Raw genomic sequence first — 72,089 nt, 5'->3', positions numbered from 1 at the left:
CCCCGAAGGTGCTCTTTAAGAGAGGTTTTGAAGGTAAGTATAGTTTTACTTTCCTTTACAGTTGTGGGAAGAGCGTTCCACCTTGATGTGGCATAATTGCGAAACGTGTATTCCCCCTTTTTTGTGCCAAATCTGGGTTTCACATGATTTGTGGAGCTCCCTCTGGTGTTATGATCATGGTATTCCTTGACCTTTGGGAAGAATTTTGACATGTACATGGGTACCATAGAGATGTAGTGGATCTTGTAGACCAGGCCCATTGCAAGTATCTGTACTCTGTCGTCTACTCTAAGCCATCCTAGGTTGTCAAAGTGGGCAGAGGTGAGGTGGGTTCTAGATGAAAGGTCAAGCAGTAGTCTGACCAGTTTATTTTGCGATGTTTGAAGTTTTATTTTTAGCGCCTTGGAGGTGCTATGGTACCATGACGGGCAAGCATAGTCATAGTACCCTTGAATGAGTGCTCCTGCCAGAGTTTTCAGGGTGTTTTTGTTTACCAGAGAGGAGATCCGGTATAGGAATCTAGTTCTTTGATTGACTTTTTTTATTACATTGGATGCCATTTTGTCACAGGAGAGGTTTGCCTCAAGAATAGATCCATCCACTCAAAAACGTAAGTGTATTCCAATACGAAGATTGTGACAGATCTGAGAAACGTGTCCTTAAAACGAGCCTCCTCGCAATTGTATGCACATTATTTATTCAGCCGTTTGCTGTTTAATCTGATATATCATTCAAAAGAGAGAAAAAGCTTTGAAAAGGGGTGAAAAAACGGCAAAAGCTCCTATGGAGAGGCGAAGTCACGCCCATCTACTTACGGACCATGGGACCCCGGAAGCGAAAAATTTACATTGAATTCAATGGAGAGAGAACACATATCTTTTGATCCCGTTTGAATTGTGCCACGAACTACACATATGATGTTTGTCAATCTTAAACAATCATTTCCATGTCAAAAAAGTCACATTTTGTCGTAAAACTGCTGAAATATAAGTCTATGAAAAATACGCTACTACAAAGACTACAAATCCCAAATCCCATTCTGGGTCGCGTAAGTGATGTCACAGGCATGCTCGGTGATTTATAATAAGACTCGTAATTAAAGCGAAGAAGAAGAAGATCTCATAACTGATTTATTCCCTCCAATAAATTATAGATCGCTAAAAATAAATTCACTTTTACAAGATGCCTGTGTGCTTTGTACCAGGTTGTAGTCATAAAAGTGATCATACCACTTGCTCCTTCTATCGATTCCCGTCTGATGAAAGGACCAGGAGTCGCTGGATCAGACATATCAGGTAATATCATAGGTAATATACATGTTGTGCATGGAACATAGTCAAGTTAGCTACCTAGCTAGTAGCGACGAGTAGCGAGCACGTTAGTTAGCATTACATTACTTAGCCTTGTCATTTTTAGTAGCCTTACCATGAAGTTATTATTTTATTACATGAAGTAAACCAAAATGTTAAACAGTAACCAAACATGATGGTAAGTATTTCGTGAAACTTTTGAAGAGTAGCCTACTGCGCCCTCCACCGGGTGCTAAGGAAGCAGTTCAGGGAGAGTCGAAGGCAGGCATGGAGCTTTGCATGACATTCTTCTGGACGTGTTTCATTGTGATGACAATCTGTTTGTTGGAAAGACAGTCGTTGTGTGCTTATTGAGAGAAAATTGTTAGAAGAGATAATTATTCAAAGTGTTGTTACTTTAAAGTGTTGTTACTGACCTTTTTCTCTTTTATTTTCTTTACCTCACCTGTAACTGCTGAGACGTTGAGGAACATGCACACTGACCTGCTCTGGCAACCTGACTTCCACTGTACGTAATAGTATTTGGTTATGGTATATTATTTATATACATCAAAGGCACAATGCACCCCCCAGAGACACACATGTATTGAGTGTGATATTTTGCATAGGTCATGTGAAATCATCTTTACATACTAGATAACTGTAGGAGCGGCAACTTGTTTTGAAATTGAATTTTTAATATCCGATAATAAAGTTGATCTGTTTTCTTTATTCTTCTCTCTTCCCAGCTCCATCCATCACCATTCTCTGTTCCTGCAGGTCCTGCTTGCTAATCAATGCTCATATGTTTTTACACAATTACAAATAAAGTCAATGTATTGTATGACATGAAGTTGTGCTTCATTCGGAGTCAATAATAAATTCATTCTGCCTTCAACTGCGCAATGATTGTGGACTGCACCGACATCCATGTAGCTGCCCCCCAGTAAGATGAACCAAGCAAAGAGGGTCCCCATCATGCCCAAGGACATCCAGCTGGCCCGCCGCATCCGCGGAGAGAGGGCTTAGACTGACCTGAGACCAGCACACCCAAACACAACGGCTCTTTTAAGAGCCACCTACATTTTCAAAGAGTTGCAATCCTACGTTATTATAATGATTAAACTGGTTCATGTATCACTTAGTTTACTGAACCGTGATGAATGAAAGTGAAATGAGTGAGGTAGTGGTTTACTGAAGTTACAAAGACATTAATATATGAGTAACAGGTCAGTGTAAACACAAGCTTCTGTCAATTATGGACCATTCAAACTATTTATATACAAATATGTAATAAAGTTCTAAAACAAGTATTCGGTATATTCCTCGATAGCTTTTGGAGAAGGTTGTTTTTAAGTTTACTAAAATCTATCGTTTCAACTGTTTCACTTTGTAAAAAAGGAACAGGTGAGTAGAGCATCATTGAGTTTCTTATTCTGTCAGTAAATTATCCAAATGAATGTTTTTCATTATTTTAGTCAACCCTAAACAAATTGATTGTACCTTTTAATGATGACCTTACATGGTCGGCAAAGTTAAATTAACTTCAGAAAATCAAATCTGTTCTGAGAAAAAACTAATAAATGTTTAAAGATAGGAACTTGCCATCCCACTGAAAAACAGTCCGTAGAGATTTAAAGGCGTAGTTGTAGTTCAGTCCAACGTTTCATTTGGATTCATTTGACAACAGTCAACTATTTTCATAAAGAACATATATATTTTTCAAATTCAAAGTCAACTTTATTGTCAATCTTATTCAGTTTGAGAGATCAAAAAGACGTTTAAATAAAATTATACATTTTACAGATATGTATACAAATATATATATCCTATATACACCATCATGTATAATGATGGTGTATGATGTAGAAGGAAGTGTGTTAGATAACAAGTAAATATAGAGTTACATACAGATCCATGTTACAGCAAAAGATGGAATAACTCAGAAGCACGCAGTATAATAATAATTACATGCAACAATTAAATAACTGCTCAGCATCTCCACCACAATCCCAATCTGCTGTGTCCTGTTTTCCTCCCCTCTGCATAACACCCCATCACACATACGAAACACAACGCAGAGTCCGAGGGTGTTAAGAGTATGTTTATTGAAATGTCCTCTTCTCTACTGGCCAACACAGGGAGCATATGCTGGGTGTAGAATTGTTCCAGGAGGAGGAGATTTCCATGCCATGCAGGGTCTTTGGGGATGGGGATGATGATCGCCTCCTTCGTGGTCCACACAACAAAGTAGCAGAGACTCCGGTCTGTGATGTGCAGCTGCCCTTGGACCTGGTGCCAGTATGGGTGATTCTCCTTGAGAATATATGACCCACCCTCCGCACGGAGACAGAAGGATGGTAACTGGATTGCCTCCGTGATGGTCATGTTCCTCTGGCTGTGTGGACACTTCACCTCCAGCAGGGCAGATGGCTGCACAAGTCCATCGGGTGATGCTCCCAAAACACCCGACTCACTCACAAAGAGACCAGACTCGATTCGAACACTGTCACTTGATAGGCCTCCACAAAAGCATTCACCCCTTCGGCTTCGTTTACAACCCCCCAGTTGACAGTTGGCGATGTCTCTGGCCAGTGGGTTGTATGTCTCCTCTCGCTGTTGGTAAAGTTGAGACACCGGCTGGACTACTTTGGAAGTGCCAGGCTTCCTCCACTGGCACTCAACATCTGTGGAGCTGATCTGCCACATGGCAAATATTGCCAATGCTGCAGCGTGGCTGCATTTGTACATCTCCTGTGCACAATCACAGACAGCGCTCTGCATCGCGCCATCGTCTCCCATGCAGATCTGTAAAAATAAAGTAAGTACCATTTGTTAGCATGCTATAATAGATTGAATGAGCAATAATACAAGGATGGTCCGGATCTGGGGGTGGGAGGGTTTATTTTTCCATAGTGTTGTCCTCTTGTCTGTTGTTATTGTTTGTTTTTTCTGTATTTTTTGTCATTTATGTTGTATTGGTTGTGATTGTACATTGTATTTTTCTAAATGTGTATGAATACATTTTTTAAAAACATTTGATCAACAATAAAAAAGGATTTGGTCAGGATCTAGACTCAGTGTGTAGTTTATTAATTAATCAATGCTCTCTACATTAGGAAAACACATACCGGTGTACCAGAGGGAGTCACACACAGCTGTGCCTAGATAACCAAAATCCTTGAATCTACACACAGCAAATAAACTCAAATGACACAACGAGAAAAAGGAGATCACACATACAGTATAGTCGATATAAAACTGGCCGCTTCAATCTGAAGAGCAACTAAAACAAAACACGGGAGTGTACCTTGTTCTTGTGAACACTAATGTTATCCACAGCATACACAGAGACCACGAAGTTCTTAAGGAGAAAACTAGTTGCTAAAACAAAACACGTTAGTGTACCTTGTTAGCTAATGTTAGCTAGCTGACATTAACGTTAAACATTGCACTCATATTACTCACCGAAACCTTGTAAAGCCGGTCCCGCATGCTGGCTCTCAACGTGCCCAGACTTGTAGTGATTTTCACCTCGTAAAATAATGTTATTCTCATTCTGAAAGAATGTGGTGAAATGTGCTAACGTGACGGCCATCTTTATGTTGGTGACGCGTATTGTGCGAGACCAGAGACCTGTAGTTCACTGAGCGGTTTCACACAAAAAAATGTGTAACTTCACAGTTTTACGACACATTTTTATTTTTTTGACTTGCAAAATGTTCTTTTAAATTGACAAACATCATATGTGTCATTCGTGGCACAATTCAAACGGGATCAAAAGATAACCTTTCTCTCTCCATTGACTTCAATGTATAATTTTCCGCTTCCGGGGTCCCATGGAGGCTTTCGGAAGGGGAGGGACTTCGCCTCTCCATACAGGCGATTACGTCACCTTTGCGCGTCCCCGCGAACAGGGCTTCAATCCACGGCAGGGCTTCAACCTACGGCATAACACCGGCCGTGGTTGTTTGTTCTTCATGCTTATATATCGGACTATTGTGACTCGCTCTGCGGTTGAAACAGACGGTGCATGAATGCGGTTTTGCGGTAAGTGAAATTCTAGTGCTTTATTTATGTGTTAATGATTTTAATCAGCTACGTAATGAATGGTAAGGCTTGGGTTAGCATGTAAGCTAGTGGTAGCTACATCGGTGCCAACGATGCTAATCGTAGCCTCCAAGTTAAAATCATAGACTATATATAAAGGTTACAACGAAATAGACAAGTGTTAAGCGTTAAGTGGGATAATACTGTTGAACAAACGGCTTCTGCTTGAGGTTGATAAAATAAGGTTACATCCTTGTAACTGAGAGATATTTTATTATAGGAACTGTATTTATCTAAGGTTAATTTAAATTGGCTATGCTCAAGTATGTAGACAAGCTAATGTCGAAGTAGTGTATGTGAAATCAACCTCACAATAAGATGTGTATATTATAGGGATGTGCATCTCCATCACTGAGGCCGATGCGATGCGCATCTCGATACGTTGCCACGATACGATACATTAACGATACATTTGAAACACCAGGCGATGCGATACGATACGATTCACCCCTGTTGCGATACAGTTCGATACGATTTGATTCAACATTATGCGATACGATGCGATTCAACACGATGCAAAAATAATGATACTTCAATTTGGTACGACAGAGGATTTTTGTTTTATTCCTTATATGCAGCAAATCATACATTAACAAAAAAGTGCTTTACATATTTGGTACTGCACATCCCATCATGCCGTTTATTTTTTTACCTTTAAAAGCTCTCCAGAGTACAATTGTATAACACCTCACAGTTAAACAATGTAAGGATGCATTGCTCATGATTAACAATGTGCAAATAACAGCTACCATAGAGCAATGCCCATACAGCTGCCAGCCTGATGTGCTTAACACTCATTCATAGGCTAACTCACCAGTGAGCAGAAAGCAGTGGGTTCTATATGAACAATAAATAATACAAATAACCTTTCACAAACAGGTATTTCATAACTGCTTACAGTGAGGAATACATTTAAATTATTATTGGCCGTCACAGGCTGCTGTAAACTAAACACCACTCTCTCTGACAGAACACCTCACTGAGTGATTTAACTCATATGTCTAACTTTGAGGTTTCTCTTTTCAGCCGCAGACCCCATGTCGCCTCTTTATGTGCGTCGCTAAGTTCCTCGTACTACTTGTGTACTTTAAATCGGCTCGGCATCGTTAACAATTTGCGAGCGATTTTTCAAGCTGACCGTCTGTGCCGCGCACATATACCATCAGGACGTTACTGATGGGGTGCGGCTGCGGAGTGATACTGTGTGTATGCAAGCCCGCATCTAGGACGGATCTATGTGTCATGGCTGTAGACCTGTTAAGTAATAAAGATACCTCATACAAAGGTCTACGGATACCTTATTACTCTCCATGACCTGCGGTCAACTATATAGCCTAGCATAAAGGACTATTACACCGTCTTTCTTGAACAATCCGAAGTGTTACCAAACGTTTGATTTGTAGGTATTTTTCGGTGCGCTGTGTTTCTCTTTCTCCTCGACTTCCGTGTGTGTTGATAACTGAGACTCTCGGCCTCCGTAGTGGCGAAGCAAATATCAAAGATCGTCTCTGCTGAGCGTTGACAAGGTTAGGGGATTTTATATGAATGAATCGGTTTTTTACCGATGCAAAGACGCTACGCCATCGATGCATCGCGAGTTCAACCCGGTTTAACCCAAACTGTAGCCGATGTGCACTCTTTCAACCGGTGCACTTGCATCTTGAACGTTTATGCCGGTGCACCGATGCGAATCGGTGAATCTTAACATCTCTAGTATATTACAATTATTAATGTCATATTTCAAGATGATTACTTAGATATTACAATATGGTTGGTTGAGCTGGAGTTCATTATTGAGCTTACACGTTAACGTCACAGTCATCTGAAGAACGAACCCAAACCTTGTTGTTTTTATTAATTGCATTACCAAATGGGTATCAAATAAACAGTAAGCATTGGTAACACAACTTCCAAAGTTACAGTAAAATAAAAAGGCCCCTGACTCGGACAATACACAATCCAACATGTTCAACAGAAGAGAATCAGTTATATTGTTTGTACACATGGTACTTTACATATATATATCTGTTTGTTTAAGGTGTCCAGGTGATGCAGACAGGCTGGACCAGAGAGTGCGAGACTGGTCTCCTCACAGCAGTGAACTTCAGCACAGGTACAAAGACTCTTTTTTCATACTGTACAAAGAATCAAGAAAGATATTGGTTTAAATGAATGAAGTATTGACTTGAATACACTGATATACATTCCATTAAACAATACTACATACTAGATCACCTACACATCAGTTAAGTTGAGGGTTTTTTCCATGCAAAAGGTTACATTTTAGATATTTAGCAATATGACTTTGTCAGCTTTCTAATTTAATGTATTGAAGGCAAAGATATTTAAAGGGCCCATTGCATGGTCCTTTCTACTGATCATAATACCATTGTTGAGGGATATTACAATAGAAAAATACTGTGCAATTTTCCAAACTCAGATTGGTTTCTCATACATTATCTCTGTATAGTATGAGTTTTCACTCCCTGTGCTAAACGGCTCGATGGAGTTCCTGCCCCCACCCTCCTGTGCGCCCAGTGTGCTCCGATTGGTCAGCTCTGCCACTCTGTTCTGATTAGTCAACCACCAGAGAGGCTCTGCCCCTGTTGACATCTGCCGTAAAGTGGTTTAGCGGGTACTTAGCAACATAGCAATACTAGATTTGAGAATCGATAGATAGATAGAGAGTTATATAGATTAGGGTTGCCAGAAACTGACCATGATCAAAATCGATTATTCGGCAGCCCTGGCGAATAATAATCGATTATAGGGTTAGGGTTATAGCATATAGGGTTAGGGTTAACCCTAACCCATATAGCATACAATGGCGTATGGAGCATACAATTTCGAACCTCCGTTCGATCCTAGAATAGACCAAATCGCGAGTCTTGCCTCGCCGTTCACTAGAGCAGACCAAACAGTGTAATTGTGGTACGTTTTTATCTAGTATATGTCTTACATTTCAGATGTCATCAGATGTACCTACAACTGTTGTTATTTAGGTGCCGTTGTGGAAACTTCGCTTTGATGCCAAGTAACGGAGAAAACGTGTGCTGCAATAGCATAAGAAAGGTATCCTAGCTTAGTTACATTATGTCGGCAGCTAGCTGAAAACACCAACAGTAGCACACATATACCAAGATATACAGCATACATATTTTTCAAGTCAATAGACTATTATATGCACTTTTATTACTTCCTTAGTAATTGAATGTTTATTTTGTAAACATTTCCCATAGTTGGTTTAATTGCTAAACGTGTTTTGTAACACATCTTACCTTCATAGGTTGTAACACGCATGCTGCAAGTTCCAGAACCCATTAACTGCATGGTTGACCACCCAGGACTAGAGCCTAACTGCTTGAACCCATACACCCTGCAGAATCTCCACAATATTTATAAATACAGTTTCGGACCTTTGACAAATACAACGGAAGAAGAGTAAGTTATTGTTACCTGTAATAAACTACTACCGTTTGATGAAAAATCAAATCATGGTTTGCTATATATGAATGATATGTTATCGGAGCAAATAATTCAGGAAAGAAAGGCTACTAAGTATTTCCATCAAACTTTATTTTTACAAATGTACAAAATGTGTGAATGTATATTTATACACTGTACATCATCCATTCCTCTCCTGATAGGCGTTTTTGATATCTTGCGTATCGCAGCTTTGTAAGCTGGTGCTGGGGATATTTAGGGCAAGGCATCAGTGGTGATTCCGTCGTGTGTTGTGCTCCGGATCCGCCAGGAGTTTCCAGATCTGGCTGGACAATATGTAGGATTTCGACCTCCTTTGGGGGGAAACGGGAGAAACGGCTGACAATCATTTCCTCCTTGGGGGGCCTGTCAAATTGAGTTGACAGGTCCTCTGGGACGTGGATTCGCAAAATAAAATGAGACTTTGTGTTATGACAGAATAAAACCCTCATGCCACTAAACAGTGACTGTGTTATAAGATGCTACAGAATAAAGTATACAGTGTATTACCTGCACAACATTCCAATGAAGGGGAAAACCACATTTTTTGGGGTAAAACGCAGAATTAAGTTGTGGAAGGACTCCAGGGATGAGGTCTGGTAGTGATGGCTTAGCTTTAGCACATCTTTGAGAACTCTCTTGTTGGTGAGTATCGTTTCAACTCTGGCGAGTGTTATTGAGCCTTGAGTAAAATGACAAAGACATTAGGTAAATCACCAGCACATTAGAACATTACAACAATAATTTGCCATAACAACAATGTTATATTTACATTCTATATTGTTGATCTTATGAAGGAAGTGAAATATTGTACTTACCACCTTTTAGGTATCGTTTATTTGCATCCTTTGCGGCTCCTACAGGATGTGTGCACTTGGGGAACAGGGGGTCATCATGCACGTGAACGTTTTGTAGGTGGTTGACCAGTGACGTCCACCTTGCCACCTTCTCCGGCCCTGAGGTTGTGCTCGTCGCACTCCAGTAGACATGGTTTTTTATGCTGCGTAGCCACCTCTTCAACTTCGTGTCACAGTCCTTGTTCTGTGTAAGTTTCAGAAGTTTCTTCGACAAACCTGATAAAAAAAAAAGCACATGCACAAGTTAATATTCAAGCCATAGTGTGGAAATGACGTGCTGTGATGGACAACATTCAAGGGTGTGGTGGAAATTCCACACTTCATATATCATCAACCATAACATACATATGATAATTGCCTGTCAGTGCGACACCCTTCTGTCTGAAAACATTTCATAGCCAAGAAACCTCCATACATACATACATATACATAGAAAGATACACATAGTATTCATACAATTAATTTTGTATCCGAGGAAAACAGTCAATTTCATAAAAGCAACACTTTTACAATTACAATGTTCTACAGATAGTCCGCTACCTTTTCCCATGTAGCGTAATATTTCAGACTCTTTGTAGCTCAGTAGCATAGCTGCTAGGACCGCCAACTTCAATGTAATTATGTTTGGCGACTGACCGTACGTTAAATCAGCCAGAGTATACTGTCTATGAGTATTTCGTGTGTGTTTGCAGACGAAATTCTCCAGCTATGATTATCTATCAGTAATCAACACAGTTAGCTTGCCAACTAATATGCTAACCTAATATGCACTTTAACAGCTAGTCTAGGCTTAGCAAGAACATCTTACAATTGCAATATTATACAGTTAGTCTGCTACGTTCGGTCATTCATTGTAGCTGGCATGAAAACAATGTTTTTCATAACATCTCTAGGTTAGAGCTTCTAGCTTAGCTTATTAATGGTAGCTCGGTAGAATACACGAACGGCAACTGTAATTACTGACCGTACGGTTAAATCACCCGGAGTATACTGTCTATGAGTATTTCGTGTGTGTTTGCAGACATTCTCCTGCTATGAGATACATGTAAGGCCATGTGCTAACATCGGTGTTGAGGTCTGGGAATGCTCGTTAGCCCTCGTGTTGCATAGCATTAGCATAGCATAGCATTTACACAGTCGTGGTAGATACATTGTTTGTTTTAAACAGAATAAATACACAAACCACAATGAATACTTACAGATTGTGTATCCGAAGCTAAACATTGTTAAGTTTTTAAAGCTTTGGTCCGTGAAATGCCGCGCACACACAACAGTACCGGCTGGTAAATCAGCTGGAACAGTGTTAAAAAGGAATGTCAACCACTGACTTCGTCGTGGTTCTGCCTTCGGTACTGCAAACATTGTGGATTTCTCCACACAAGACAGGCAACAGACCCTCCGCGACATGACTGGATAGAGCTTTGAAAAGAAGCAGGTTTTACGACACTTAATATGGTCGGCTGGCAGAGGAAGTGACGTCACGCGGTGCAGCTACGTCACGCGGGGCAGGAAGTAAACAATGGAAACTGAGAAATCTCCAACGAGGCTTTTGGGGGAGGTCTTTTCTGTGTTAGAGTTTTACTCCCTACAGGGTGTACTTTGAGGGGTTTTGACTTTGCAGACTGTTTACATGCATGGACACCTTCATAACACACAAGGAGACGGGTAATAACCGGAAAAGCATGCAATGGGCCCTTTAACACATAGTGAGAACTGCTACTATTTATCTCTCAATATTGTCTGTAAAAAACGTGGTAAAAGTGATTATTTCAGTGAGACAACAGAGCAAGCTTCTACAGTTGCACTACGTTTTGATAACAGTTAAATATTATTTTGATAATAACATATATTTCAATGTTGATGAACTTCATACTGTTCATTCATAATCTGATTGTCTTTGTAGCTCACTGTTAAAATAAAATAAAAACATTACAATTACAAAATAATTATATCTACAGCCCCTAAAAACACAAACACACCGCTTTCATAAATAACACACTTGTTCTGCAATAATATGTTTTATGTTTCCTGTTATTTTTGTTAGGAAAGGACATGCCTGAAAGACACGACATGTTCTCCTTCTCTGAGGGTCAAGAAGAACATCCAAGAGGAACATTAAAAGCTGATGTTATGAGATTTTAAGACCAGTACAGGACATTCACTAAGAAACTACTTTTATTGTAAAAACAGTCAGCTGATCGAATGCAGCTATTTCCACATCTACACTCCATCAGCTGATTATTTATATTTGCCTCACTTTATGAGATTCATATCACCTGTGCCTTGTACCGCAGAGTTTGCAACGTCACAAATAAATGGGGCCAATCTTCAGTCAGATGTGAATGTGTAATTAACATTTTTAGTAAGAATAATGGACAAAAGGAGTGCAAATACAAATACAATTTATTGAAATGTGAACCAAAAGTTAATCAAATGTTTTAAATAAAAAGCACATATGGACAGAAGGTGTAAACCTATTAAATGTATACACAATTAGTCAAATAAAGTGACAGACTAGGCCTGTGCAATTGGTATCAGCTTTGCCCAGCATGGGCTCCTCCATCAGGCCTGGTCCTCCTCGCAGAGGAAAGACCCTCAGTCCTCTCCAAACCAACAGACAGGACGTCCATCACACGGAGGTTTCTCCCTGAAGTCTCTGCAGCTCTCTGGACACCATGCTGTCTCAATCCGTCCGCACTGAATATGAGAGGGGGAAAATGAAAATAATAAATGCTTTAGACAATAAGAAACATAAAATTGACTGTTGAGTTGCTCAGTTTTTTTAGATTGTCAATACTATTACTGTATAACTAATATCTCAGGTTAAGAGGCACATTCAAATAAAGATTGGTCTTTAAATACATTTTGTCTTTTGAATTGTTTCTCTAAAGTCAATGATCTAGAACTGGTACTTAGTTTTAATGATACAGTCTGGTTATTATGCTGTTTGGAGGAGGCCTCACAGGTAAGAGCACTAACTAGCTACCATACCTTAGCTTGACTTAAATGTATTAAACGTATAGTTAAGTGATATCAAAATATAAATAACTAATGTCATGCAAACATATTAATATTTGCTTGATTCCAGTGTTGAATTTAGCACAATTGCATACAAACGTTAAGGGGTTTTAAGATTCTGAAGTATTATGCTAAAAACTCAATAACTTAGATTATTATTTATAGTTTTGCTGAATAGTTTCATGTCCGCTTACCTTAGAAACGTAAAATGCGACGGCAGCGTGCAGATGGGGAGCATGTTAGCTTAGCTTGGTAGCTTCAGCTAGCTCTGGTACTTCCAGCTCGGTGGCAGCAGGTTCCGCCTCTTTGCCCTTATTTGGAGAAGGCGGGAGTTGATCTCTGACGTCACTCTTGAGCCGTTCGTGGCCAACTCCGCCTACTAAGGGCTTCACGGCAACTGTGCAGAATTCTATGGGTGACGGACCCTACGTCCATTTATATATACAGTCTATGGTCCAAGCATTAAATTGGAATGTGACGCAAAGAGGTAAAGAAAAGTTGTTTTGATGTCGTTTTGTATAGAGCCAGCTAGCTAGCGTTAGCCCCAGCCGGGGGAGCTGTTTAGATAGCGGTTACTACTAACTACCAGGCTAACCAACTTGTCTAAAGTCCTCTTTTCCGTTTTAGAGACAAAGTATCTGTTTTATACGTTGTCAACTGGCTTATGGCTTTCCACTTCGTAGGTAAGATGCATAGACAATCATTTTTTCAAAGCAAGAATGGCAGGGTTGACTTTTCATTCGGTAACACCATCTGTTTGATTGATTGATTGATTGAAAAGTTAAAAACATACAATTGTTAAGGGGATGCAGACCAGAGAAAGACTTTCGTCTTGTTTACATCAGGGTCCCCCATTTGCAATTCATCATATAATTTAAGACATATTTGACATACAGATGGCTTATTTACAATTTACATACAGGTGGTTTTTTACATACAGATTGCTTATTTACAATTTTCATTTTAGATTTCGTTCTAATACATCCTAACCGGACATTTAAGACATACCATGTCTACAGATATACAGTTAGTAACAGAGTCTAAAATGCGAGTATATACATAGATGGGGGGGGGGGAAGCTGTCCATTGTACGACAGGTTGAGATTTGTACCATTACCGGGGCCAGTTTTGCAATGCTCTCCCCCGAAGGTGCTCTTTAAGAGAGGTTTTGAAGGTAAGTATAGTTTTACTTTCCTTTACAGTTGTGGGAAGAGCGTTCCACCTTGATGTGGCATAATTGCGAAACGTGTATTCCCCCTTTTTTGTGCCAAATCTGGGTTTCACATGATTTGTGGAGCTCCCTCTGGTGTTATGATCATGGTATTCCTTGACCTTTGGGAAGAATTTTGACATGTACATGGGTACCATAGAGGTGTAGTGGATCTTGTAGACCAGGCCCATTGCAAGTAGCTGTACTCTGTCGTCTACTCTAAGCCATCCTAGGTTGTCAAAGTGGGCAGAGGTGAGGTGGGTTCTAGATGAAAGGTCAAGCAGTAGTCTGACCAGTTTATTTTGCGATGTTTGAAGTTTTATTTTTAGCGCCTTGGAGGTGCTATGGTACCATGACGTGCAAGCATAGTCATAGTACCCTTGAATGAGTGCTCCTGCCAGAGTTTTCAGGGTGCTTTTGTTTACCAGAGAGGAGATCCGGTATAGGAATCTAGTTCTTTGATTGACTTTTTTTATTACATTGGATGCCATTTTGTCACAGGAGAGGTTTGCCTCAAGAATAGATCCTAGGTATGTAATTTCCTTCTTACTTGTGACAATAATGTCGCCCACTGCAACTGAGAAGTCGTCGGATTTGCTGAGATTATGTTTCGAACCGAAGAGAATGGACTCTGTTTTACCCAGGTGTAATGATAATTTATTATCGGCGAGCCAGGTGTAGATTCTGCCGAGCTCGGAGCTGAGGGTTTTTTCAACCTGCAATCTGCTCCTGTCAGAGACCAGCAGGGCTGAGTCGTCCGCGAACAGGAACAAGTTGCAGTCACATGCTGATGACATGTCGTTTGCATAAATTAGGAACAGTAACGGACCTAATATGCTTCCTTGTGGAACACCACAGCTCACTGGGAGGGGGGGGGGGGGGGGGGCAGAGTACCGTTTACCTCCACCATCTGTTCTCTCCCCTCCAGGTAGGATTGCATCCAGCTCACCGATAGTTTATCAAAACCAATTGCTTTTAGCTTGTCAATCAGAATGGGGTGATTGACAGTGTCGAAAGCCTTGTGTAGGTCCAGCATCACCATGCCGCAGTACTTGCCCTCGTCCACCTCTTGTTTGATGTGGTCGCTCAAATAAAGAAGGCATGTGTCAGTGGAGTGGGATGTTCTAAAGCCAGATTGAAATTCATAGATTAGTTTTTCTGTCAGTTTCCTTTAGTGATGTATGTGTGCAATTGACGTCACTAACACTGCATATGTCGCGTTGAAGAGCAGTATAAGTGAATATTACCTGACTGCTGCTTCCAAGCCCGCCTTAACCTGCCTTCAGGCCCTGGGGCTGATAGTTTTTGTAGGCCCCCTATTTAAACAACATATCAAAGTCATTTATAGCCTCGATCGGCAGGCTCTGTGATCGCACTTCTCTACTCTGCTCTATGTGCGCCTGGTCCTCTCCTCCAGATGAGTGACGTATCGGGCCTCCCTCATGTATCTGTCCGGTTGCCGTTAGCTCCCCTCCACGTAGCAAGTCCTCGTCATCCTCCCATCTCCTCCAACCGATAATGTCCCACCTGTCTGTTCTTCCTCTCCTGCTACTCCATCGCTATCAGAACCAGACGGCCTACTTGGCTCCGTGGCCCCGTGGCCGGCACCGCTGCCGCTCGGTACAGAACTCATCTGTCCTTCCTCCTCATCCTGGCCTACAGGTTTAAAATAACTCCTTTTCCCTCAACAATTTCCTTTTCCGAGCGCCACTCTCAAACTTTTTCTTCTCCGACATTTTCTCCTAAACAACCTTCATCTGTCAGTCAATCACTCGCAATTTGAATAAGTCACATGTGAAACATATTCTCATTCTGATTGGCTGTTAAGTGGTGCCCACTGACTGTTTCGGAGTCATCATTTTTGAGAAAAATCTCTGGAATCCATCGATCTGATTGATTAGCGGAGCAAATGATTAAAATAGTAAGGAGGGAAGATATTTTCGTTTGGATTACTGGTCTGGGGAAACTCACGAGTGTGTGTGTGTGTATACGTGTGTGTGTTTGTGTAATTTTGCGTTTGTGTGTATTATGTTTGTTTCCCGGGGAAAACACTCACGAGAAACACCGGCTGTTGTTATGCCTGCTGTGACGTCAAGTTACTCCGTTCTCCGCTTGTAATTATGCCGTTACAAGCTTCAAAGTTGTATTTATCATCTGAATTTGCCGAAACAAGTTTAATGTTCTGAAAGCCAAGACTTTGTTTATTTGAAATCAGATGAAAACAAACTGTAACGGACCCTGCCGTGTTATCTATGATTACTATACACTTACATTAATAATTTCAGCCGGAGGGAGGGGGGGCGGTGCTGTGGAAGTGCAGGGTGGTGAGTGAGAGCTGTCATCTTCCCTTTACAAGCTTGAAAAATGTATTTATCGTGTGATTTTGGAAATAAAAGTTTCATATTCTGAAAGCCAAGACTTTGTTTTGTTTTTTTCATTTTTGTATTGTCTCATGATAGGCCCCCGATCTCCGTAGGCCCCTGGGCTTCAGCCCAGGTCAGCCCGTGCATTAAGGCGGCCCTGGCTGCTTCCCTTCATTCACACTGTAGTTATGGATAGCATGCCATAGGGAATCACGTCTCTGTTATTTTACATAATGATGAAGAAAAGCTCTTTGCTGCAGTCTAAAACCTTTTTTGTTCCCAGTTTTACATATCTGGACCCCTAAGTTTATTTATTTACAGTGGTGTAAAGTAACTTGACATTTGCATTGACTCAAGTACTGTACTTAAGTACACTTTTTAGGAACCTGTACTTTACTTGAGTATTTAATTGTTTTGCTACTTTTACTCCACTACAATTAAGAGGTACATATTGTTATTTTTCTCCAGTACATTTATTTAAGTTACTTATCAGATTTGGATTAATTATGTGAAATATAATCAACACTTTAATAATACTATATTAACACCTGGATTAAATCACAAGCTACCCTGCACGTATACAAAGTCATTAAAACTAGCTGCACCTTTACCAGCTTTGATAACACATAAATTAATCAAAACATATGATTTATATAATTCCGAAATGGGCCAATTTGAGTATGTTTACTTCTGATATTTTAAGTATATTTTGATGCTAATACTTTTGTATTTTACTTTATATTAACATATTTAATGCAGGGCTTTTTTGTAACAGAGTATTCTGTGGTAGGTGTACTTACAGGATCTGAGTACTTCTCCCACCTCTATGTATTTACTGCATTGAACTTGTGGGAACTTGCAAGTTCATCTTTTCTGTATCTATATACAAATTAATTATACAAGACAACATTTATATTAGCGTTTCCTCAAAATATAATTTTTTTAACGTCATAAATGTTCACGCTGTAACCGTTTGCAATAGCTTGCTGGATAATTGATGTGTTGGAAAAACCTCAGACCTGATGGTGGGTAGACTGAATGGTCTGGGGGCTAGTGTTATACTTATTTCACGACAAGTCCTCCAACTCACCAAATAGGTCGATTGTTCAAGCACTTATTACGACCAAATAGAGTGCCACAGTGACACATCCTAAAACCCGGAAGTAAGCTGCGCATGGGTTCCTTAGACAAAAAAGCAATGCAATTTCTCCATAGGATTTTGGAAAATAGCTGGAAATAAGGTCTGTGGTTGACACACATTTAAGAGACGGATCACATTTTTGTTCAGTCGGATAATCTCCACATGTCTACCCTACTTTTATAATTTTCTAATCATAAATCTAATCGATAGATTTATCATCGATAGGTTTATGATTAGAAAATTATCAGCGTCACTGTGGCACTCTTTAGGTCGATTGTTCAAGCGCTTATTACGACCTATAATCACGTTTTAAAGTTTTCGACCTCGAGTGCTCCCGTTGACTACAAACGCTCCAGTGGGTCGTATATTCACAAATAACCCTCTCTGTAAAATCTTAAATTGTAGGATAGTTTGGCCATTAAAATGCTTTTTGATTACATTTCTAGCGAGAAGTGTATATTGTACTTTTAGAATCCACGTCTAGTGGATGTGTATGATCTATAGTTTGATAGATATTACGAAGATGATTTGAGTTCCCGCCAGGAGAATGTGTATATACTATGTCTTATAACCTTATTCCCCTCACTGTCAAATGATTTAACGGTGATATCTGCAGTATACATCCACTAAAAAACATCAGTTTATCCTTGTTAATTACACAACATAAATTGGTTTAAATTGTGTGTTTTGTGTTTTTCCCATAGGTTTTTCCCTTTCGATTCTGAGAAACACATTTATTTTTTCAGAGGTTTTGATAGGCTAAAACATCGAACTACCCATAATCCTCAGCTATCGTTGAAGCTCGGTGATTGGATGTTTTAGCCGCAATGCACGTTGGGTTATAGTGTTTATGCGATGTGAAATCCAAAAACATTTAAAAAATATATATATATATTTTATTCCGAGTGTGCTTGCTTTTCTCTTTGGAAGTCATCACATAACGGCATTGTAATACACGGTTCGGCTGCATTGAATATTACATATCTGCCGTAGTTCTCTATTTATAGAGCCTTGATTAGAAGACCTTTGGACAAACTGGAAAAAACTGCCGCCGAAACTGAATATGTGACGTGGATCATAAATATATCAGCAATTAAACAACATCTTCACTGAGTTAAGAGAATAGTCAGAGGTTTTGGATGATGGGAGACACATCTATGGATTCAGAATTTCAATAGCTTACCATTAAATGACAGATATACCTTTATGTCTATGATATTTTACAAATCAGATATTAATGTGTAGAACTACAATATGTGAAATAATATAGCAATATCCTGTAAAATTATGTGAAAACATGAATAAAACTACACATCTTCAGATGTTATACATAAGTGTCCTACACTAATAATACAAAGTTATTATGGCATTGTATGCTGTGTGTTATTTGTAACATCTTCAGAAACTACCTTTCCAACTCCTCATGCAGTTGACTGTTACAGGTCTACAGGTTCATGGTACAATGCATAAGCTTCAAATCGAGAGACTGAAACTGTGTTTTCCTTTACCGTTCTGTTTTAATTTCTCAATAAAGTTAATAGTCATATTATGTTTGATATGATTATGTTTTATTAACTACACCACTGGGTCATGTTAAGACCATCTCTTCTGTCGGTTTGGTGTTACAAATATCAAAACAATAAATGTGTGGATAACAAAATTAATCCGTCTTAAACTAAACTGTAAATTATACGGGAAAGTATAATTTATTGTGTTAACACTGTAACGTTTTTTTAACTATAGTGGTTAAAGCATGTTATTGAATTTTTGTGTTGAATATGTTATATTTGATGAAAAAATAAAAATATTAAGAGTAGCCTACACAAAATAGTGGGAAAGTAGAAGGTCAATGATAGAAATATAGAATAGAAAATATCAAGAAGATACTGTAGTGATCTCTACAATAAAACAGCTAGTGCAGGACGTCCAAAGATATTAACAGGAGGATGTGCAAAACAGACAAACTAGTGAGGCTTTATATAAACATTAAAGAATACTTTAAGTTAAGGTCTTCTTTTGAATAAGAAAAAAACTTTGGGGGTATCTACAGATAAATATTAAGCCTGACAAAGTACTTAACGTCTAATATATTGCATAGTTTATTTTGGGACTTGACAATCACCTTCCCTGAATTTGACTCAGGTGTAACTAAAGTCTGCTTTAAGGGTTGTTTATATTTCACATCATTAATCAGAATCTGCAAAGTAACTAAAATAAATGTAGTGGAGTAAAAATACCAGGTTAACCTCTGAATTGTATTGGAGTAGAATTACTGTTAGAAATCTGCGTCTAAATGTGTTTTGGGGGAAATGTCCGGGCTGCAAAGTAACCAGTACGGTAATAGCCTTTCAGTTCCCCCCAACAATTTGTATTGAAATAAATCAACATGGAACCAGTAACCACTAACTTTGTTTCTCCCGGCCCCTTATCGGAGAACACCCAGCTAGTAACCTAGCAACCAACCAAGCTTCAGCTAGCGGCAGTCAGAAATAATGTATCTTCGAATCTACTTACAAATACTTATGGGGAAGTGTAAGTTCAACCGTATTTGGTTTGAAAACATAGAATTTAGTGCTTAGTTGAAACCAGTGGAGGGAACGTGTTTGAAGCCCGCTGCACCTTTTGCAAACATGGGCCGTGTCTCAATTCAGGGGCTGCATCCTTTGGAGGACGCAGCCTACGCGGTCCACGAAGGACCCAGCCCACGTGGACCGAGTAGGCTGGACCGAGCGGCCTACAAAATGAGACGGTCTAGCCTACGGAGCGCCGCCTGTTTACGTCACGTGATACGCGCTGTTCTGTTGCGCTGCTCCAGCAGCCTGATAGCAAATTAGCTTACAAGCTAACTCAGCTGAAAATGATCCAGAAACTTAACTTTTTTACGTTAACACTTTTTTGGAGATCACAGACGACGATGAAATAAAAAGAACCATGGCCAGGTAAATACGATTAAGCTGTTCCTTTAGCCCCCAGTAATGTTACATTAGTAAGTTACAAGTACATTATGTATAGCTGATGTCATTTAATCATATTATTTCATATTTAAAATAAGTCTTAATTTTTCTGTACTAATAAAAGATGTGTTTTTTTAAATGAACAAAAGCACGTTGTATAGATTGATTCTAAACAATAGTAGTGTTCTAATCTTAATAGCTGTGATCAGGGTTCGAGTTATAAACTGAGCTCTATGGGGGTCTTTAAAACTAACGCATGCCTGCGCCTGCACGCGCAGGCGCGCACGCACACAGGCATAGATTGCGCAATAATGTATTGCGCACCTTGGAGGTGCAGACTCCAACTGATGGTATATATTGCACACCCTTGAGAGTATACAATTAGTGTCTGATGTGTTAGGGCTTCAAAGATAATTACAAAATCACAAAAACTCAGGAACTCTGTACTTGTGGAGCGTCACAAACAGCGCCTCCGTTTATTAGGTTGTACTCTCTCTCCACAACTTCAGGACAGACTGCGCATGCTCAAACACATGAACTCGTACACAATCAATAACAACGTAAGAGCTATACAAATTAAATAAAATACAAAAATTAGCTCTCACAGATAAAACGAGAGAGAGACTGACTTCACTTTACGTGGTCCAACAAACACACACACACGCACACACAGACACACACGCACCTTTACGCAGATAAAATAGCCCAAAGTGGTCTGTTTTCAGCAGGCTGTGGTCGCGGTCCTGGAACCCATGATGTGGAAGTCCGATGTCCTTTATTTATCCATGATTGGATGAATGGGAAAGGGTCACATTTGTTGATAGGAGGCCCATTTAAGTCCACAAACAACAATGCGTTGAGGCTTCTGGCTCGCAACCGGTTCCTGGTCTTGCAGTCGGTGTCATTGCATGCCGAAAAGCCCCTCTCGCACTCTGCAGATGTCGGAAGAACAGTGTTGCTCGCCACTATCATTCTTTTCAAGGTTTTACCCTGATGTTCCTTGTCTTGTTGTTGAAGTTTCCAGTCTCTGAACTCACTGACAGCTTCAGTTGCGGACTCTCCGAGAAGTTTAGCAAACTTCCCCACCTCCCTTTCTCCAAACAGAACAAGCTCTGTCCTCTCTTTTGGCCAGAAGTCCTGATCCAGAGGCTTCAACATAGTTACCAGCTCACTATCGGGGAGACGCCTGGTGAGATTATCAAGGATTGACTGGTAAAATTGGGACTTCTTTACTTTAGGTTGAGTTTCTCTAATATCAACCCCTTTGAACTGGCCGCTTGTTATGCCCGCTTTGACTTTTAGTTCAGTTTTCCCATCGTTGTCCTTCATGGCAGAGAGCACCTCGATCGTCTGATATATGTAGCGGCTTGCATCAACCAGGGACGTGTCGCGTTTCTGTAGTTTCAGGGAGAGACTTTGTAGTTCACGTAACACGTCTTTCATTGTCGCTAAATCAGCGAGGAATCCAGTGGATGTCAGATGCTTTAGTAAACCAGTGTACTTGGCTTTCTCTGCACCGGAACGTGAGCCATCTTCACTAGCAGATTTAAAGTGATGTGCTAACACTGGGAAGTCCTTCAGCACAGCTTTGACAGTGTTGTAACTGCTGGAAACCCATCTAATTGTAAAGACTTGTCCGATTTTCAGAATCTGCATGTTCAGTTCCGCAGCCGCTTCCTCTAACTCCCTGGCGTTTTTCGTGGAGTGGTGGTAAAGAGAATAGAGTTTAGCGAGGAAAAACTCTAAATGATTACAGCCTGCCACAGCCTTCAATGAATCATTCACCGCTAATTCCAAACGATGAGCTAGACAATGAACTGCCTGAAGACGAGGGAAATCCTTTTCAGCCTGGCTATGAGTCCATTCTGTCTCCCGGTTAGCACGGCAGCACCGTCTGTGGCTATGCTAATTAGGTTTTTACGAAGAAACTCTTCATCCATTCCCCCCCGCCTGGAGGCTGTTTTTCAGTGCGCTACACAGCGACTCTGCATCAGTGCCCTGGTCCAGTTCAACAATGTCAAAATACACATTGTCCATATCTCCATTCCCAGTGACATCGCACCTGACATAAATAATCATGTATGCGCGTCCATGAATTGTGCTTTCGTCTAGCGTTAGACTAATACGGGAATCAAGTGATTTGATATTATAAATACATTTCTTTTTCATCTCTTGTGCAATGTGCTCCACAATCTGGGCACATGAATGATCGGATCTGTGAGCAGGGCCGACTGTCGCACCATTCATCTCATTAAGTTGCATAATGGGTTTCAATTTTGTATAAGGCAACCTTTCTTTAGCGACAGTATAGGCTGCCCTGAACGAACTAGCTGTCTCATTAAACAGGCTGGAGCTGAGTTCTGCAACTTTCTTCGGAAGCACTTGTTTTAGTTTGAGCTCCGCTATTTCAACAGCTCGTTTATGAGCAATAGAGTCACGGTGTATGTAAAAAAAATTCCGCAACTGCTTCTGCACAGGGCTACTCACAGTCCCATTGATCCAGGCATCCGCCAAATGCGTTCCATATTTTTTCTCCGAAAGTAAGAGAGTCTTGGCTTCCTTACAGACGAGGCATCCAAGACCACCCTCATTTGAAAACAGCCAGGTGTTTCTTTCTTTCCAGGATCTCCACCGATTGTGTCCCCAGTTAAGTGGCAGTCCTTCTGTAGCAGTACCTCCTGCCTCCTCATGCCGCTCCGCTTCTGAACTTTCTTCGTGTGTGCAGGTGGTCCCACATTCAACAGCATCAGGTCCGCTAGCAAAGACAGCATCCTCCGTAGCTGCAAGGTTAGTGCTAGCTGTCACGCTAGCAGGTGCATTTTGGTTGTCAAAAGCTGTTTTTTGTTTCTTTGTGAGAAAACCAAAACTAGCCAGGCTTGTAGACCCCGTCGGCAGCAGTGGCCTTTTTTTGGGCGGCATAGTACTCGTCTGCTAGCCTACGGTACTCGTAGTATGCAGACCCGGCGCCAGAACAAATCTAAAGGGAGGGCATATGATTTTCATGGGAGGGCACACAAACGAGTCACGTGCTGCGGGCACAATATATATCAAACAGCAAGGCCAACAGCATCGTGTAAAGACGCACACTTATCGTAAATACATACACAAATAAAGGGAAACATAGAAACCACTTTTGAAACATTGTGTGCGTGGCAGCACAAACACTGGTAAATCACGAGCAAGGCACACTGGTTAAGGATGGCAGCTTCCTCATCGCTGCACTCTGAGAGAAATAGAGACGGAGACGATGAACTGTTTAGCCCGCCTTGGGCATGGTTTATTTTCCTATGCACTGCACTCGGACATGCTGTGGAGTGAACCGTGGTCACCTCTGAGAGGGAGTTGGTTGACAGCTAAAAAAGCTATAATATCAACAACAGCTGACACGTAATGACAGCTCCGTGCCAGCTGATCTGAACCAAAGTACTTATTTCCTTATTTGTTTCCTCACATATCTGTCTCTCTCTCCACAAACTCTCACATGAAATGTGTTCTTTTGATGCGGCATGCCTTAGCAGTCCTTTATCAGTCTGTAATGCGTGTTTCCAGTCGCAAAAACATTTGACAGTAAAAGCCACATCAGATGAAGACGTATTTACTTTAAACTGTCTACAGGGGAAACAAAAGGCTGCGTCTGCTTAACGAATATTCAAGCCATGGTCTGTTGTGTACCATGCAGCAGCAAAAGTGCGCTTCTTTCCTGAAAACAATCTCCCTGATAACGATCCAGTTTCACCTGCTTGGGTTTATTAACCCCAAGATCATCTGGGGCTGTTGGTCTTTGAGCGGTTGCTGGCCCAATAGTACCTGTTGATGTGCTGCGAGGTAGCGTCTGTAGTGGAGGCACCGGCACGGAGGAGGAGGATGCTGGCGGGTGTGGTGCAGGGTGTGGCAACGCAGGTGGTGATGGTAGGGGCAACAAGGAGCTGTGCCTCAGAGGACAGCGTTGGTGGCGGCCGCCTTGATGAGTCAAGGCTCGCTAACTCAGCCCCGGGGTTTGCCGAGGTCAAGCGTGCTGCTGCAACGGCAGGTGCAGGGTCGCCAGCAGCACCATCAGCTGCAGTTCTTTCCTCGCTATTTCGTTTTAATAAATCTTTAGACCTTTTGAGCCAATTTCTGATGTCCATTTTGTAATTCAAACAGAAATGGGAGTCTACAGAATGCACAATAAACAAATCCAGAATAGGCGGCAGAGTGTGACGCTGTGATTGGTCTAAATGTGGACGAATCACAACAGACACATTTATTTGACGTAGCCTGCGATTTTTTGTTTTAGTAGCCTACTATCTGACATCACATACATCGTAGCATAAAAGTTCACAGTTTATTTATAATTAAAACAATTAAAATTAAAATATTTTTTAAATTTTTATAAATAATAAAATCGTGTTTATTGGGGGAGGGCAGGAATGTCAAATGGGAGGGCCTGGCCATCCCTGGCCCTCCCACGGCGCCGGGCATGGTAGCATGTGTGTATCTTGTAAGTAGGCTTGTTTGAGACACATTGCGGCTCGCCTCGAAAGTAGACGAGAGTAGCCGATCGCAGCCGGGGGAGGTGTCAAAAAGCTCGTCTTAAGTCGGACAGCTCGGAGTCGGAGTCGGCTTGACTGGCTGGGTTTGCAATGGCGGAAATTGCGTTGGCGTTTTTCGTTGCAGATGAAGTGGATGCAATAGAAATCCCACAATTATTATATCACTACAAATGAATGACTCAAGTGTCAGTTCATTTTGAAACAAATCAGTACAAGGGGGGTTGAATACATGTAAAAGACAGAACCACTTATTACTTTTCAAAACTACTTCCGTCAGTGGTCTTGACAAGTTTGCATTTATAAAGAATGCACAAATGTGTATATTCGTTAATGTCAGATATGTACTAAGTAAATGCATTTGTTCCTGCTCAAGATTAGATTCAACTTTATTGTTATTGCACATATTACAGGTACTGAGACAACGAAATGCAGTTTAGCTTCTAACCAGGTGCAACAAGCAGTAAAGTGAAAAGTAATGTACACAACCTACAGAATAAAAATGAATTGAATGATGAATAAACAGTGAGGGGTATGAATACACTAGATATCAGCCTGTGAGCAGCATGAACAGTGTGTATGAATATGCTAAGATATATAAAGTATGAAAACGGTAAGCAGTATAGTATAAAATATATAGATATTAATTTCATGATGATAAACATTGGAACAATGTGGAACAATGATGAAAAATGGGAATGGATGTGGCGACGTAAAACTGACACAAAACAACAACAAACTTTTGCCAGCCAATTGGAGAGTTTCATCAGCAGCACGTGGTAAAAACCACCAATGAGCGCTCAGCTCGAGATACCAGCGAGACGTTTCCCATCAAGCATTTCGCTTCTGCAGCCCGTGGAGAGCAACTGCGCCAACTCGCCTCGCCCTCAGGGCGTCTTTGTCCCGCGAAATTTCAAAGTCTCATGTAGGCGGGCCTCCAGAGCAAGTCGGACAAAATGACTAACCATCATGCAACGCACTAGCAAGACGTTGATCGCAACTGCGCAGGTCTGCGCAGGTCTTGCTTGTCTCAAACAAGCCTAATATATTTGAATGTATGTTGATATAACGGTTCATTCTTCGGGCGCGCGCAGCACGTTCACAGCCTCACAGGCATAGATTGCGCAATATTTTATTGCGCACCTTAGAGGTGAAGTGCAGGCATATTGTCATTCAAGAGAGAATACGATGCGTAGTTCTTTTGGAAAACATTGTTTTGTTTGCCTATTTACCTCGTTAACGTAAATAATACTCATTACATTGAAAAATGCATTATTTGTGATCAAAATAATGGTTGTTGGTAATGTATATTAGCGACCCCCACAGATGTTTGATTTCATTGGGTCCGTGGGAGCTCAGGCACCTCCTTATGGGAGCTCAGCTCCCATTGGCTCCCACATAACTCGAACCCTGGCTGTGATTATAACAGTTTATATTCTCCTTCTTCCCCTAAACCAGCCCAGATGATGTCCCACTGACACCAGGTCAGCACCTCCAGGTCCAGCACCACCGTGCCCCCCCCCGCTCTGCTGAAATACACTATTAAACATTTTCTATGGCCTATTTTTTGTATTAATCAAATTAAACAGAACTTAAGACAGTTTAATGACCTAGAGATATCCTATTATTCCACTGCTTATGTACACATGTTGTAAATAATGGTTAAAGCCTCAGTAAATGAAATAAACAATGTGATTTAACAATTACTATTTTAATTACATTTTGTATTTTCATCTAATCACAAAGTGGAGGGAAGAATATATCCATCCTCTCTCTGCAGCTTCATGTCTTCTATTATTATAACTTTCATCATTGAGACAGAGGAAATCAATCCTGTTATTTAACATCACCAGCAGTAAAACAAATATCAGCTAACATGTGTTTATCGAGTCGTTTGTTTTTGATTATATGTGCAGCTGTTTCGGGATCAGATACAGAAACACACAAAAAAAGTGCAAGATAAAATATAGATTCATATAAACAAACACAATTTAGATTAAGTAATATCATCTAAATTGTAGATTAAATCTAGAGAGTATTGCAAATAAATAAACTGTTAACAGCAATGTAATAAGTACAGTGTATGCAAAATGAGAAGCACTATAAGGCACACAATGTGTTAATTTGAAGTAAAAGTATGTAAGGCTAAAGTGGCAGCAGTGATGATCTCTACAGTTCTGCACTCATACGTCTGTAGGAGTGCAGTAAGCAGAGGTCTGGGTGGAGGATGTTCCTGAACGCCTTCTGCTTTCTCCAGCACCACGGGGGTCCAGGTGGATGGCAGCTCTGTCCTGATGATCGCTGTGCACACACAGAGTAAGGGCCCTTCTCCAGCAGATCCATTTTTCCAGAATTGTCCTAATTACAGAGAAAAACGAGAAAAAAAGTGAATTAATCATATTAAACACAGACAAACAATCCCTAAAGGATTATTTAAATTAAAATGATGTACTGTTTTGGTTTTTATAAAACTAAAGAGATGAAATGACAGTCACACCTGCATCCCTTTCACAGCACTAGACAAACTAACATCAAGCTAAAGGCTGCTTTCCATTTTTTATTGTGTTATCATTATGGGATTAGGATAAATTAAATACACTTTAACCTAAATAAAAGATGATCAAATCTGGTGGAAATATTTCAAATAGGCTTCTTTTTTTTTAGCCCCACATCAAAGCAGCATGAGCTGAATAAAAAGGTTGTAATGTTGTCCCCAAGTTTAATAAACGTGCAAAATGTCAGAGAAATAAATAAAGCTAACAGCAGCTACACGTCAGGGTAGCGTTTTATAAATCCCACCGTACTGTAGGCTATACCGGTCTAAATGTTTTCACTTTGGTCTATGTATGTAATATAAAGTATAACTTATCTATAACAGAGCCAAGATCTCTGTATGACTTTAGTAAACTTCTGAATTTAATTAAAAATAAGTATAAACAACAGTGCAGTACGTCCAGCTAGCTAGTTAGCGTCACATACTTATCCGCATTATTTAACGAAAATGTACGTTTTAATGCCCCTTGGGTTTGACGTGTGTGGCGTTAGTTAATTTAAAGTAAGTTAAAACCCAATATTCACATTTATTAGTGATTCCTCCGCTTGCTGCTGTTTTTAAATCCACTCTGCTGGGGAGACCGGAAGCCATTTCCTTTGAACAAAACTCACTCGTCCCCACCGCGCATTGCATCCTGGGATATGGTAGACCGCGGAGGATACATCAGATGTATCCTTCAAATCCGTAAAAAGAAGGCCGCATTCGTGGGCCGCATTCGGAGGAGTCTTTTTATTTTTTTATTGGGACAGCCTTCTTTCGGCGGAAGTGACGTATGCGGTCTACGAATACACCCTTCGAAGGATACTATCCCTGAATTGAGACGCGGCCAAAATTAACGTTTGTTTTGCAGCAGCAACAACATTGGGGGACCTCCGGGTGATGTTTGGGTCTACGTCAACCCTAAAAGCGGAGGTGCTATGGACGTTAAATACCGTAGCTAAACACCATACAACAGCCTGAAGGCAGCAGATCTCTAAATATAGTTCTTGTCACACACACACACACACACACACACACACACACACACACACACACACACACACACACACACACACACACACAGAGAGACACACACACACATACACACTTTTTGTCTTACACGCTAACACAGTTCTGTGTACTGTTATTTTCAGTCATCGTTCTTATGTTGAACATGGATACATTTACTTTGTAAGTAATTATGGGACGTATTTCTTCTTTCAAAGCAATTTTCCTTCATACTTTCTTGCCGTGAAATGGGTCTTAAGTTCTATTCAAAGTGGTCTTAAAAAGTCTTACATTTGAGTTGTAGGTGAAACCTACAGGAACCCTGACTGCAGATATCACTGTAAAATCATTTGACAGTGAGGGGAATACTTCCGGTTTTATGATGAAAACTTAGAGTCCGGAAATACTGTTTTCACCCCGTGAGGGTTGACGGCAACTTTACATGAACGCTGCCGTCAATAGAAATGAATAGGGGGAAAGACGTAGTATACACGTTCTCCTGGCGAGACCTCAAATCATCTTCGTAATATCTATCAAACTATAGATCCTACACATCCACTGGACGTGGATTCTAAAAGTACAATATACACTTCTCGCTAGAAATGTAATCAAAATGCATTTGAATGGCCAAACTATCCAATTTAGGATTTTCCAGAGGGTTATTTGTGAATATACGACCCACCAGAGCGTTTGCAATCAACGGGAGCATCAGCCAATATGCCTCAAATTATTGTTTCTTACACGACCACTAGAGGTGCTAAACTTTAAAACGTGACTATAGGTCGTAATAAGCTGCTGAACAATCGACCTATTTGGTCGTTTTTTGGAGGAGGACAGGCTGTTATTTCAATGAATGTTAACCATTGCTCTACCATCAAGCTGTGGGCTCTCTGTTGGCGACAGTGCAAATTAAAATGAGTATGTAATGACGTGATTTGAATGTTATTAATGGTGATAAAGATGGTGATAAAAGAAGTTAACCTGAGTTAACAAGTAGGTTATGTTATCTGTTTAGACTAGAGATTTTTAAATATGTGTAGTGTACTAAAAATAATTACAGAATGTAGTTTTTTTTATCAGGCAATGATGGCATGTTCTTTTATTTATGGACTTCTTCTTTATTGAATTTAAAGAGGACCTATCATGCAAAATGCACTTTTGTACATCTTTTATACATGAATATGTGTCCCCAGTGTGTCAGGGAACTCACCAAGTGTCAGAAAACACAACCCTCTCTCTTTTCCTCCATACCCAAATCTCTAAAAAAGGGGCTGCAACGGATCTGATACAGATTTGAATTGTTCTGATGTCAGAAAAGGGGTGCTCCGCCTATATGGGCAACTCTCCACCTATCAGGGGAATGGGGGGTTGGGCCACGGCCATTGCCGCTCGAAAGAGCTGGAGATGCTGTAGTACATATGCCAGGCCTGTACGTGGCGCTGTAGTCTGCCACAAAAGCAGTGAAGAAGACTTCTCACAGAATCAGCCCTTGCAAAAACAGGGCTGGAAAAGAGCAAATAGAGTGAAATGAGGCATGGCTAAAATGCATGATCTGTTTGGTATTTTGAAATGTCACAGACATGTTTTATATAGGTATGGCCCTACAATATATTATTCAAATATAGCATGATAGGTCCACTTTAAGCTTAATTACATGATGAGTAGTAAACATGAGGGAGAAATTGTCTACTCAAGGGTTCTTTCACATTTTAAGCAGCGGGTTGTGGCAAGTTAACAGGGGAATATATGGTGTCCCTTACCAAATCAAATCCAGTTATGACTTGACATGGTTTGTTTAACATGATTTTGTTGAGAATACTAATAGCCTGGTTATGAGGGGTGTTTTGTAAGATGTTGGTTCCAACATAATGCACATCTTCCAAAACATTATTTTATAAGATGTTCAATTGGGGGTCTTGTGGGATATGGCAGCCACCTCGCTATTGATTAGATTAGGACCTGTTCCGGATCAACGTCAATGAAATGCGTTACTAGCAAATGAAGGACTCAGAAGTGGGAGTTTACAAGCAGCCCCTGAACGCAGCACCACTCTGATTCAGTCAGCACGCAGCCATTCACAGTTTCAGGTCCTCCGGTGACAGAGTGATAGCCGGTGCGTGCCTTCATCGCCCTTTAGACACATCTGAAGCTTTGTGTCAAATCGTTGGATTTCAGCAGCGAGTTTGAATCACGGTTGTGTGTGTGAAAACGATGCTGATGAACTTGGAAAGTAATGTGCGAGGATGCTGAAGCTGCCGGGAAGCCCGCTTTGTTCGGAGCAGCGCAGGGCTTCTGCGCCGCGGTCCTCCCGCAGATCATCCCCTGCTGCTTTGTCTTCAGCCGGCCCTCTCTCATCGAGCGGTACGTACACGGCGCACAGCACCGGGCTGTAGCTCCGTCATTGTGGGACATGTACAGCCAGTACCCGGCTTTTCTCTCTTTGTGTGATTTACTGTCATTATAATAGTGACCTAGAAAGAAAATCATTGTCTTACCCTTGATGGGACACTCTGGTACTCATTAGAGAGTCATATGCTTTTTAATGGCAGTCTTTTATGTTCCATGTAAGGAGAAATTGCCATAAACATTTTCTATTCCAAAGGATGGACCTCATATTAGTGTCTTAACGGGGATGTTCGAATCCTTTCCCTGTTAATATCCAATGTTCAGCCTCCTTGTAATGGATTTCATCCCAGACTGCTGAGAGCAGCTCTTCTGCCCTTGTGTTGGTGTCAGCAGCAGCCCCTAAATAATAGATGGGACCCTCACCCCTCGGGGCTCTTACCTCGTGCTTTTAATAGACTGCAAGGCAGCATCCATCTTTATCTTAATTATTGTGACTTAGATGTGTTTGTTAACTTGACTTGTATTTAACACCGCACACTTGCGAGCACCATTTGAACGTATTCAGGAAAAGGAAATAGTGAAATCAGTGGGGTGGTGCCCCTTGCCTGGTAACAGGAAATTGGACAAGTGAAATATTAGCCCCCATCTAGTTCTTAGTGGCTGTGTCAAATCTCGGCTGCTGGAGATTTGCATCGCCATGTGAAAGATGAGAGTGCTGCTGCCCTGAGTGAAATGTTGCCTCCTTTGTTCCCCGGGCCTGCTCTGGACACTGGCTGCCTGCCTGTTTGGCGGCAAGACACACTTGTTTTTAATACCCCATTTCTGCTAAGCATTCAAATCCCATTTGAGATTAAACACAGCATACTAATCAGTCATCTCCTAGCCAGATCACTTAACTGTGGCTGTTTGCAAAAGGATACTTAATTGTTTGTCATTAATGTTGTATAATTGATATTCTCTAAGTAAGGTCTACTGATGTATACCTCCCTATGAACCCTTCATTATTTTCAATGACATTGTCAGTCTGCAGCTATGAAGCTGTCATGTTGTATAAAAACATCATCTTATTTTACTCTTTGATTTCTGAAAATGTTAACCTTGAGGTATATTGAAAGATTAATGTAAGTGTGGGAGAGGAAATCCCTCTGGAGGGAACACAGGGATGTTAGCCTTTGCAGACCATTGACATGCACAGAAACCTATAGAACACACTATACGCATAGGACGCCTTCAATCAGGTTCATGTGCTATGTTGAGTGTATCCCAGGCGTTGGTGGGGATTGAAGGTAATGTGCATTGTTGATCATTCACTGTCAGTCCACTGGTCCTGCTACTCCTTGGTCTACTCTGTCTGGGTCTACACATCCAATCAGCCCCCCCCATCAGTCCTCTGTTCTGCACATTCAGATGTCCCCTAGTGGCCCACAGACTTCTCAGCGTATGAAATGGTCAAGGGGCATAGAAACAAAACATACATTCATATTCAGTTATCAATCCCCTGCTTTCAGAGCCGATACACGCTTGATTGATCGTTTGTTTAAATGATGAAAAACCCCTCTAGGCCTCATCTGTCTCGGTGAAGTCAGGGCTTTGTGAAAAGTGCTTTATTTTTAAAGAAATCAGCTTTTGTACGTCACTAACTCCATTACAAAAATTCAATGAAAAGAATAAACCTCTCTCTTTCTGTCCTTCCAGCACTCCTTGCTCCATTTCCCATCTCTCTGGTTCCTCAGCCTACAGCACATCATCATCATCATCATCATATTTCATAGCAGCTCCTCTCTCTTCATTACTGAGACCTGGATGTGTCTCGGGCCTAAAAACTCAATCTATTGGGCAGAAAGCTACACTGTCACAGTGAAAGTTCAATTAATGCATTTAGTAATACAATTCCATGTCATTTGTCATAATAAAGCAGGAAAATATTTACATTAGAAATGGTTTTGTATCATCCTTCACCTTCCTCTTAGATCAATAATCTAGCGAAATCGTTGGTATCTGGGCAGGGATCTTTTTTCTAAAGCCCACTGTTGAGGTGTTGTTAATAAGGGTTCCACTACTAACATGAGCACTGTGGATACATGTATAGTAATACAGCTGTGATGTCCACCTAAATACTGATACACTCACCTCAGGTGTGACCAACTGCTGATGTTGGTTGATATTTTCTGGCCAATTGTGCCATTCACCACTCCAGTACATAATAACCAATGCTTTAACAGCAATACTTGTGCAAAAACACACACAACACACACTAGCAATTATCTTGAGTCGTCATATATTTAGTTTACTTTTGAATGTGCATATTTTCACTTGTCCATTTGGACCTGCAGTATGTGACTGTCGAAGTCAATAGCATTACATCCTGTGATTGTTAACCTTTGCATTTAAAAAATGGAAAAGGGCATATTGTCATTTTTTGACTTTGACTGGTCATTGATCCGGAGCATAAATGCATGCTGCTAAGTGTTTGTTTAAGTCCTGTCTGGAATGGACACATACTAAGAGCTCTTTCAGGCTGCTTGTCTAAACTACAGTGAACACTGCAGGAAGCATCACTTGCTTTGAGGCGAGGCAGAGTGATTATTAAACCTCAGTCAAGAATCAGTGAAGCAGCCGCCTGTGGAGGGATTAAACACAGGAGGACATTTCTGTGTGTTGTCCTGTACCTTAGTGAGTTCCGCATACTCAGGATTGTTTCACATAGATACACACTCTAATGGATGTTGGGGTGGTGTGTGTAGCTGCAGGCGGAGGTTAGTGGTTTTGTGTGGTCCTTGTTTCTGCAGCACTTTGCTCCTGTGAGGTCTTAATGCAGACTTTTTACTGCGGTCCACAGCTCACAAGTCTAAAAACAAACCCTTTTCCCCCGAGCCACCACAACTGTGTGAGTGTGAGGCTTACTGCATTTCATTGTGCAATCCTGTATTGCATAATGATGATAAATCGTTGGATCCTTGAATGAGTGTGTCTACAGAGGGTCAAATCCGTGCATAGAGATTACTCAGGTGCTGTTTACACGGGAACGAAACGGTTTGTATCTGCTACTTTTCTCTCGCATATAGCCCCTTCGTTCACACAAGGCCGTAACGGAACCGCGGAAACGGACCCCTAAAACGATAACGGGTCCCAAGGTGGATAGATCTGCAGACGGAACGCTCTGGGGGGCCAAACGGCTCAGTGTGTACGCCCTATACGATCATTTCCTGATAACGATGAAGCCATAGCCCCGCCTCTCTCCACCTCTGCTGCTCACTGCTGTAGCATGGTCAGTAGATACTGCTAGTGCTACTGACCATGCTACAGATGTTAGTGCAGAATCTACAGCTCCTCTACCACAACCATCAGCAACAAGTGGACATGGAGAACTACATGAACTACATGTTGCTAAATCCACCGCGGAGAATAAACAGAAGGGCAACCATGGCAACCATGCTCGGGGATCTTCTTCGCTGCTTTTGGTGTATTTTGTGGCAGAAGTACAGCGCCACTTACAGGCCCGGCATATGTACCACAGCGTCTCCAGCAGGTCGAGCGGTCTTGTGTGAAGGGACACGTTTATTGAGCCGTATCCATGTGAACGGAAGACTTTTTTGACTTTTTTGATATCGAATTCGCTTGCGTTTCGTTTGCGTTCCCATGTAAATGGGGCCTCAGTGTTGCATGAAGTACTGCATCAGTGTCTGATGATTTGTTGTGTCATTCCACTTGGACTTGAAGTTTGGACCGTATCAAACTTTTATGGCAGGTCGGAATCACGTTTTGAAAGTAATGCCTTCACCCCACCCCCATCTTCATCAGCAGCAGCGGTATATGTATTTTCAACATTCGACTGCATTAGGGTTGGGCAATATGACAGTAGGCCCACATCCCCTTGCAACTGTGGAAATGTTTCCACCAGAGAATCTATGCATCAGTTTCTACAGCGGGCTCTTCATTCTCCAATGATCTGGTCATGGCTGCATCACAGGGTCACCTTATCTGAGCAGACATGCAGGAGGAGAGTGACGTGGTCAAATCCAGATAAGGAAGAGCTCTTGGTATATGATGATCAGCTATTTGTTCACTATTTTGTTTTGTTTCTTTTTGAAAGTAAGCAGATCCTGCAGAGAAGTCGAGACTTGTTTTCCTTTCTCCTTTCTTTTTTTAAATAATACCTCAGATAGGTAATGATTTGCCCCTAGTGTTTTTTTACCTTAATTGTTGCCTCATATGATGAAAATGAAATAAGAAAAATAATGAAGTGCAATACAATAAGATATGGTTATTTTGAACCATTTCTCAGTATTATAAGATTTTGGTTGCAGGAAGAACAAGTCGAGAAAAAACATTAAATTGAGAGGCTTATTAAGTTTGCAAAAAGAATGATAGTGTCCAAACCATTTAGAACAAAAACGATTTGGATTCGGCAATGTAGTCTGTATTTTATAATAGTTTCCAAAAAGTCATAAATACAGTTTATTGGTGCTCATGTTCGTCTGGGTCATCTTACAAAAACTCAAAGTCAGATAAAATGACATTCTTGCTTCATGAAATCTCTGATGTCCAATTTTAAACCAAATATTCTCCATATCATCATAAAGTGCTGAGCTGAAATGAGTCATGCTCATAACTGTGCTCTCCCCTCCCCTCAGTGAGCGGCAGTGTGGTTTGTCAGTGTTGGACTGCGACCACCAGCAGCAGGTCGGCACCATGAGCCTCTACCGGGCCGGGGCCAGCGGCTGGGCCGTCGGGGGGGCTGTGGGCGGGGCGAGAGAAAGAGGAGGGGCAGATCATCACAGAGAGCAGCAGCGGCGGTCCAGTGACCGCTCACGGGACTCCTCCCACGAGAGAGGGGAGAGCCAGCTGACGCCCTGCATCAGGAACCTCACCTCCCCCACTCGGCAGCACGGTGAGGAGGAAGAAAGAGGATCCTTATCTTGTAGTGTAGTTAGCGTGAACCCAGAAATGTTTAGAACTCCAAAGCTTTATGTTAGAAATGTATAGTAGGGTCCCCAGCACATAGAAACTGCTGGATGCTAACCTGCATGGGCAAATTGCACAATGAGCATCAATTATGGTAATTAGCATTTATTAGCATTGTAGCCTATGGAAACAATAGTTAAAAAAGGTTTGGCCAATTTGGAGAGTTTTTGAGTTTTGTTGGTGGTTATTGAATCAATTTCTGACATTTTAAGGATACAAAATGGCAGTTTTAACCAGAGTGGCCACATTTCTACTCCTGATGGGCTGATTTTAACTACCATGAGTAATGTTGCGACCATTGCATATAGAGAGCACAAGATGAAAATTATTACCTCTACTGCTGACAATTCATTTGTAAAGGTTCAAGGTTCTTTATTTGTTCAATTCAATTCAAAACCTTTATTTATCCAGGTAAAATCCCATTGAGATCAATGATCTCTTTTTCAAGGGAGACCTGCAGTTGTAATACGAACATAGCTACAGAGTAGTTATGTCGATGAAAATCTTAGGTCACAGGCTTCTCCAACAAAGATGAGTAATCTGTCCAATCCTATTAAGCGAGATTCCCATAAAACTTCCAAATCGACCCAAAATGTTCAAAAAAAAATCTGCCAACAAGATAACAAATATGGCCACTTTCTGGTTTTAACTGCCATTGTTGATCATACAAATGTGAGAAATGCATTCAGCATCCTCAATAACCCCCAGAACCACTCCAACATTTTCCAAATCTGCAAAGTCATGTAACTATTTTCAAGATAAGCTATAATGGTATTTAATGCTAATTAACGCAACTTATGCTAATTGTGAAAATTGACGTGTGTGTTCATTTGTTCATGTGTCCTCCTGTTTCCCACAGACCGTGAACGTGGCGACGGAGGCTCGTCCTCCAGATCCTCCAGTCCTCGCCCCCCCAGGAGTTCTGTTCCTTATTCCCACATTGGAGGGGCCCTGATGGGGGGACACATACCTCGGGTCATTAAGGCACTGGGTGCGGGGCCCTGCGATATGATCTACGTGTATGACCTCAGCAGTAAGGAGGGGCATCGCAGTGTTCTGAGGCTGGCAGAAAGAGTCACTCTCATCGTGGATAACACCAGATTTGTGGTGGATCCTGCCATCTTCACCGCTCAACCAAACACCATGCTCGGCAGGTGAGGACAAAAAGAGAGTTCATGCAGGGAAACACAATAACTTTAATGTCAAAGGATCAGGGGCCTCATTTATAACGCCGTGCGTAGGATTCACGTGGGAAGGTTGCTTACGTAGTAGAAATCCAACAAATAGGTACAGAAATGTTCCGACATTTTCCGATTCACCAAACATTGCATACCGGCGAGGAAAGTGCGTACAGCACTTCCTACGCCGGTTCCCCTTTATAAATCTCAATCGACACGAAATGCGGTGCAGCTTTTGCGGGCTTCACGTAACGCCCATATTTGCCTATAAATAGTCAAATAAACGCCCATTCATTCATTCTGACTGACTGCATGAAGGAGATAGCAGGAAATGACGACAGAACAGCTAAAAAAGATATCTCACACCGTGTCAGATTTTGGTTCTTTTGGGGAGGTGGAGATAAATCACATTGTTTGGTGGATGCAGTTTGAACCAGAGTAGCAGCATGGAGGTCGGATCGTCACCAAAATAAATAAATAAGTGGTCCGAAAAAGGTTCATGACAAAATAAATACACATAGCCTTCCTCAGGCAGTGTGTTTGTACCGGGGACAGGAGACCCCCCCTTGATGAGAAACTGTAAGAAGTGATCGGGGAATCCCTCCGGAGTAGAGTCATGACGACTGGATCTGAATTATGTTTTGTATTTGGTGGTTTGTGTTCCAGCTGTCGATCAGCTGTGCGCAGCGTCTCCACTGCAGCCTGTGCGTCTCAACCCCCCCCCCCCCCCCGCAGCAACTCTATATCCACCAGTTAAAGGAAATACAACTAATGTGTTGTGTTATATTAGCTGTACAATTGACCACATATGGTGTTCTTAGTTTCCATACCTCCTGTGTTTTACGAGCGACTTATCAAGTCTTAGCAAACGGCATAAAACATGATTAAACATGATAGTATATAAAACCATGCTCGTATCTACAACCTATAGAAATGCAAAACGGCGTCAGTTTAGACGTAATTCTGTCCTCCTGCTTACCGCATCATTTATGAGAAAACATTTCTTAACAAGAGAACATCATCGAGGGGTGATCAATAACATTTCCGTATTTATTTATTTCTCCAAGTTATGTTTTTGTGTGCACTGAGGAGTCGCAAACAGGCGTTTGTTAAATCATTTTAAGTTTGGCTTTAATCAATGTTTGAAAATGAATTCTTCATATATGATAAATGAGAGGTAACATTTTATTGATGGTATTATTTCCACATATTTCTCTCCATTCTTCCTTCTGCCAACGGTGTCGCAGTTTCTCGTCTCTCCCGTGTTTGTGCTTAGTGCGTACGCATGGGTTAGAGTTTGCGTGGAGGACCGCACGTTTTCCCGTCAAGTTAGTTTTTTATAAATCGCAAACATTGCGTAGAAACTGGCGTACGCCATCTTTTGAGCGTATATCCCTTTATAAATGAGGCCCCTGGACATGCATTAAAGGATCTGCTGCATAAAGGGATAAACAGTCTCTATTGAGTCAAACAGCACATTTTATTTAGTTTTTGCTCCTTTCAGTTATTTTTCAAGTTCCATTCCCACCTCCTAAAAACTGTACCTGTAGTGGTGCTGAAACCACAACCCCATCCTCCTCTTTTCTCCTGTCATGTCCAAAAGCATAACTGTTGCCCTAATGAACGTCACCTGATTGCTCACACCAGTTCTCTCACCAATGACAAGGTGTTAGCTTGTGTAAAGTTTGTGTCACAGCATGGGGTTGAGACACACTTTAATAAAACAATACATTGTTTTTATGATGGCTAAGCAGGAAGCAGTTGTGATTTGTACATGCATTCAGATAGAAAGAAGTTGATGCAAAAACTTCAATGTCTAGGAATTCTTTAATTCTGCGATGAGAGGGTAAAACTCCAGCAACATAAACTGATCACTGCTCTACTCAGCTGTTCTTTGACTTCTTTGAAGTTGATGGAATCCTGATTTATTTATTACTTGTTTGTTTTCAGGATGTTTGGTTCTGGGCGGGACAACAACTTCACTCGACCCAATGAGAAAGGAGAGTTTGAGGTGGCCGATGGCATCAGCTCCACCGTCTTCAGAGCCATTTTGGTGAGTTCTTCAGCTGTCCTTTGTCTGTCCTTTTCTATGCACAGTATACTTTTTTGTTTACATTGTAATTCCTTGTCTTCACACTTTATTTCAGTAAAACTACAACAACCTATCTCTTTCTCTGTTCCTTCTCTTCCACTCCACCCTCTCCATTTCATTGGTCTCTCTTTACTGCTTGTAATGACAATATAATGATGAATGAGGGATTTTCAGCTCAGTGTTTTATGGAAGTTCTGTTGCCGTTTGAGTGTTTCGTTCAGCTATGTAAAGAAAACTGTACCAACGTTTTTGCTTCTTCTGTTAATCACCAACTGCAGTACCATCTAAAATATTTCAAATAGTCCGTACATAATTCCCAACACCTTTGTCATTAAAATTGTCGGTGAGATTAGATCCCACTTCTTTTAATAATTGTTGTATTAGTGTAAAGCAATTTTATTTTGTCTCTTTGGAAAATAGTTGTTAATCACCTTTATATGTTCCTGACTTGTCATCAAACCACCTGTGTCTAAAACATTTGTGTATATGTTGACAACGTGTGAGAGAGATTTAGATCCAGCCCTTGGATGATAATCAGCCTTTAGTGAGTGGTGTTGTGTTGAGTAGTTATCTCAGTTAGGGGGTCATGTGATCGTTTCATGCTTTTACCTGTCTGTCTACAGATAAACTTCCATTCTAATATTCCAAGTGTGCAGTTCCCACTGAATGCTCAAGGACCTCTGGTGGTTGTTTGAAAACAACAACATTTTCAAATCCATCAGTGAAGCAACCTGATAGAGAACAGAAAACACCTCCCCTCATTTCAAACCTTTTTGAACTCAACCTTGTCACCACTTCAGAGGTGGGACCAAGTCATTGTTTTGCAAGTCCGAGTCAAGTCTCAAGTCATTGTTTTGCAAGTCCGAGTCAAGTCTCAAGTCTTTGCGCTCAAGTCCAAGTCCAGTCTCAAGTCAGGATGGGCAAGTTCAAGTCAAGTCCAAGTCCTAAACTTTGACAAAACGAGTCATAAACAAGTCATTATGTGTTTTTCACCAAATGTAATGACATCGATCAACAGAATAATACTTAATAATCAAACTGCTCTTTATTAGTCACATTAATAATTTAATAATCCATTTTCTCTCTGCTGGTAAAGTAACGTGTGTTTTTCTAATTTAAGAGGGATCAGTAAGGTAAGGCTACCGTGACGGTTTGATTCAGAAGGAGTTTAATGTATAAGATCCCTGATGTTGAGGTGACCAGAATGTTTATTTCCACTGTGTGCAACATGTTATAAGGGACCCACAATCTATCTTTATGCAAGGGATAATGTGCAGCGAGGCGGTCTCTATGGGGAAGAGAACACCTGCATCTAGATCCCTCTGCAGGTGGTACTTTAAGTATATATTGATGATAATACTTTTGTACTTTTACTTGTAACATTTTGAATGCAGGACTTTTTATTGTAACCGAGTATTCCTACACTCTGGTACTTTTACTCAAGTACAAGATCTGAACTTCTCCCACCTCTGACAGTAAATCCAATATCATTGAAATGCAGCCAGATGCTGCTTCTTTTTTCGGTTTTCGCTAAATTCTTGAATTTTTCCGACGTGCTTGCATTTAAATCCGGCTCCCCGTCTCCCTGACGCTCTGTGTAGCTGGCCTGTACCATTACAGGGACCCCCCCTTCCATGGTGCGGAGCTTTTGAAAATGTGATGTGAATAGAAGCTTTTTGGGGCTACCTGAGGGGGACATGTATTGTTTCTCTTTGTATTGTTCTTAAAAGGTAAGACAGCAAGTGTAGATAGTAAAACATTCCAAGATATGTTTGCAGTAATTTATTAAGTGATATTCTCCAACAAAGATTCTTCTACACAAATCTTAACACATTTTGGTATGATGGCACACGCCAAAAGTAAGATGTCGCAGCGCCCCTGTTAGCTGGTTTAGACCAAACCCTGCTTAACCTGAAACAAATATGAATGGCAACGATGAAAAAGTCTCACGACAGGATCTGAGGAGACAATCTCACCTGCATCATGTATCAATTGCTATGAACAAAAAGGAACATTCTTCCTCATCCATCTGCTGATAGAAGCTTGTGGGAACGGATCGAGAGTCGGAGGAAGCTTCTAAACTGACCTTGTAGTGAACGTCTTCTCCCGCTTATCCGTGGTCGGGTCGCGGGGGTAGCAGTTCCAGCAGAGAGCCCCAAACTTTCTTTTCCCTGGCGACATCAACCAGCTCTGACTGGGGGATCCCAAGGCGCTCCCAGGCCAGCGAAGAGATATAATCCCTCCACCTGGTCCTAGGTCTACCCCTTGGTCTCTTCCCAGCTGGACGTGCCTGGAACACCTCCCTAGGGAGGCGCCCAGGTGGCATCCTAACTAGGTGCCCGAACCACCTCAACTGGCTCCTTTCGACGCGAAGGAGGAGACAGAACACATTATATATATATATATATGGCTGTAGTAACAGTATTCCATTACAGATGCCTCTATTATTATGCCTACTTATTGAATTTATATTCTAATGACATAAAGATGCACTTTTCTTTCATATGCTCTAAGGCTGTGATATGTGACGGAGCAGCCAGTTGGTGATTGTGCAGGAAGACACAGTGCAGTAGCATGTGGTGCTAATGGCAGTCCTGAGGGGCTTGTAGAGGTAGTAGATCTTACCGTTCTCCAGTTCTAATGCCCCCTAAAGCCTCATCTCCATTGTCCCAGCATCTAGTGAATCAGAATGAGAATTCCTTTATTTGTCCCGCAACTGGCAAATGTACGTTATTACATCAGCAGAGGTATAGTGCAGATAAAGTCAAGAGAATAGACGTATATTTAAAAAAAAAAAAGAAAAGAAAAAAAGAATGCACATGTATAAAACATGAATTGCATGAGGGTATATTGCACATGCATTTATAAATATTCCTGTGAGCCTTCTGCGTGAGCTTTTGTATCTAAAATGTTTCTGGCACACTGACTGATCTTTGTGAGTGCCATATATGTACTCCTGATGGGCTGTTTTGCCTACCACGAGTAGTGTAGCAACCTACTTTTAAAAGGAGAGCACAAGATGAACATTGTTTTCTCTACTGTGGACAATTATTTCTCTTATAAATAACAAATCTGTCCAATCCAATGAGTCTCTTAAATCATTCAAATCAACCCAAAATGTATCAACATCAGCTCACAGAGTACGGATATCAGCCAAGCCATTTTATTTTACCATTGTCCTCATAGGCTATAATGAGGTGTGGACTCGAGTCACATGACTTTGACTCGAGTCAGACTCGAGTCACCAATTTGATGACTTTGGACTCGACTTGACAAAATCACAAAACACTCGACTTGGACTTGAACACTAATGACTCGGGACTTGACATGGACTTGAGCCCTCTGACTTGAGGTGACTTGATCATTTAATTCAGAGGTCTCCAACACGCTAATCGCGAGCTGCCGCTAGAAGAGCAGACTCCCGTCGGGGAAAGCAGAATCTCCAGCCGCTTCTACTCTTGCAGTGAATCCATGCAGGCAGGGGCGGGACTTTATTTATCTGAGCCACCATGCGGCCAATCATATGCGAGGACACACTAGGATCATACCATTATGTGAAAGAAGGGTGGGGGGCATACGCTCCAAAGACAGTAGGTGTAGTGGTACAGGCCAGCTACACAGAGCGACGGGGAGACGAAGGCTGCGTTTCACTTCGGTTAAATGGATTCCTTGCGTCCCTCACTTGCGTTGTTTCCCTGCGACTAGTCCCACCAGGGAAGCATGGAGAGATGCAAGGGCCCCGTCTCAGGGCGACTATTTTCATTTCCTCGCTCCTCGGTCCTTCGGGATGTTAAGAGCATTCCATGGAATATAACAAAAAGTGTATCTCGAGCCGGTTTCTCAAACTTACCTACCCCACCTTTAAGTGCTATTTAAAATGTTAATGTGCTACATATCCATGCGTCTCTCCATGCTTCCCTGGTGGGAGGGAAACAACGCAGGGAAACAACGCAAGTGAGGGAAGCAAGGATTTCATTTAACCGACCTGAGACTGGGCCAAGGAAACCACGAGAAGCAGGGAAATGAGTTTTAAGAGCAATGGGACGTCCTTTCCTCCGGAGCGTCACGTGAAGCGACGTCCGTTTTTGATGACGCTGCACAGCTGATCGTCTGACAGCAGCTCTGTCCCCATTATTTTCACACCCCCGCCTCTGTTAGTACACATTTACTGACACAAACATTTGTATCATCTGTTGTAGACCCAAATAAATAAAAATAAAATAAGAACTCATTCTCAAAAAAGATAAATGCCATTCTTAAAATGTATAAACGAACATTAGTTAGATTAATATTGATTAGAGTGCACAAAAGAAATAAAATAATTGAGAGAAGAAAAAGAGATATCTTATCTATCAAAACCCAGTTAGATTAACATTCATTGGATTGCACACTTTGTGTGTTTGTGTGGATATGTTGCACATTAACATTTTAATAGCACTTAAAGGTGGGGTAGGTAAGTTTGAGAAACCTGCTCGAGATACACTTGTTGTTATATTCCATGGAATGCTCTTAACATCCCGATAGCAATGAATATCTGAAGTGCTTTGACAACAAATCCATAACAAATGTCATCTGTGGAAGCCGTGGCGCTGTAAAAAGCACGACCAATCATCTGAGCCGGCCCGGCTAAAATAACTGGATGGCCTGCCTGCCTGTCAGCCTTCCATCTGTGCACAAACTTATCTCGTGCCCTCATTGGTCATGTGCGCGTTCGTGTGTGTTGGAGGAGGGGCTCTGTGAGGAAGTGGCAGATTTTTTCCGGTTGTGTATTTTCAAATTCTAGCGATCTCCAGCCGGTTTCTCCAAAATTACCTACCCCACCTTTAATGACTGACTGAATGGAAATGACAATAAATGAATATGTAAAACGAAAAAAGTGATCATGAAAATGTTTCCCAAAAAAATGAATTAAATGATTTGTGACCACTTTGCTGTTCAGATATATCACATATTTGTAACTAAATGATACATTAATTGAAACAAAACATGGTATAAACTGAGGAGTGACTCCCGTGAGGTTCATGTGTTTTCTTCACTCCGCTGGGAAACTGCTCTCATGTCAAGAAGCATCAGATCAGTGCATGCACTGCATCGTCCAATCAGTGAGCGATACACAGTAAGGGGGCGGGGCGAGTGTCTGAGGATTTCATCAGAGGATGGTCTGGTGGTTCCTCGATTATAGCTGATATTATCGCTCCTCGCTCCTCCGGCAAAAATAAGGCCATTGGGACGCTACTTAAGATGGCGCAGACAAATCAACTTCCGGTGAGACCGAGGAGCGAGGAAATGAAAAATAAGATAAGTGAAACGCAGCCGGGGAGCCGGATTTAAATGCAAGCGCGTCGGAAAAAGTCAAGAAATGAGTGAAAACCGAAAAAAGAAGCAGCATCTGGCTGCTTTTCAATGATATTGGAGAAAGAAAAGCTGAGTGCAGGATTTGTAAAATGAAAATAACCTTCAGAGCAGGATTTTTTTTGGTAACCACTCAGGATGTATTGTCAGGTGGGAGAAGTTCAGATCTTGTACTTGAGTAAAAGTACCAGAGTGTGGGAATACTCGGTTACAATAAAAAGTCCTGCATTCAAAATGTTACAAGTAAAAGTACAAAAGTATTAGCATCAAAATATACTTGAAGTACCACCTGCAGAGGGATCTAGATTGTGGGTTCCTTATACAGTGATGCAAATTAGTCGCTTTTCGCCGCCTCCCGCTTTTTTTAACTGATTTGGGTGACTTGTGTAATTCGTGGAGAACCGAAGAGTTTTCGTTTTGGGGGGGGGAGGACCACTTCAAAAAAGAAGCAGTGTTTGCGTGGCTGTGTCTTTAGTTGTAATCACAGTGGCGATCTGTTGTTATTAGCATCTGGTTAGCTAGCTATGCTAACGAATTTAAAGAGCTTTTCTACAACCAGGTGGAAGAGAGCTCTCTCCTGAGAGGCTCAAATAACCTCAGCTCAGTGAGGTTAAGGCACACCTTGATATGATCATTATAGTTATTAATGAGACATTAGAGACTACATGAAAAACAGGTATAAAATACTATATGATATGACAGTAACAAAAAAGTTGTTAAAAAATAACAAGAATAGAGTTTAAAAGGGGAGTGATTTGTAAAATATCCAAAAAGAAAAATCTGCTTACAGTTCTGTTTCATATGGGTGTTGAGATGTATCCATAGATCTCTTCATGTTGCTCTCAAAGTGCACCAGATTGATGCTTTTAACTTCAATATTTAAAAAACAAATGCCCCCGGACCCCCCTAGAGGAGGTTAGGTCCCCCCCCACTTAAATCATGTTCACATGGATAGGATACTAAATACATTTGCACACATCTTGTGTTGTGGTGGTCATGCCACACCGTGCACATGCATGCGTGAGTCATGGTGAGATATCTGGATTCAGAGGTTGCTTTTTCTTTGCACAGCATGAAAGAAAGGTGAAATGAATGGGCTGTGATTTTAGTTTTTTTAAGCAGAGGTTGAGTTCAATCATTTGTACGACCCTCGGAGGATGTTGTTAAAATGTAAAGGAAAAAGGTTCCCCACCCCTGCTGTAAATAATACAAACCCTTGATTTATAACTTAACATCTCTGTCTCCTATTGATCTGAGTATATTATAAAGAATAGCAGTTCATTGAAGCATTATAGCACAGGCCTTTGTCAGATGGTATATTACGCTGTTTTTGTTCTGCTTCGAATAGTTCTCTCTTTTTTCACCTACCTGTGTTTGCATCACTGCTTACAACATGTTGTACACAGTGGAAATAAACATTCTGGTTACCTCAACATCAGGGATCTTATACATTAAACTCCTTCTGAATCAAACCGTCACGGTAGCCTTATCTTACTGATCCCTCTTAAATTAGAAAAACACACGTTACTTTACCAGCAGAGAGAAAATGGATTATTACATTATTAATGTGACTAATAAAGAGCAGTTTGATTATTAAGTATTATTCTGTTGATCGATGTCATTACATTTGGTGAAAAACACATAATGACTTGTTTATGACTCGTTTTGTCAAAGTTTAGGACTTGGACTTGACTTGAACTTGCCCATCCTGACTTGAGACTGGACTCGGACTTGCAAAACAATGACTTGGTCCCACCTCTGGAATTAATGCTAATTAACACAACTTGTGCTAATTGCCCAACATATGCAGGTTAGCATCCGGCAGTTTCTAGTGTGCTAGGGACTATATATTTCTAACATAAAACTTTGGGGTTCTCAACATTTCCGGGTTCAAAATTCTGCCAGCTCAAAGACTATGAGCTAGACTGTTATTGGATTATGGAGGCTAGAAAGTGAGGGAAGCATAGAACAGGAAGTGAGAGGTGAGCGCTATCTTCTTTGTGAGGCACAGTACATCCTCTCCTGGGAGACAGTGTCATGTGACACAGAGGGGGTGAGGGGGGGGGAGTGACGTTGTTAGCTTTGCTTTCATCACTCTCAGCCCTCCCCTTCTCCTCTCAGTCTCTCTCCCGCCTGTGACGTCTCTTTAATTACATCACAACTCCCTCCCCACCCCCCTTCCCTCATCCATCCATCTCTCTCTCTCCGAGTGAGGCAGCATCAATAATGGCGTCTTGTTTTTTCTCCCTCGCTCGTGTGTGCGCATGACTGTCTGCCATTGTGCCTGTGTATGTATTTGTGTGTATCTGTGCGTGCGCTGCTGAAAAATGGCAGGATTACTACAAGTCGGGGATAATCCGCTGCCCTGACGGCGTTTCCATTCCCGAGCTGAGGGAGGCATGTGACTACCTCTGCATCGCCTTCAACTACAGCACCATCAAGTGCAGAGACCTCAGTGAGTTGTGTGTGTGTGTGTGTGTGTGTGTGTGTGTGTGTGTGTGTGTGTGTGTGTGTGTGTGTGTGTGTGTGTGTGTGTGTGTGTGTGTGTGTGTGTGTGTGTGTGTGTGTAGCTGCACTCCTATGCTTTGTTGCTTTGTTGCTGAACTATAGAGTAGAACACAAACAGCTTTTGCTTTGATTCTAAAATGTGGATTTCACTGTTTATGTCATGTCTAGTAAACCACTGATTCATTCATTGATGCTATGTATTGTTGATTAGACATACATACAGCATTTACTGTATGCAGGAGTTATTATGAGAGCTTAAAGTAAGCACACACTCCATTATCATGCTAAATGCACAGTAAGTACATCATTACATAATAGAGAAGCATCAGTGCTGCTTGCTTGAATGCCGATACAACACACACATTACTATATGCTGTTTTGAAATGCTGCATGTGTAATGTAATTGGACATGTTTGCACATCTTGTTTGTGTCTCTTGCGTGTGCGGGAGGAGCATGCTGTGTGTGTGCGTGCGCGCGCGACTCTAAGTAGGTCATGATTAGCTGTGAAATGTAATGCTGGTTATGCAGGCAAGTAGCTTTTATTGTTGCACCAACAGGATGAGGATTTACAGGTTTTCTGCAGTTAAACGGTAAATGAACTATTACTCTTTTTAGTATTTGCATTTATAATGTGTCAGCAGCTCTATAAAAGTCATACTTAGGTCATAGCTGGTGCAGTTCTGCCTCAAAAGGATCACCTGTAGCACCAGAAGTTTCCTGAAATAGCCCTCAGATCTCTGAGGACTGGAGCCATTATACATTTACTTCCAGAACCTTCCATCATTACTTCACAGTAATAGATCTTAGTAATAATAGAGCACTATTACAATTGTATTGATCCTCCTTTTATATTTGGAGTTGAGTTAGCAGTAGAAGAATCCAGAAGAATCCCTGTGGATTTATTTTTGTGAACTATGTTTGCTTTTACATTCAAATGTCACTATGGGCTCACAAACATGTAGAATATATTTCCTCTCTCGTAAAACTTTTCCTTTAAATGACCCATTTTAAACATCCATGTTTACTTGCAAGTTGTCTTCTTCTTGCATTTTTTTTGACCCATTTGTTACTGGTCGATCAGTGGGGGAGTGAGACACCGCTGTCAGGAATGTGTTCCACGTTAATATATTTAAGGACGCACGCTTATAGCTATACTCATGGTGCAAAAATCCACCTTTATTCGAAACGTAAGTACAATATATTGCATCTCTCATGTGCTATTTTTGTTGCTTTTTCGTCTTAAATACACACATAAGATTTAGTTTCATTTTTGCCTGAAACACATGTTAATTCTAACTATGAATAAATACAGCAAACAGACTAATCTCTGATGTATTTATAATTACCACTTTTGGGTTTGCAACTAATAAACAATAATAAATGATTCATATATTCTGCACTCCAAACTGTCAGGGCTGCTTTTAATGGACATTTCAGTTTCAGGTCGATATTTGAAGGAAGTCAAAAGAACAGTAGTGATTTATTTACGTGTGCAATTTCAGTGTCAAACGTCTTGATAGCATACTTGCCAACCCTCCCGATTTCATTGCCCTCTCCCGGTTTCCTCCCAGCGTCATCTGATTTCTGACTGAATCAGATTTACTCACGACTGTTTCCACTCTGACAGAATCGACAACACGACCCTCTGCTCACTCCTTTCCTAAAATACATGTCCAGCCCACACATAGGCTGCTCCATTAAGGATGGTGCTACTTAGCTACAGTGCACTTAGAGCTACAATAAGCATGTTAATCTAACAGCTCCGGCGATCCACTAGCACCCCCCCCCCCCGGTGGTGCTCTGGTGGTTAATGGTGCATACATACACAGGCAAAGGAATTACGGATATATGAACTACTTTAAAAAACAGTTTAAAAAATGATTTGAAATCAAATAAAAAGTCAGTACCATAAGAATGCAATGATTCACTCTGAAAAGTGATGTATGTTTAGTTTCTCAGAATGGAAGTTGAACTGTTGATGTGGCTTAGTGGCTGTTGGAGGACAGGTGAGTGTCCAGCACAGTGTCCTACAGCCCCCCCGTGCTCTGTCTCCTCTCATCTCTGTGTTCTCTCTGCCCCCCCCAGGCGCCCTCATGCACGAGCTGTCTAACGACGGGGCCCGGCATCAGTTTGAGTGTTACCTGGAGGAGATGGTGCTGCCGCTGATGGTGGCCAGCGCTCAGAGCGGGGAGAGGGAGTGTCACGTGGTTGTGCTGACGGACGACGACGTGGTGGACTGGGACGAAGAGTATCCCCCCCAGATGGGAGAGGAGTACTCTCAGAGTAAGAGGCTGTCAATGATCCCAGACCTGTTTATACTCAAATGAACCCACAGGTGTTCTGTACAGCAGCTTCTTTTATGAAAGTCAGCTGTAGGCGTCAGCACTTTCTGCGCCTGCTGCGCCTGCTGCACACACAGAGAGAACTACAGATATCTCTACAGATGACAACAAGAACATGTATACTAGAAAGAGGAGTAATGGAACTGTATCCACAGCAAATGCGGCAGAAGTTTTGAAATCTTAATTATTCCTTTTTTGCAGATCAAAATGACTTGTGCGTTGTGTCAAAACAATCCAACAATAATTAAATCAGCCTTTTACAATAAAATGTGTGGATAAAGCTTACCAAAATGCTAAATTGTACACAGTTAAATCATATTTTAAGTCTGATAATAAATACAAATAATTACATTTGATATAGTGGGCCCTGTACAAAAACGTTTTGGATGGTTTTATTACTTTTGACAAGAATGATTACTAAGGCCCAGACCAAGATGATATACATGTAATGGATTTAATCAGTCAGCTAAAAATAATTCCATTCTAAAATATTTATTCTGAGGAAACTCAATGCCTTCTAAAGTATCCAGCTTCAGCAGCTATTTAGCCATGCATCCTCTCAGAGGCTGTCCAAGGATTTCAGACTCAAGATGGTTCCCTTCTACCCACTAGGAGAAGGCTGCAACAACTTTCATTATACTGCCTATTTCCACTGTCAGACATGTTACCAGAAAATAAAGATAACTGGGACATTTTCAGTAAAACAGAACATATGTTGAAAGTCAAGAAAGATATTAAAAGAACTGACATGTCACTGCACGAGGCTGCAGAAAAGTTTAGCAGACTTCAACAAAAATACAACTTCCTTTAACAACATGAGGTCCTTCAACCTGAACACAACAGAAGAGGTCAGTGGAATGAAAAAGAAAACCTGAAAACAACTAAAGCCTTTGTGACTTGTGCTGATGAAACAAACACCAACAATGTCTAGGGGATTGTATTCAAAGGTCAGCCCTTAAAGTGAATTAGAGGGATGAGTAGTAACCAATGGGTCGAGAGCTACAGACAGGGTTGGGAAAATGGACGATATTGAAAGACTATGAAAGTATTGACATTTATGTGCGGTTTGATAACAACAATACAAACCTTACGTGGAGCGTTCATGTACTGAATGTCTCTTTTTCTTCACAGTCATCTACAGCACCAAGCTGTACCGCTTCTTCAAGTACATCGAGAACAGAGACGTGGCCAAGTCCGTGCTGAAAGACCGAGGACTGAAGAAGATCCGGCTGGGCATAGAAGGTACTGGGTCTTTAAGTAAAACATATTATCACACTCGTAAATGTGACTGAGCCGGGGCGCCCTGCTACAGATTAGGACTGCATGTCCCCATTCATGCAGAAAGAGGAAGGTCAGGCTACAAAGCATGTTAGTTAAGTGTTCCTGGTTCAAAAGAAAACAGAGAAATACAAAGGTGTAAGATTACCAATCAGACACGACAGCGATCATAAAATAAAATAATAACAACAAATGATGCTTGATTCGAATAATTGTACAAAGGCCCTTTTGTGAGAGTCAGGCTACTAGTTAGAGGTCAGGTAATCCACAAAGTAATCCCAACTCCCTAGAACCACAGGTGCTACCCCTCATTCTTGCCAACATAACCTCATATGTGATTTCCAGTGTCTCAATATAATTCTGGCAGCTGAGGTTATCCCCTCCATTAAAACTGAATGAGCACTTTTTGTCAGTTTTGGAATTTCTGTTTTATCGCCCAATAGGCATAAACGTGGGGATAATGGCAAGGATATTCCTACCCATGCCTCTAAGAATTCCAACACTCTTTGCCAAAACGGGTTGACCATGGAACATTCCCATATGAGATGTACAAATATGCCCATCTCTTTCTTGCATTTCCAGCATGTGTTGGTATTTATTAGTGCTGTTTTGAAAAGCCTAGATGGTGTCCAGTAGTACCGGTGTAGAGTTTTATACTGAGTGAATTAACCTCTAGTTTCTTTAATATATCTACCGTTATCAGTCAGAATCTGTTTCCAAGTATCTTCGTCAATCTGACAGTCAAGGTCTTTCTGCCAGATTATCCTCAAATGATCACATGTGCTGCTGGTTAAATACATTGATTTACTATACAATACTGACGCCTTATGGTTAAGTGGGTTTTGAAGATAGTCAACTAATGGGTTGTCTGTTTCATTCGGCTGATACTTTCCCACCAAGCAGTGTCTAATATGCAAGTATTTCCAGAAATCCCCCTTCTGTTGCAAATTGTACTCTTGGGCTAATTCAGTGAATGATTTAAATGTACCATCTTCATAGAGATTCAGGGTTCCTACGGGTGCTTGAAATCCTTGAAAATGCTTGAAATTTGACGTGGTGTTTTCAAGGTTGGGAAAGTGCTTGAATTTTGGGAATGGTGCTTGAAATTGAGATAAAGTGCTTGAAAATGTAAATGCTTTACTTTTACAATAAATTGCTGTCTGACTGAATAGTTCGCTTTTTAGATTAAAAGAAAATAATTGCTTCGCTTCTAAAACAGCTCCGCTGCGGCCTTCCCGTGCTATGCGCGCGACCTGCAAGTGTTTGTGTTACGTGTGACCTGGGCATTCTGATGAGAGTGATAGATGACTGTGTGCCAGGAGGTTGCAGTTTCAACGAGCGTTGGCTAGCAGAAGACAAATACAAGCCATGGCTAAGACGAGGGTCAAGCCCACGAGTAGCCTCCTGCAAAGTTTGCAAAAGTAACGATGGGAGAGTCTGCGCTGACGAGCCACATGAAAGGTACGCCGTAGTAGAGCATTTTAGATTAGTCTAACGTTGCATGTTACGTTTGTTTAAGCTAACGTTAGCGAGCTGAATAGCGAACTCGATGAGGGATAATAATAATTGCAGGGGACGATCATTTCAGAGGAGCGTACCTATGTTATGTCAGTCGCCATCCTGTGGTGTTCAGAGGATGAAGCTCTCACGGCATTTCGTGTTATAGTCACAAAATATAATCTATTGATTCGACACAGAGCGATTTTGAAAGCAATGTATTTCTACTGGTAGTATGTTTCGTGCCTAAACCAAATGTAACTTGCTCTATCGAAATCAGTCACATTGACCCGAAGACACATCTTCGTTTGTATTACTGGTCTGGGGGAAGCTCGTGTGTGTGTGTGTGTGTGTGTGTGTGTGTGTGTGTGTGTGTGTGTGTGTGTGTGTGTGTGTGTGTGTGTGGTGTGTGTGTGTGTGTGTGTGTGTGTGTGTGTGTGTGTGTGTGTGTGTGTGTGTGTGTGTGTGTGTGTGTGTGTGTGTGTGTGTGTGTGTGTGTGTGTGTGTGTGTGTGTGTGTGTGTGTGTGTGTGTGTGTGTGTGTGTGTGTGTGTGTGGTGTGTGTGTGTGTGTGTGTGTGTGTGTGTGTGTGTGTGTGTGTGTGTGTGTGTGTGTGTGTGTGTGTGTGTGTGTGTGTGTGTGTGTGTGTGTGTGTGTGTGTGTGTGTGTGTGTGTGTGTGTGTGTGTGTGTTACGGGGAAACACTCACAAGAAACACCGGCTGTTGTTATGCCTGCTGTGACGTTAAGTTACTCAGTTATCCGCTTGTAATTATGCCGAAGCTTCAAAGTTGTATTTATCATCTGAATTTGCCGAAACAAGTTTAATATTCTGAAAGCCAATACTTTGTTTATTTGAAAACAGATGAAAACAAACTGTCTTTTATATAAAGTTGAAGTATTATACAAGTAAAACTACATGTTGCTTTAATCCCATGTAATTGTAGAATGAACACAGTCTTCCTTTGAAGATGTATAAGTCAGGTGTCTTGAGTAGTCAAAATTACCTACAAATCATTGTACACATTTGTAAATATTATTTTCCACTTGTTACCATTGTGAGTCTATTTTTATGCAGCTCTGTGTGATTTTGTGGCTACAATTCAGACTAATACGCTACCAGAGGTGGAATAAGTACTCAGGTATTGTACTTGAGTAAAAGTACGAGTACTCAGATCTTGTAGTGAAATTATAAGTACAAGTACTCAGATCTTGTACTTGAGTAAAAGTACAAGTACCAGAGTGTAGGAATACTCTGTTACAGTAAAAGTCCTGCATTCAAAATGTTCCTCAAGTGAAAGTAGAAAAGTATTCTCATCAAAATATAGTGAAGATGATTAAGATGGACTTTTCCCGTGGGGAAATTGTTTCTCTGCATTTGACCCATCCTAGTGTTAGGAGCAGTGTGCTGCCATTTAGAACGGCGCCCGGGGAGCAGTGTGGGGAACGGTGCCTTGCTCAGGGACACCTCGGTAGCACTTGGTCTTGCCGGGACGAGTTGCCAAGCCGAAGTCCCTATCGACTTCGCCACCACCGCCCTTAGAGTAGCGACAGTAAAAGTAGTCGTTGTGCAGATTGGTCCATTTCAGAATAATATATATGATATGTTTTATAATGATTGATCATGAAAGTGTTCTCAAAGCTGGTGAAGGTGCAGCTAGTTTGAATGACTTTGTAGACTGCAGGGTAGCTGGTGGATTTACTCCAGGTGGAACTAAAGTCTGATTTAACACTTGATTATATTTCACATCATTCATCCACATCTGTGAAGTAACTAAAGGTATTAATACATGTAGTGGAGTCAAAGTACACCATGTACCTCTGACTTATGTTCACTGCCAACCTAAAAGTACCTCAACAATAGTAATCAATAATGTATTGAAAAGTTATTTGGCTGATTGTTGTATATTGGCTCAGCCAGGTTGTATGGGAGGCCCAGTCTACGTACAGATCACTCATTTTGAAATATTAAACTTACTTTTCTTTTCTTTAATTTTTCATCCTTGTGTAGAAGGCTATCACGAAACATACATTTGGTTGTTTATAGCATAAAGAACATCTGATTTAATGTGAGCTAGGGAAATAATCATTTGAGTATGTGTATATAAATATGTAATTTACAACAGCTGTAAGATGCTTGAAAAGCTGGAAAATGCACCTTGAAAATGCTTGAAAAGTGCTTGAATTTGACTTTGGAAAAGGTGTAAGAACCCTGGAAATTGCTTATTAGATTAATTAGATTTATCTTCTTCTTATTTCAACCAATATTTTGCAGTCAAATAACTTCAGCCTACTTTCAGCTGCAGGAACAATTCAAATATCAAAATATTCAGCCTTTTCAACACATGATGTGAAACTTTCAACTTTTTCAAAATATGTTATACTTTTTGAAATATTCAGCTTTTTAAACTCTTTTTTTAACATGTAACTCCATGGGAGGAACCTTCAAATCCTCTTTTACCTACACCTTGCGGCTCCAACAAGCCGTTTAGGACAGAGAGTGAATACAGGTGAATACACATACTTTACAGACGCTGTTTGAGAAACCATTACATTACATTACATTACATTGCATTTAGCTGACGCTTTTATCCAAAGCGACTTACAATAAGTACATTCGACCAGGAAGACACAACCTTGAAGAAAACAGAATCATAAAGTACATCAGGTTTCATAGAGCCAAAAACATTTCAAGTGCTACTCAACTGGCTTTAGAAAAGCCAGTCCTTTATTAGTATATAAGTGCTTTGTTAATCGTTCTAACGCTCGAAGTGGAGTCGAAAGAGATGAGTTTTCAGTTTGCGCCGGAAGATGTGCAAGCTATCTGCTGTCCTGATGTCAATGGGGAGCTCATTCCACCATCTTGGAGCCAGGATAGCAAACCCACGTGTTTTCGCCGATGGGAACTTGGGTCCCCCTCGCAGCGAGGGCGCAGCGAGTCGTTTGGCTGATGCAGAGCGTAGTGCACGCGCTGGGTGTACGGTTTAACCATGTCCTGGATGTACGAAGGGCCAGATCCATTCGCAGCATGGTAAGCAAGTACCAGTGTCTTGAAGTGGATTCTAGCAGTTACCGGAAGCCAGTGAAGGGAGCGGAGGAGCGGAGTGGTGTGGGAGAATTTAGGAAGGTTGAAGACCAGACGAGCCGCTGCATTCTGGATGAGCTGCAGAGGTCGGATGGCACATGCAGGTAGACCAGCCAGGAGGGAGTTGCAGTAGTCTAGGCGTGAGATGACGAGAGCCTGGACCAGAACCTGCGTCGCTTTCTGAGTCAGCTGGGGACGTATCTTTCTGATGTTGTAAAGCGTGTATCTGCAGCAACGGGTTGTAGCAGCGATGTTTGCAGTGAAGGACAGGTTGTTATCTAGGGTCACACCCAGATTCCTTGCAGTCTGAGTCGGGGAAACAACTGAGGTGCCGATGTTGATTGTTAGGTCAAGAGTGGGACAATCTTTTCCCGGGAGGAAGAGCAGCTCAGTCTTGTCAAGGTTGAGCTTGAGGTGGTGAGCAGACATCCACTGAGAGATGTCAGCTAGACAAGCAGAGATGCGTGCAACGACCTGGGTCTCTGAGTGGGGAAAGGACAGAATTAATTGGGTGTCGTCAGCGTAGCAGTGGTAAGAAAAACCATGCGGGCTAATGACTGATCCGAGCGAGTTTGTGTACAAGGAGAAGAGGAGGGGACCAAGAACAGAGCCCTGAGGGACCCCTGTAGTTAATTGACAAGGGTCGGACTCAGACCCTCTCCAAGTCACCCTGTAGGTACGGTCTTTGAGGTATGAGGTGAGGAGGGAAAGTGCAGAGCCTGAAACTCCAAGTTTTTGGAGAGTGCGAAGGAGGATCTGATGATTCACCGTGTCGAATGCAGCAGACAGGTCCAACAGGATGATGACAGAGGAGAGGGATGCAGTTTTGGCAGTGTGCAGTTCCTCCGTGACAGCAATGAGAGCAGTTTCTGTGGAGTGACCTGCCTTGAAACCAGACTGGTGCGGATCCAGAAGGTTGTTCTGATTGAGATAACAGGAGAGTTGTTTAAAGACAGCGCGTTCAAGTGATTTAGACAGGAACGGGAGGAGAGAGACACCAATGTGAGTTTGGAAAATTCCACACTATAAATCTATTTTAGTAGACCTCAACAATGGAATTGTGATCAGTAGAAATGGCCATGGCATGGGACCTTTAAAGGCTGAACCCGAGGCAGGAGTTTCCACAAAAACACAAAATACTCTCTTCAAACATGTTTAATGGCAAGCCCCAGCTGAATGCTAAAAAGGAACAGTTTTCTGTTTTACAGATTGTATGTGCCACCTTCTGAAGGGTTCAAAATGCCCCACATATATTATGTCCTTTAAAACTCATTTGAGTAGTTTTAACACTAGTGTTATGTTTTAAACAAAGCATATATCAGAATCATAATTCCTTCACTAGTCCCACAGCAGGGAAATGCATGTATTAAGTGTTACAGCAAAAGTAGGTCAAAAAGAAAAGCACACATTGTAATAAAATCCAAAATAAAGCCAGCGAACACAACCAAGGCTAACAAATGAGATGCAGCAATTGAAGGAAAACTAACTGACATAAATGGTATCGTAAAGTATTGCGACATTCAAAAAATAAATTCTGAGACATTTATAAAAAATATGTATTGTTACATAAAAGTGATTATAGCACCGTACAAACAAGTGTTTATATTGCAGCAATGAGGAGCCTTGCTCAAGGGCACCACGGCAGGGCCCAGGAGGTGAACTGGGACCTCTCCAAGTGCTAGTCCACTGCCGGACAATTCTGATCATCTGGACAATTATCAGAAATACTTAGAAAACATACAATAAATAAGATGTATTCATAGCAGAGTTTATCCAGTTAGATGTCAAAAGTAACAAACAGAAAGGAAAACACATTTTATTAACTAATTATTGTGAAACACACCTTATTCAAACAAAAACACACTTCAGTCCCTCCTCTGTTCCAACCATCACACACTCTGATTAGAAACTTTGAAAGATAGACTAAATAAGTACCGATATAACAAAACATGACTCAAAGAAGTAACCCCATCACATTGAACTGTTCAGTAAACCCTGTTTCCCAGCATGTTTGCATTTTCTGCTTTTTAGCAGGTTTTGGTGCGTTTTAAAAAGTCTGCACGTACACTCTGACGTTAGTGAAAACAGGGATTAGGGAGCTAAAGGAAAGCTGGATTGTGTCAACTTTAGACAGAGCCAGGGTCCTCCTTTTGAATTGTTTTGCTAAGCCCACACATGGCTTCAGTTTCATGTTTACTGTACTGACATGAGAGGGTATCATTTGTCTCATCTAACCGCAAAAGTCAGCAAAAGGGTATTTCCTAAAAACTACAAACCATCTACAAACGTTTGCTTGTTATGAGCGCAGAATAAAAAAAAGTTTCTTTCTTTGAATGTTATTCTGAGCCACGTTCCTTTGTCTGTTTCCTGCAGGTTACCCGACCTACAAAGAGAAGGTGAAGCGGCGTCCCGGAGGTCGTCCAGAGGTCATCTACAACTACGTCCAGCGGCCCTTCATCCGCATGTCCTGGGAGAAGGAGGAGGGCAAGAGCCGCCACGTGGACTTCCAGTGCGTCAAGTCCAAGTCGTCCAGCAACCTGGCAGCCGCCGCCGCAGACATCCCCCAGGACCCCCCGGGGCCCCAGGTGGACGAGCTGGAAACTCTGCCCCCGCCCGACCCCCATCAGCTGGGGCTGGGACAAGACAACAGCCCTCAGCCCGCACAAGACTGTGAGGGCCCCCACCAGCAGGCCCAGGACCCCCACAGCCAGCAGCAGGGCAGCAGCTTCTCTCAGGACACATACCACTACGAGCCGGACCCCGACACCCCCTCTCCCTCTGCATGAGGTCACACTGACAGCAACAAGTGCTTCCACACACACACACACACACACACACACACACACACACACACACTCACAGTTAACCAGAACTAAACGTCTCTGATAATTGTCAGACTACAGTCCCTGCAGCAGCCAATCAGCACACAGTTCCTATGCCACAGTTAGAGAGCTTTTGTACACGTGTGGCCATCAGTGAGAAGCCCCCCCCACTCCGAGTGGCAAACACCACTTTGCCTTGTTCAGCACTCTGCTGCAGCCTCTCTCAGGCCCAGGGGGAGGAGACAAGCCCAGCAGCACCCCCCACTCTCATTTATTTATCTGACCAAAGGTGTGTGTGTGTGTGTGTGTGTGTGTGTGTGTGTGTGTGTGTGTGTGTGTGTGTGTGTGTGTGTGTGTGTGTGTGTGTGTGTGTGTGTGTGTGTGTGTGTGTGTGCTCAGTCTGCACAGGTCCATCTCCTCACAGGATGTCTGAGAGGTTCCACACGATGTTTTTCTAATAAAGATTATTCACAACACATCCTGTATGACCCACTTCTTATTTTGATTGTGTTGTAGTTAAAGGGGCCCAATTCTTCTTTTTGGGGATTCCCTTTCCTGTAGTGTGTTATATATGTTCTGCCATGGCCCGTCTGTAATGCTTTAATTGGACTCCTTTGTACATAGTGACTCATGTGTGTATTGGCTAGCGTTTCAACTTTCAACACATTGTATGTGAAAGGCATTACGCCTGTATTCATTATTCTGGCTATTACTCAGACCTACTAATTGACCTAACAGGAGCTATTGAGTCTATGTAAGTTTACGGCCCGGTTCGGATCCACCGGGGTCAGCAAGATCTCACCTCTATTAACTCCTGAAGAACCAGGTTCAATTAACTGCTGTTTCAATTCAGACGTCCCGCTAAATCTGTTGAAGCGATCCCGTAGGATTCTGGTATCAGTAATGAGGTGTGGCCCTACCTAAGTGTGAGTGAGGCAGTGTGCAATCTTACCTTAAGCAGGATTTATTTTAAGTTATCCCAGTCCAAAAGGGTGGGATGATTTTATTTGAAGAAAATGGTCCACACAGGGTTTTTACCTTCTCTCGTTACAATGTGACATGCTGTGGTAAATTACTAATCAAAAACCTCAATTCACAGTTTTACATTTCTTATTTCATTTGGTAAATCTCTCTTCAACTGCCCCTCTTCAGTTGCATTATGAACCTATTCCGGCGAGGAAAATCCTCATAGATTACCGGGTGTGAAATCAAATACATTAGAATCTCTCCAACTGTCCCTCTTCAGTTGTGCCATTAAATTCAACGGCCCTCTTCCGTTGGTTTTAGTAAAGTCTCTTCAACTGTCCCCCTTCAGTTGCATTCAACACCTAATCCGACATGAATTCAGAGGGAGTTCCTCATAGGTGGTCGGTGATATCAAACTCATTCAACAATACATTCAGCACACATCCAAAACCACAACCAATTTGAGAGAACTTACCAAGGAGAAACCCCGCTCTAGCTTTCTCCCTCTCAACCAGTGCTGTTATGCTCCACACAGGGACAGAAAACCAAAGACACACCCTCATACCCTATGTGGGGAAAGGTCATGACCTCTGGTGTGCAGGACCTATGGACATGTCCAGACATATTCTCCTATGGTATGGCCTGCTGTGAGTGAAGACAACTGTCTCCCCTCTGCTAAACAGTGACACTCATAGTGATAAACTTCATAATGATATACACCTGAACATCAGCAGCAGAGGACTCTTTAAAGTAGAGACACTACATACTGATATACACCTGAACATCAGCAGGAGAGGACTCTTTAAAGTAGAGACACTACATACTGATATACACCTGAACATCAGCAGGAGAGGACTCTTTAAAGTAGAGACACTACATACTGATATACACCTGAACATCAGCAGGAGAGGACTCTTTAAAGTAGAGACACTAAATACTGATATACACCTGAACATCAGCAGGAGAGGACTCTTTAAAGTAGAGACACTACATACTGATATACACCTGAACATCAGCAGCAGAGGACTCTTTAAAGTAGAGACACTACATACTGATATACACCTGAACATCAGCAGCAGAGGACTCTTTAAAGTAGAGACACTACATACTGATATACACCTGAACATCAGCAGCAGAGGACTCTTTAAAGTAGAGACACTACATACTGATATACACCTGAACATCAGCAGGAGAGGACTCTTTAAAGTAGAGACACTACATACTGATATACACCTGAACATCAGCAGGAGAGGACTCTTTAAAGTAGAGACACTACATACTGATATACACCTGAACATCAGCAGGAGGACTCTTTAAAGTAGAGACACTACATACTGATATACACCTGAACATCAGCAGGAGAGGACTCTTTAAAGTAGAGACACTAAATACTGATATACACCTGAACATCAGCAGGAGAGGACTCTTTAAAGTAGAGACACTACATACTGATATACACCCTGAACATCAGCAGCAGAGGACTCTTTAAAGTAGAGACACTACATACTGATATACACCTGAACATCAGCAGGAGAGGACTCTTTAAAGTAGAGACACTACATACTGATATACACCTGAACATCAGCAGCAGAGGACTCTTAAAGTAGAGACACTACATACTGATATACACCTGAACATCAGCAGGAGAGGACTCTTTAAAGTAGACACTACATACTGATATACACCTGAACATCAGCAGGAGAGGACTCTTTAAAGTAGAGACACTACATGCTGATATACACCTGAACATCTGCAGGAGATGACTCTTTAAAGTAGAGACACTACATACTGATATACACCTGAACATCAGAAGCAGATTACTCTTTAAAGTAGAGACACTACATACTGATATACACCTGAACATCAGCAGGAGAGGACTCTTTAAAGTAGAGACACTACATACTGATATACACCTGAACATCAGCAGGAGAGGACTCTTTAAAGTAGAGACACTACATATTGATATAAACCTGAACATCAGCAGGAGAGGACTCTTTAAAGTAAGACACTACATACTGATATACACCTGAACATCAGAAGCAGAGGACACTTTAAAGTAGAGACACTACATGCTGATATACACCTGAACATCAGCAGGAGATGACTCTTTAAAGTAGAGACACTACATACTGATATACACCTGAACATCAGCAGGAGAGGACTCTTTAAAGTAAAGACACTACATACTGATATACACCTGAACATCAGAAGCAGAGGACACTTTAAAGTAGAGACACTACATGCTGATATACACCTGAACATCAGCAGGAGATGACTCTTTAAAGTAGAGACACTACATACTGATATACACCTGAACATCAGCAGGAGAGGACTCTTTAAAGTAGAGACACTACATACTGATATACACCTGAACATCAGCAGGAGAGGACTCTTTAAAGCAGTGGCGAGCCGTGACTTTTATACCTAGGCCCTCTGACCCCCCCCCCCCTCCTTCCCTCGAGTTATTACGTCACAGCGTATACTTCAGCGGAATATCAAAACAAAGGCCCGGGGTGCAAAACGCATCAATGAAAGCGACCCTCTACCACACAAAACAACACCTGTAAATAACCCTATTTGTGTTCTTTGAAATTGAAAAGGATATTGCATTGTGTTTGTTACTTTCGTTGCAGTTGTATGTCTTAAGTGTAATGTGGCATGCTATTATTTTGAAGGCGAGTAAACGCTGTTGACAGGAAGTTGTTGTTGCTATGGAAATAGAAAAGTTTCACAGCGGGCGGAACTTGTCATAAAGTCCGCGATAATAACACCCACCCATTTAGAGGGAAGATATGGTTGGTCAATTGTACTGTCATTTGACATTACTCTCTCGTTCAGTTACTAAAGCTGGGCCCTCTGTGAATTCATAGCTGGACCGCCTGGACGTCCAATCAGCTCCTGTCTTCACAGTAACTCGCAGAGACGAGCTTCTTTCATTTAACCCTTCACATTCCAACAGAAACTGAATAGGCAGATTCGAAGGATTTATTTCTTTGGAAATGTTATTTTAAATACAATTAAATCAAGTTATTTTGGTAAAACTAATGAAAAATATAACTAAAACAAAATATTTTAAAAAATATTTTTTTTAAATATTATTTTTGTAGAATATCTTAGGCCCTCACAGAGGGCCTAGAGGGCCCTGACGGCTCGCCACTGCAAGTTTAAAGTAGAGACACTACATACTGATATACACCTGAACATCAGCAGGAGAGGACTCTTTAAAGTAGAGACACTACATACTGATATACACCTGAACATCAGCAGGAGAGGACTCTTTAAAGTAGAGACACTACATACTGATATACACCTGAACATCAGCAGGAGAGGACTCTTTAAAGTAGAGACACTACATACTGATATACACCTGAACATCAGCAGGAGAGGACTCTTTAAAGTAGAGACACTACATACTGATATACACCTGAACATCAGCAGGAGAGGACTCTTTAAAGTAGAGACACTAAATACTGATATACACCTGAACATCAGCAGGAGAGGACTCTTTAAAGTAGAGACACTTAGTGATGGCGAGATGAAGCCTTATGAAGCTTTGAAGCTTTCCAGCCAATTGATTCGCAAAGGGTTCATCTCATGAGGCTTCATCATGGGCTTCATTTGAACACAAACCCCCTGTTGGTCAAAGTGTGTAAAACAGGTAGATTGGACATCTCAACAGTGTGCTCTCTCATACCGAGTTCCCAATGAGTAAAGCCTTAGAATAACTCTAAACAACGAACATTAAATCATATTTTCATGTTAACAATATTGTATTTATTCCAGTTGAATGATTGTGATTGAAAAGCATAAGGAGGCTGGTAAACATTGCAAAGAGGGATTTGTATTCCTTCGTAAACTTAACCACGTTTTAGCCTGAGAAAGGCTAAACCATATCAAAGAATACATTTATTAACTACATTATCTCATTTAGCTGTAGCTTTTATAAACAACAAAAAATACGTAGGCCTATTGACCAGTTGTTGAACCAGGGACCCTGCGGTCGTGAGTCAACTGCTTTCCAGCTGAGCCGCAGCCCCACACTGAATCTCCCTGAAAACACTGCACGATATTTATTCATTTATTTATTCATGTTTCTATTCCTACATTTATTTATGCTTGTATCTATTTATACTTATGAGTCATGACATGTTATAAGTGAGGGTCTGAGCTCTCTTAATTCCATTGTGTCACCGGGCCCGGGTACAGGAGGGGTAATATGGTTCTTATTATTATACATCCATGGGTATGAGCGTTGTGGTTCAACGGTTCAATCTGAATCGCTTCGTGAAGCAGTCACGTGGTATCGACAGGCAGCGAGGCTTCGTTTGTCATCGGTGACGTCACTGGCCCAAAACGATACAAGCCTCGATACAAGGTTCACAAAAAGCTTCGGGGATTACTCGACACACGCTCCGAAGCCTCGGTGCAATACGTAACATCACTAGAGACACTACATACTGATATACACCTGAACATCAGCAGGAGAGGACTCTTTAAAGTAGAGACACTACATACTGATATACACCTGAACATCAGCAGGAGAGGACTCTTTAAAGTAGAGACACTACATACTGATATACACCTGAACATCAGCAGGAGAGGACTCTTTAAAGTAGAGAAAACTACATACTGATATACACCTGAACATCAGCAGGAGAGGACTCTTTAAAGTAGAGACACTACATACTGATATACACCTGAACATCAGCAGGAGAGGACTCTTTAAAGTAGAGACACTACATACTGATATACACCTGAACATCAGCAGGAGAGGACTCTTTAAAGTAGAGAAACTACATACTGATATACACCTGAACATCAGCAGGAGAGGACTCTTTAAAGTAGAGACACTACATACTGATATACACCTGAACATCAGCAGGAGAGGACTCTTTAAAGTAGAGACACTACATACTGATATACACCTGAACATCAGCAGGAGAGGACTCTTTAAAGTAGAGACAATACATACTGATATACACCTGAACATCAGCAGGAGAGGACTCTTTAAAGTAGAGACACTATGTAACGGAGGTGATCTCTGGGCCCATAGATCACGGCCTCCGTTACGGGTAATATAGCACTAAAAACATTGCACAGGAAGCATGGGAATATATGTAATTTATGTAAGTTTGTTTGTCTCTGTTTCCTGGTTTCATGTTAAAAGTGTTCCCCTTCCCCCATGTCTGTGGCTGTTGATTGTGTGCACCTGGTGCCATGTGTTGTCTCCTCCCCCCCACCTGTGTCGAATTGCTGATTAGTGTGTGTATTTAGGGTCTGTTGCCCTGTCTGTTTGGAGGCTGGTAGTGTGTGTGAGATCCTGGTGGCTGCAGGCTGTGCCCACGTGAACAGCAGCAGCAGGATTGAGGCTGTGTGTATTGTGTTCATGCTGTAATAAATGCCCACACCGGGTTATATTTGGGACGTGCTGCCTCTGCCTCCTTGCTTGGTCTGGGCCGCTCAATTGTCAGCTTCACACACTACATACTGATATACACCTGAACATCAGCAGGAGAGGACTCTTTAAAGTAGAGACACTACATACTGATATACACCTGAACATCAGCAGGAGAGGACTCTTTAAAGTAGAGACACTACATACTGATATACACCTGAACATCAGCAGGAGAGGACTCTTTAAAGTAGAGAAACTACATACTGATATACACCGGAACATCAGCAGGAGAGGACTCTTTAAAGTAGAGACACTACATACTGATATACACCTGAACATCAGCAGGAGAGGACTCTTTAAAGTAGAGACACTACGTACTGATATACACCTGAACATCAGCAGGAGAGGACTCTTTAAAGTAGAGACACTACATACTGATATAAACCTGAACATCAGCAGGAGAGGACTCTTTAAAGTAGAGACACTACATACTGATATACACCTGAACATCAGCAGGAGAGGACTCTTTAAAGTAGAGACACTACATACTGATATACACCTGAACATCAGAAGGAGAGGACTCTTTAAAGTAGAGACACTACATACTGATATACACCTGAACATCAGCAGGAGAGGACTCTTTAAAGTAGAGACACTACATACTGATATACACCTGAACATCAGCAGGAGAGGACTCTTTAAAGTAGAGACACTACATACTGATATACACCTGAACATCAGCAGGAGAGGACTCTTTAAAGTAGAGAAACTACATACTGATATACACCTGAACATCAGCAGGAGAGGACTCTTTAAAGTAGAGACACTACATACTGATATACACCTGAACATCAGCAGGAGAGGACTCTTTAAAGTAGAGACACTACATACTGATATACACCTGAACATCAGCAGGAGAGGACTCTTTAAAGTAGAGAAAACTACATACTGATATACACCGGAACATCAGCAGGAGTGGACTCTTTAAAGTAGAGACACCACATACTTATATACACCTGAACATCAGCAGGAGAGGACTCTTTAAAGTAGAGACACTACTGATATACACCTGAACATCAGCAGGAGAGGACTCTTTAAAGTAGAGACACTACTGATATACACTGTTACATAAGCTGTTAAAGGAAGTGTTTCCATTAATTAGCACTTCTTTATTAAATATTATCAAGCTATGTTCCACAATCATTCAAAGTAGCAATGATAAAACCTCTTCTTAAAAAGCACAACCTCGATCCAGAGGTTTTAGCCAACTATAGACCTATTTCTAAATTTCCGTTCCTCTCAAACATTCTTGAGAAAGCAGTCGCAAAACAGCTGTGTGATTACTTAAAAAACAATGATTTATTTGAAGATTTTCAGTCTGGCTTTAGAACACATCATAGCACAGAGACAGCTCTGGTTAAAGTCACAAATGACATTCTAATAGCCTCAGACAAAGGACTTGTCTCTATTCTTGTTTTGCTCCATCTCAGTGCTGCATTTGATACTATCGATCATGATATCCTATTGCAAAGACTAGAGCCCTTAGTTGGCATACAGGGAAGTGCTTTAGGCTGGTTTAGGTCCTATCTATCTGAACGCTCTCACCCAGCTAGAAATGGTTGGTTCTAAAAAGATTCTGAGAATGTTACATTCATTGTTCTAGGAATGTTTTCAGAGGGAAGTTTTCTTTTGGTTCTCAGAATGCTCTTCTGAAAGGTAGGATAACGTTCTCTAAAAACATTCTTAAAATGTTTGGTGATAACTTTCTTAAGATGTTTTTGATAACATTGTTATAACATTGTTTCCTACTATTCTTAAAATGTTTTCAGCTGGACGTATTATTTTGGTTGCCAGAATGTTCTTCTGAAAGGTAGGATAATAACCTTTTTTAAATGTTTTTGATAACATTGTTAGAACATTATGCCCTACTATTCTTAAAACGTTTCCAACTGCAAGTTAGACTTTTTTATTAGAATGTTATTATTTTAGAGTATGATAAATGAGGTTAAAATGTTAACACAGGTTCAGGAGCATGGCCACGCCTAAAACTCCACCTCGAACCACCCCTATTTATATCCGGCAAAACTTCCGGCCACTGCTCGTCTCCATCCTTTCAAAGACTGACAGCCAGACCGTGATTCACGCCGCGCGTCGTCACGGTTCAAACAAGCTAAACGCTACCACGACAACATTCAACTCACGGGGGTAGCATCTTACGACTCAGGTACAGGATTGGTTGTTCTTCTCCAAGGTCCCCTTGGATCAAGACTGCTCCAAGGCCTACTGCAGAGGCGTCCACCTGTACCAGAAACCTTTTGGTGAAGTCTGGACTTTTAAGGACAGGTGAAGAACACAAGTAGTCTTTTAAGGTGCGGAAGGCTGTTTCACAGTCTTCTGACCAGGTTACTGGGTTCCTCTGATCCTTGTTGGTCAGTGCTGTGAGTGGCGCTGCGATGGTGGCAAACTGAGGCACAAATCTCCTGTACCATCCAGCCAATCCAAGGAAAGACCGGACCTCCTTTTTGGTGCGAGGTTGAGGGCAGCTTCAACCTTATCCACTTGTGGCCGTACCTCTCCTCGTCCCAGTTGGTAGCCTAGGTACCGTGTCTCCCGTCGTGCCCACTCACATTTGGAAGCGTTGAGTGTCAACCCAGCTTTGTGGATCCTACCCAGTATCTCTGAAAGGTGTTGGACATGCTCCTCCCATGAGTTGCTGAAGATCACCACATCATCGAGGTAAGCAGAGCTGCAGTTCTCACAACCCTGGAGGACTCTGTCCATCAGCCTCTGGAAAGTAGCTGGTGCTCCATGAAGTCCAAAAGGCATCACCGTAAACTGGAACAGCCCTGTTGGTGTTCTGAAGGCTGTGTATGGTCTGCTTGACTTCTCCAGCGGCACTTGCCAGTACCCTTTACACAGATCCAGGGTGGTGATGTACTTGGCAGCTCCAACCCGCTCCAGCAAGTCATCAATTCTTGGCATGGGATAGGCGTCGAACTCTGAGATGGAGTTGAGCTTCCGGAAATCCATGCAGATCCGTAGAGACCCATCCTTTTTGAAGACGATGACCACCGGGCTGCACCACTCTGAGTTGGATGGCTCAATCACTCCAAGTTTTATCATCTCTTCTACCTCTTTCTGCAGTTCTTCTACCAGTTGTTGTGGGACACGGTAGGGACGTTGGCGGATTGGTTGTCCATCTTTTAGTCGGATGACATGCTCAACAAGGGTGGTCTTCCCCGGGCTGGCAGCCAAGAGTGAAGGAGCCTCCTTGAAAATCTGGAGGATCCGTGCAGCTTGCTCAGGTGCAAGGTGCGTCAAAACAGGAACGGCAGCCACAGTTAAGGTATCCAACCCATTCTCGACCTCCTCCTCATCCAAGTTCACCTCCCTCACCAACAATGCCTTTTCAGGAGCCTGGACAGAACGTTCCTTCCACTCTTTCAGCAAGTTCACGTGGTAGGTCTGTTTGTTTTTTTTCTTCTCTGGGTGATTGATCTCATAGGTGACTGGACCCATCTTCCGTGTGATGACATATGGCCCTTGCCACTTCGTCAAAAGCTTGCTGTTGGATGAGGGCAGCAGCAAAAGGACTTTCTGGCCAGGCTGGAACTCACGATGCCGAGCTTGCTGGTCATACCAGGTCTTCTGGCTTTTCTGGGCCGAACGCAGGTTGACTTCAGCCTCCTCCTGGTATCCTGCCAACCGATCCCTCATCTCCAGCACAAACTGCACCACTCCTCTATCACTTGGAGTGGTCGTAGGAGCCTCCCAGCCTTTTCGGAGTAGGTCCAATGGGCCCTGAACCTCCCATCCATATAACAGCTCGAACGGAGAGAATCCAGTTGAAGCCTGGGGTACCTCTCGGTAGGCAAAAAGCAGGAATGGGAGCCAGCGGTCCCAGTCCTTACCAGTGTCATCAACAAACTTCTGCAGCATCTTCTTCAGTGTCTGGTTGAATCTTTCCACCAGGCCATCAGTCTGCGGGTGATACGGCGTAGTCTTGATCGCCGAGATGCCCAGTTGTCTGTAGAAGAGCTGCATCAACCTGGAGGTAAAGTTTGTTCCCTGGTCCGTCAGGATCTCGTCTGGTATCCCCACTCTGGAGAACAGCTGTACCAGCGCACGCAGAACCGATGGGGCAGTGATGGTACGCAGGGGAAAGGCCTCCGGAAACTGGTTGGCGTAGTCACACACAACAAGAATGTATTGGTGTCCCCCACTGCTTTTCACCAGAGTCAGTTTTCACAGAGAGTTCTTTTTCATGCAGCAAGTCCAAGAGTACTGGTAAATCCCATCCCAGGATTGCATCAACAGGCAAATTCTGTACCACCCCCACACTCAACAGGTACGACTGTCCATCAATGATCACGGAAACGTCCGCTTTGGGATACGGATGCTTATCCCCGTGAACACACAAAATGTCTGTTTGTCTGCTGTAGTCCATAGTTCCAATTGGCACAAGACTTTGCTTCACTAGTAGAGACATGAAGCTACCAGTATCCAACAAAGCAGTGACCTGCTGGCCATTAACAGTGACAGCTTTATAACGTTGAACACGTTCCTCTTGATCCCCAATGGGCCCCAACTCTGCCCGGGGTGCATAGCAAGCGCCTGTGACCTTAGCTTTGCGTAGGGGACACACAGAAGCTATGTGGCCTGGCTGCTGGCAGTAATAGCAAATTAAATCCTTACCAGCTCCTTGTTGGTTTGGGGCAGTGCTAGGATATCTGGAGAACTCTGGTCGATTCTCTCTTTTTGCAGGCCTGGGCTGGAATGCTGGTTGGGGTGTGAAAGTGGTTGAGCGTGCAGGTGGTCCTCCTCTGTGAGCGTTGATGTACTGGCGCGCCAGCTTGGCAGCCGCAAGACCCTCTGTAGGCTCATGCTCTTTCACCCAGGTCCTCACCTCCGGTGGGAGTATCCGAAGCATCTGCTCCACGATGATGGCCTCTGCAATTTCCTCCTTGGTGTGCTGCTCTGGCTGAATCCAGCGCCGGTAGAGACCTTTAAGGCGATGGTAGGTCTCAATGGGGCTCTCTTCAGACGGTACCACCATGGATCGGAACTGCTGCCGATACGTCTCTGGGGAGATGTCGAACTTTGTCAGCAACGCTTCTCTCAGGTCTCTGTAGCAGTGGGCTCTCTCCTCGTCCATTGCAGTATAGGCCTCCAATGCTTTCCCTGACAGCAGTGGAACGAGCCGGCATGCCCACTCCCTTTCTGGCCACCTCCACGTTTTGGCAATGCGCTCAAACCGCAATAAATAGTTCTCAATGTCCTCACCGCACTGGTACGGTGGGATTTTTGGCTCCGCATAATGCCTCCACTCAGGCGTTGGCTGATCAGGCTGGCTATCGGCGTTTGATTGAGGCAACGGATTATCAGCTGAACCAGAAGTCCGCAGGTCTCGGAGCTCTGCCAACAGGAACTCCTCTCGCCTTTGCTGCCCTGATAGAAAGTCTTTCATCAGTGAGAGTAGTTCTGCCCCTGGTTCACTGGTTGACCCTGAGGCCATAGGAGCTGCTGGGGCCGTCCCAGACCTGTCTTCATCCTCTTCATCTGTCTCCCATAGAGACCTCCGCTCTGATTTGGCAGCCTCCTCCTGCTGCCGACGCCATCCTGTGCGCTGCTTCGCAACGCGGCCCAGCACTTTCCGACTAGCCATCCCACTTCTGACACCATATGTGACGGGGTTCTATTTGTCCGTTGAAAACATAGGCTTAGTCGGATGATTTAAGCTCCAAAAGTGTATTTATAACAGCAACAAAAGAATATATACTGTTTGATAAAAGTGAAACAGTATAACTTAAATAAACAAAATCAAAGTTACCAAATTTGGTTGTCTATTACTCATGGAGTAAACACATTCTAGCTGTTGCCTTCACTGCAACAATCTCCCGAATGATTCTTCCAGGGCCAACACCGTCCCTTTTGTACCCATAGCCCCTCCCCCCAGGCTTACCGTCAACCGGTTACACAATTCTCTCCAAACCACATTGTCAACATAAATGTAATTTCCTCAAACATGAGGAAACTACTTGCACCAAACATACACAGGTTATACCTCTTAACAGTCATTCCCCATAATTAATAAACACAAAATAAATAATAAATTGCATCCTATTTAAATCACGGAAGTAATGCGCCTCCGTCTTTTCCACCTTCCCTTTGCTGGGGAGACGGCGGTGAAACTCCGCCCGCCGCTCCCCACGTAAGTATGGTGGTAATTTGGTAATATAGTTAAATGTATGGTGAAATAATTGTAGACTCACAAGCGTGCACTTGTGGTCACGCTACAGAAAGGAAGGGGAAAAGGTGGACGTTTTAGTGATGATTTAACCTGATTTATTGATGAACGGAAGAGAGCAGGAAATGTTTGGTGTGTATGTGTGTGTGTGTGTCGCCGCTACGGCTGTCAGTGGCGGAGTCAGTCACTCTGTGATCCGCTCCGTCACACCCGCGCTTTGGCCGAAGAAGCTGACCGGTTCTTCCTGGCAACCCAGCGTTTTGCCCCGGAGGTGCTGGCCCCGACACGCAGCGGCACCTTCCCTGGTACAGGCATGCCACCTAGCAGAAGCTCCGGGGCCGACGTCAGCAACTCCAGCCCTGGCCTGTGCTATTACCATGCACGCTATGGGGCGAAAGCGAAGATGTGCCGTCCTCCCTGCACCTACAAGGTAACGGGAAACGCCAAGGCCTGCGCTCGGTAGTGGCCGCGAGCGTGGGCACATCCAACCGGCTCCTGTTCATCAGGGACACCCTCTCTGGTCGCAGACTCCTTTGTGACACAGGAGCCCAGCGGAGCGTCCTGCCGGCTACCGTGGAGGACGCTGCCGGTGGAGGCCACGGCCCACCTTTAACGTCCGCTAACGACACCCCTATTCGCACCTATGGCACAAAGACAGTGGACCTGTGCTTCGAGGGTCAGTGGTTTAAGTGGGATTTCGTCACGGCTGACATCTCCTTCGCTCTCCTCGGCGCAGACTTCCTGTGCGCTCACGGACTGCTGGTGGACGTCAAGAACAGCCGCCTGGTGGACACACTGACGTTTGCCTCGTTCACGTGTACCCGCGGCGAAGCGTCATTCAGCGGGCTCTCCAGCTCACTCTCACAGGGCGACAAGTTCCAGCACCTTCTCAGTGAGTTTCCCGACTTGACGCAGCCCACCTTTTCCGCTGCCACTACCAAACATGGGGTAGAGCACCACATTGACACTGAAGGCCCCCCTGTCTACGCTAGGGCCCGGCGGCTCAACCCTGACATGCTGGCAGTCGCCAAGTCAGAGTTCGTCAACATGGAGCGTCTGGGCATCATCCGCCGCTCAGACAGCCCTTGGGCTTCGCCGCTTCACATGGTCCCTAAATCAGCCGGTGGCTGGCGACCGTGTGGTGACTACCGCCGCCTTAACGACGCCACTACGCCAGACCGCTACCCGGTCCCTCACATCCAGGACTTCTCTGCACACCTGGCGGGCAAGCTGGTTTTCTCCAAGGTGGATCTGGTGCGGGGCTACCACCAGGTTCCGGTGCACCCCTCGGACGTCCCCAAAACTGCGGTAATTACGCCGTTTGGGCTTTTCGAGTTCCTGCGTATGCCGTTTGGACTTAAGAACGCAGCTCAGTCCTTTCAGCGGCTGATGGATTCAGCGCTCAGAGACATGCCATTCATCTTCGTCTATTTAGACGACATCCTGGTCGCCAGCTCCTCCTCCGAAGAGCACCAGGCACATCTCCGGGTCCTTTTCGCGAGGCTCAACCAACACGGCCTGAT

The 72,089-nt window shown here is 42.4% G+C and overlaps 1 protein-coding gene and 1 long non-coding RNA gene across 4 annotated transcripts; one reads left to right on the top strand and one right to left on the bottom strand.

Annotated features, from left to right (window-relative positions):
• Positions 1-26,649: 26,649 nt before the first annotated feature.
• On the bottom strand, positions 26,650-28,299 carry LOC117553206. The gene is made up of 2 exons (XR_004570090.1): positions 28,033-28,299; positions 26,650-27,312 (listed from the first exon to the last, which is right to left on the bottom strand). It is a non-coding gene; the product is annotated as an uncharacterized LOC117553206 (long non-coding RNA).
• Positions 28,300-30,559: 2,260 nt separating this feature from the next.
• On the top strand, positions 30,560-58,434 carry LOC117553274 (BTB/POZ domain-containing protein 10-like). Of its 3 annotated transcripts, XM_034227148.1 has the most exons (9): positions 30,560-30,856; positions 35,476-35,732; positions 36,666-36,960; positions 38,935-39,037; positions 46,763-46,883; positions 49,023-49,220; positions 50,411-50,521; positions 57,510-57,961; positions 57,994-58,434. In XM_034227148.1, exons 1-8 carry the CDS (start codon positions 30,729-30,731, stop codon positions 57,920-57,922), a joined length of 1,626 nt encoding a protein of 541 aa, XP_034083039.1. In that variant the 5' UTR covers positions 30,560-30,728; the 3' UTR covers positions 57,923-57,961; positions 57,994-58,434. The 3 variants fall into 3 exon arrangements, with proteins under 3 accessions (XP_034083039.1, XP_034083038.1, XP_034083040.1); XM_034227147.1 differs by having other exon boundaries at positions 57,510-58,434; XM_034227149.1 differs by lacking the exon at positions 35,476-35,732 and having other exon boundaries at positions 57,510-58,434.
• Positions 58,435-72,089: the final 13,655 nt, after the last annotated feature.

This window comes from Gymnodraco acuticeps, unplaced genomic scaffold, assembly GCF_902827175.1.
Source record: "Gymnodraco acuticeps unplaced genomic scaffold, fGymAcu1.1, whole genome shotgun sequence".
Lineage (NCBI taxonomy): Eukaryota > Metazoa > Chordata > Actinopteri > Perciformes > Bathydraconidae > Gymnodraco > Gymnodraco acuticeps.
Note: the sequence above shows the minus strand (reverse complement) of the source record. Positions and strands in the feature narration are given on the sequence as shown.

Bases quoted from the DNA above. Each gene is read 5' to 3' on its own strand.
- LOC117553274 (XM_034227148.1), top strand. From the start codon at position 30,729: ATGTGCGAGGATGCTGAAGCTGCCGGGAAGCCCGCTTTGTTCGGAGCA. The intron at 30,857-35,475 runs GTACGTACACGG...CCCTCCCCTCAG, and splicing joins CGGCCCTCTCTCATCGAGCG to TGAGCGGCAGTGTGGTTTGT. The intron at 36,961-38,934 runs GTGAGGACAAAA...GTTTGTTTTCAG, and splicing joins CCAAACACCATGCTCGGCAG to GATGTTTGGTTCTGGGCGGG.